This window comes from Gopherus flavomarginatus, chromosome 3 (genome assembly GCF_025201925.1).
Source record: "Gopherus flavomarginatus isolate rGopFla2 chromosome 3, rGopFla2.mat.asm, whole genome shotgun sequence".
NCBI lineage: Eukaryota > Metazoa > Chordata > Testudines > Testudinidae > Gopherus > Gopherus flavomarginatus.
The window spans coordinates 271,975,523-272,047,611 of record NC_066619.1 but is presented as its reverse complement, the minus strand read 5'-3'; the positions used below and the strand labels follow the sequence as shown (position 1 = coordinate 272,047,611).

At 44.0% G+C, this 72,089-nt stretch overlaps 1 protein-coding gene across 2 annotated transcripts; it reads right to left on the bottom strand.

Moving 5' to 3' along the window:
- Positions 1-29,777: 29,777 nt before the first annotated feature.
- On the bottom strand, positions 29,778-60,547 carry ATOH8 (atonal bHLH transcription factor 8). 2 transcript variants are annotated; one of them, XM_050948011.1, is made up of 3 exons: positions 59,655-60,547; positions 43,312-43,503; positions 37,545-37,681 (listed from the first exon to the last, which is right to left on the bottom strand). In XM_050948011.1, exons 1-3 carry the CDS (start codon positions 60,243-60,245, stop codon positions 37,616-37,618), a joined length of 849 nt encoding a protein of 282 aa, XP_050803968.1. In that variant the 5' UTR covers positions 60,246-60,547; the 3' UTR covers positions 37,545-37,615. The 2 variants fall into 2 exon arrangements, 1 of the variants encoding a protein (XP_050803968.1); XR_007773585.1 differs by lacking the exons at positions 37,545-37,681; positions 59,655-60,547 and adding an exon at positions 29,778-31,121 and having other exon boundaries at positions 43,312-43,398.
- Positions 60,548-72,089: the final 11,542 nt, after the last annotated feature.

The following is a 72,089-nucleotide window of genomic DNA, read 5'->3' as shown; positions in this document are numbered from 1 at the left end:
AATGCAATGAAGTCTAGCGGGGAGGCTCCCAGACCTGCTTGTCTTTTAAAAGTATGGAAATGGAATGGGAGAGAGCCTCGGCTGCTCCTGGAGATGTATGTACAGCTTGGTCACATAGTCACCTTCTATGTGGTGTAGCCTCAGTGGCCAAAGCCTCAGATGTGGGAGTGGCAGAAATAAAGTAGGTTTTTTTCCTTTTTAAAGAGGGAGAAGATAAGCGTGTCAGATTCCTTGGGGTGGGGATACGGGATTTCAGGGTACCTGAGGTTGGAACAAAGGGAATGGAGCAGCTCTGAAGACACTGATGCCCCACTTCAATCTTTCTCTACAATGTGAGTCAGATCAGGACTGGAAGGAAATGGACACATATGGGAGGTTTGCTAAGGAAGCTTATTGAGGGCTTGTGACGAGGGAAGAGAGGACATCACAAAGAGTGGGGAATGTCCTCAAATGGTTCAGAGAAATGAAATTGTGTTCTTGGGTCTGTGACTGAGGAGATTTGTGTTCTGTTCTGTTCTGTTCCTGCCTCTCCACAGCCTTCCTGTGAGATCTTGGCCAAGTCACTCGTTCTTCATCTGTGCAATGGGGATAACACTTACCACCTCACAGGAGCAGTAGGGATAAATTAATGAAGGTTTGTGAGATGATCTGATACCCGGCTGAGAGGGGCCAATACAAGGTCCTGCATAGACAGATGGCTTAGCTTGGGTTAAGGAGTGAAATGTATTGCAGATTGGACAGGTGACTAAACAATTTCCATCTTGGTAAGAATAAGAACCTGTGGCAGAGGTAAATCCCAGTGGATAGCTCTCAGCACCTCTGCCTGAAATGCCACAGTCCTAGCAGTGGTCCTGAACTGGAGATGAATTTTCCAAAGTTTGGAGTTATTTAGGTTTTGGTTTGAGTCCGTCTATACTGAAAACAGTGACTTACACCAGACTAGATGGGTTCAGAGTGAGGAGAGACAGGAAAACATGCAACAGGAAGTGAGGTCTCCACTCCTTCCCTTGCATAACACTATCTCACAACGTAACCATTTGTTAACCCTTGTTAACTCATTGTTTTAGGTGCACAATGGCCCCAACAGCCTCACTGACGTACACTGCTAGACTGATAATATAATACACTGCGGCTGATAATATGAGGTCACACTTCTTGAGAAACAAGCCTCGTATTTCCTCCTCACCTCCACATGCTTCACAAATGCACCCGATAAAGAATAATGGCCTAAGGTTTGCAAGGGTTGGTTGGGAATACCTTGCATTGCTTTGTGTCCTTTAGTCATTGTCTCCTTGACAGTTAAGGTCGGTCTGTCACTAGGGACATTTTCAGGCATGTTGAGGTTCTCAGATGTAAAGTCGTAAATGCTAATAATAGTGGAGATTTGAATCTCTGTTACTTAAACACAGTAGTTTCATGACGTCCTCAAAGAATAGGTTTTACAGGTTTATCATACTGAATAGATTTTATTTCAACTCCTTAGGGAGAGGAGGCAAAGGGAGAAGGAGGAATAATTCTGGTTGAATATCTCCTTATCTCTTCTAGCTCCATTGTCCAAATCATGTTTCTTCTCTTTGCCTCCTACTTATTATCTGTTCACATGTGTCCTTGATTTTATCAGCCGAGAATGTGCCTATGTGTAGTCTACGAGAGATTTTTTTGAACTGGCGCCCTGGGGCCTGCTGCTGCTGTTGGCATTTTGGGTGGAATGGGGGGGGGCGTTGGAGGAAGCGGGAGAAGAGAGGGCTGGTGGGAGGGAGAATGAATCAGATCCAGAACACAAAAATAAAACCACTTCATTTTTCATCCCCCTGATTAACACGCTGGTTTATTTGCATGTAATGATGACAAATGATACTGACATCTGATGCTGTCTAGCTTGGCAGATTCAACATTGGTTTGTACCCTTCAATTAAAGCTCTGCATGGGACAGAGTTAAAGAAATTATTTAAGAATGCTTGGAAGAAAAGTATTTGACAGGGATAAGCGAACGAAAAATTTGAAAAAGTATGGCCTTTTATTTCCTACCAATTTATTCTGAGTCATTACTGTGTGACTGCTTTGGTTAATACCTACCATGTTTCTGGATCATATGCATTTTATTCTTATTGCCCTGTCTGTGTTTTACTGAATTACAAGATGGGCCTGATTCTGCTTTTGGTTACACCAGTGTAAATCATGGGGAACTCCATTGAATTACATCAGTGGGAGATCGCAAGTGGGCCCACTTTCATGCAGACAGCTGAGTGGCTACAGTATTTCCAACACTTGTCATTTTTGATGATTTTTCTAAAGCCCTAGCTGATGGAGTCACTTGCTTACTCGAGAATCTCAGTGTTTATTGGTAAATAAAATAAGCTTCTAACCTTCAAGGTTGTAGGCTAAAGCTTGAAAATATGATGAATATTTTCCTTTAAAGGTGCAAAACCCACAAAGCAAATAAAAGAACCTCAATTTGTCTTTTAAAAATCTCATGGTTTTTAATCCAATGTTATGATTTTGAAGGACCTGACTCATGATTTTTGAATGCTATGGGTAGACCCTATGGAATTTCAATGCTTAAATTATGCTAGGCTTGGAACACCTGTAAAAATTAACGAACGTTTTGGGCATGAAATGGCTACAGCATCAGACTCTCTATGCATTTGAGAGGGGCCCAAATCTGATCCACTCTGGAATTTGGGTGTTTGTTTTAGATTTGAATCCCTAGAACTGGTTTTGATTCTGGGTTGTATCCTGTTTGAGTCCCCTGAAGCTCTGACAGCACTTCTTGCGTGTCCAAGTAATGACTGTCTCAGTTGGGCCTCAGATACCCAGTTATACCACAAAGTATTCCTTATGAGCAGGTTCCCGGGAGCCTAGGTTGGCTCATCTTCACAGATAGTCACAAGCAGCCATTCTTTGGCTTCATGTCAGCTGTTTGCACATTCACCAGAAGGCCTTCTCTGAGACAGTCTAACAACTAAAATAAGATGAAGCTGATTGCTACTAGATACTTGTTAGCATGTGTAGCACCATAAGTGCAGGGCAGTATTATGATGGATGCCATTTTGGCCAACATTTGGTGGCTCTCCAGAGTTAAAAGTATGAGCTGCTACTGTTTAAGCTAAAGACTCAAGGCTCTGTAGCTGAGGCTATAACAGATTCTTATCCTTTGTGGATCGGTCCAGAGAGGGACATGTAATACACAGTGACCAGAGGGTTACTGTGGCTTCTAACAAGCTTCATCCATGTTCAGTGGAGCACAGAAAACAGGCCAACAAAGTGATGACCAAGGCACTGTAGGATGATTGTGGGATAACTGCTCACTGTGTTGGGGTATAGTGTACCAGTGATTCTCATCCTCCCAGGCTTTGCACCAGTCGATATTGACGTGATGGAGAACCACCTGTTGACCAACCTTGTTAGAGACCACTCCAATCCAAATAGTGCTGTGATCACCAGTACCTTTCTGGATACCTTGATGTGTGAGGCACAGTAAGGGAACTAGTCAGTGAGCAATGAGCTATATTGCTGTAGTGTAGAACAAACATTTGTAGCTAGAGGGCCCACTGCTTTGCATATTGTAAAGTCAGGCTTCAATCCTGCAGAGAGTGTTGCACTTTGCAGGTTTAATCTAACCTGCAAAGAGGAATGTATTTACCCGTGGAGCTGTGCGAAGGCTGGAAATGCCATTTTACAAAGAATTTTGAGATGTTTAAATCTGACTTCATTTTTAATCAGGGTGAAAACCAGAAATTTCAAAAGTCTCCACAAAAGGAAATTCTGGTGTGTGTGTGTGTGTGTGGGAGGGGGAGTGGCTTCTGGTTGGTTGAAATGGTTCATTTTGGATTGGACATTTTATTTTGTACTATATAATAATGTATAATACACAGTTTTTGAAACTGAAAAGTCAAGTAATTTCAGAATGAAAAACTTAAACTTGTTGTTCCAACAATGTCAAAATGGGACATTTTGTTTCCTCCATCCTCCTCATTTTTAAAATGAAATTCTGGTGAGATTGACAGTGACCCTGTTTCACTAAGTGTTTTGATTTTGATGGACACACGTAATCCAATGAAACATAGTTCCTCCAACCAGCTGTACATACCAGCATGTCCCTTTCTGCCATTCTTGTTAGGGATTCAATCAGCACATCTGTTAATATTCCTCCTTTCTCTCCTCAGTTTATGGATTTTGTTTAAATGTTACAGATCTGCATGTGTTACCTTTAATCTATAAATGAAGATGGATTGCTGGGTCAGGCTGCATTTGAATTCATTTCTCTGTTAACATTTTTTAATGCTATTTAAATGGCTGGGTGACGTTCAAGTACGTTCTGGGCTATGGCATTAAATGAGCTGCTCCTTTTGGTGAAATTATTTCCATTGCATTAAATTAAGTAATTTAAGATGTGAAATAGTTTATGTAAGCAGGGTCTGAATGAATGCTTCCCTGACAGCTAGCTGGGAGGTGGAGAAACTTGGGTGTGTTTATGTAAATACAGTTTGCTTCTGCTCTGCTTATATGTTCAGCAAAAAGTGATCAACTTTGGCTGGTGGTGGGTACAAATCACCTTAGTGCTGAATGCAGGGGTAGTGGAATATGGTTACCAATGCTGTAATTATTGTAGGAATACAGGAAAGCAGGACTGTGCTTAACCTGTCACAAATGACTGTGCTTAACCTGTCACCCTCAGTTGAAAGAACCTCGTTAAGTCAAGTATCAGAGGGGTAGCCATGTTAGTCAGGATCTGTAAAAGCAGCAAAGAGTCCTGTGGCACCTTATAAACTAACAGACGTATTGGAGCATGAGCTTTCGTGGGTGAATACCCACTTCATTGGCTGCATCATGCTCCAATACATCTGTTAGTCTATAAAGTGCCACAGGACTCTTTGCTGCTCGTTAAGTCAAGGGCTCAAATGTCAGCACTCTGTAAAAGTAAGAGGGGTGGGAACAGGTATCTCTAGCTAGGAGGCTGCACACCTTCAAGGGTCTTCTCCAGACTGTTTTAACTCCCCACTGCTCAAAGAATAGAGCAAAGTAGACTTAATTAGCGGCCTCTGTGTTATGTTAAATGCCCAACTAGAGCTGAAATCAGTTGTGTTAGGACTGTGTTTCTGCCCTGCCTGCTAAGAGCTAAAAACCACTGAGAGATGAAATCACTTAAATGGGGCAGTGTTTCTGCCCAGCTTGCAAAGAGCTGAAAATTACTAAGGGCTGGTCTACAGTACGGGGGAAAATCGATCTCAGATACGCAACTTCAGCTACGTGAATAACATAGCTGAAGTTGAAGTATCTAAGATCGAATTACTCACCGTCCTCACGGCGCGGGATCGATGTCCACGGCTCCCCGTGTCAACTCCGCAACTCCATTAGGGTTGGTGGAGTTCCGGAATCGATACAAGCGTGTTCGGGGATCGATATATCGCGTCTAAATGAGACGCAATATATCGATCCCCGAGCAATCGATTGCTACCCGCCGATACGGCTGGTAGTGAAGATGTAGCCTAAGAGACTGATGTACAGAGGTCATAGCAGAGAGACAAGTGGCAGCAGAAAGCGACTGACAGTCAGCTGGTAAATGAGTGGCTGGTGTGGCAGAGAGGCATGATGAGCAGCCAGCAGGGCAGATGGTGGAGAGGTGCAGCAAGAGTGGCGAGCAGGCGACCTGCGTGAGTGCCCAGCAGTGTACCTGGCATAGACAGATGGTGAGTGAGTGCCCAAGCAGCGGAGTGAGTAAGGTATTTCTTTACCCTACCCGAGGGGGAGGTGAACTCTGCAGATGCACCTCTGAACTCTGAGTCTGCACTGACCAAGGACAGCAACTGTAAGTGGGGTGCAAAGAAGGGTCAGATACCTCAAAGGGACTTTTGGGTTGCTGGACTAAAGAACCTGAGGGGAAAAGGACACTGTCCAGCCACTTGGGTCTTTTGCTCATGGTTTATGTTTATGAACCCTGTTTGTGGTGTTTTCCCAAATTAACGCAGAGTTACTCCTCTCCTTTAATTAAATGTTTCTTTTCTACACTCAGACTCTGTGCTTGTGGGTGCGGAAGTATTGCCTCTTAGAGGCGCCCAGGGGTGGTTTGTAATTTCCTCAGGTTACTGGGTTGGGGCTTGAGCAGATTCTGTGTTGTATCAATGGAAAGGAACCCCTAGATATTGAAACCAGCCCTGCTTGCTGCTGGCTCCACCTGGCAGAAGGGTGACATTTAGATATTAGCAATGCTTTATCACTGTAGGGTCACACACTTCATTGCTCATGTAGGCCTTGTGCTATATGCTATCCGGTTGCGTAAATGCAGCTGGATTTTTAGATTTAAGGACTATCTCAGGGTGTGTCTGCACTATGAGCTGGGGGTTTGATTCCCAGCTTGAGGCAGCATACTCAAGATAGCTCTGATTGAATTAGCAAGCTAAAAATAGAGTCAGTGGAAACAGAGCATGCCCTTCAGAGACAATAGGTACGTGCATTCTCTTTAACCTCTGAGGATAGGACAAGAAGCAATGGGCTTAAATTGCAGCAAAGGCAGTTTAGGTTGGACATTAGGAAAAACTTCCTAACTGTCAGGGTAGTTAAGCACTGGACTAAATTGCCTAGGGAGGTTGTGGAATCTCCGTCTTTGGGGATTTTTAAGAGCAGGTTAGCCAAACACCTGTCAGGGATGGTCTAGATAATACTTAGTCCTGCCCTGAGTGCAGGAGACTGGTCTAGAAAACTTTTCAAGGTCCATTCCCAGTCCAATGATTCTATACTGGTGGTGGCTAGCCCCTCCCACTGGTCACACTGCTGTGTTTATGGTTTTAGCACGCTAGCTTGATAGAAACTATCGCAAGTATGTCTCCACAAGCTGGGAATCACACTGCCAGTTCCAAGAGCAGACATGCCCTCACAAGGTATCCAGGGGAGCACGCTCATAGCTTGGCTACCCCCAGAAACTGAGGATGTAGCAGTGGAAGTCGGGGCTGGAAGGGTTATGACACTAATGAGTTCAATTCTGTTCCAGTGGGGGTAAAGTCGGGCCCAGCTAACAGACTCCACAGAAACAATATGGGATTGGATGCAGTGTTCAAAAGGTACCATGTAACATCCACATAGAGAAATACCATCAAGTTGAGTGTAGGGCCATGCTTTGCTCAGCCAGCATCAATCCTTTGCACTTCTATGGCATCTTTCATCTAATGCTGTCAAAGGCTTTATGAACATTAATTCACATGGCACATGTGAGGTAATTATCTCAGTTTACAGATGGGGAAACTGAGGCAGGAGGGTGAAGTAAGTTGCCCACGGACAGACATGATGGGATTCTTCCCTGGGCATAAGTCCTTTGCATCACTACAGACCCCCGGAAGTCCTGTCTTGGGCACCTAAGTATCACAGAGATTTTCTGTTCCACTCTCCATTGAGCTCACTGCAGGGTCAGGCCCATAACTCAGAGCTTCTTCACTGTGACAGAACCAACTGTAACAGGGTGGCTGCCACCTGAATGCCCCATGTGACCAGGGGTCTCTGTGCACTGCCCTCCCTCGTCTTCCCCTTCTTGAGGGCTCCTTAAACAAACCCCAGGCAGTCTATCATTCAATCACAGCCCTTCTCAGGGCCTGGTTTCTTTATTACAAAGTTCCAAAGCAAACACAAAACAAATTCTCCACCTCGCCTTAAGCTGGGCACAGCCCTTCCTCCCCGAGGAAGTGTCTCAACTGCATTTTCTTCCACGGCCCAATGCCCTTCAGGGACCACTGCAGAAAATCTGCTGTCCCAGCAGCTGCAATTTCCCTTCCAGCTCTGCCCCCACTGAACTCCCACTGACCCTTGTAGCCCAGGTGCAGTCCCACCCCCCTTCAAAAGCTCAGCTGCAAGCACCTGCTCTGGTACAGGGGAGCTGGATCTATTTTTAAGCACAGGGGCCAGCCCTCCCCTGTGTCCCCAGCCACGCTGAACAGATTTCAAATGCTGCTTCCAGTAAGTTAAAAGCAAAGGAGGAGGGCGGTAGTGAGAATTTGTTTCTGGCTTCCATTGTATATCCAGACCCTACTGCAGCTGATCAGATTGTCCTGCTGATTGTTATGCAGGACTCTGCTTTGAAATCAATAGCCCAGTATATCTGCCTTTAGTAAAATGGCTTGTTTTGCTTCTTTCGACTTTATTTTGGTAATACTGTAGGCAGAAGTGACCAAAATATTGAGGCTCACAAACTCTACTCTGTGCTGTCTCTGAGACCCTACACTCCAGTGACCTGAAGCTAGTTTTCTTTGTCAGCTGATTTTGTGTTAGTTACACTGATAATTACAGAGCTGGGCAGTGGGAAATCATGTCCGGTAGCTGGCGCCTGGCTAATAGCAGTTGGCTGTGTTTAGAGACCTGAGGACCTGCTGTAATAACACCGCCACTTAACTAGACTTTTCCTGTAACTGCCTTGGATGCAGGGCCGGTGCAAGGATGTTGCGCGCCCTAGGCGAAACTTCCACCTTGCACCCTCCCCTCTCTCTGCCCTGAGGTGTCCCCCACACGGCAGCTCCCCATCCCGCACCCTCCACCCTGAGGCACCCCTCCCTCACCCCAGCTCACCCCTGCTCTGCGCACGAGCACCAATCAGCTTAGGCGCCACAAGCCTGGGAGGCGGGAGAAGTGAAGCAGCCACAGCATGCTCGGGGAGGAGGTGGGGCAGGGGTGAGCTGGGGCAGGGAGTTCCCCTGCCTGCCGCCCCCCCACTTACTTGCTGCAGGTGGCCCTCCCCGCGCTCCTCTGCCCCAGCTCCCTCCGCCTAAATGCTGGCGGCGACCAGGACGGCCGACAATCCGGCCGCTGTGGTCGCTGCCGAAGAAAATGGCACCCCCCAAATCCTAGTGTCCTAGGCGACCGCCTAGGTCGCTTAAATGGTTGCACCGGCCCTGCTTGGATGGCAAAGCAATTGTAGCTTCCTAGATGCTCTAACTACGTGAGGCAGAGGTGGGATAAATTAGTCCTGGTAAAGGCTTACCTAATCTGGTGTCGGGCCTTGCCCTGCCTCAGTTTCCCCCTCTTGGGTTTCCCAAAAACTGTACCCAGGCTCTCACATGAATCCAGTAACACCCCTTCTTGCTGTCTGTTTCATTACAACACCACCACCCTTCAAATGTGAGTTTAAATCCAAACAAGTCCTTCCCCAGCTACACAGTTTCTTCAGCCCCTTCCTGGGCTCAGCAGTTCTGTCCCAAGAATGCAGGTGCTGCTGCCTCTGGTTTTCCTCAAGTCTCTTCCCTCTTAAGTCTTCTGCCTCTTCTCCTCACTGCAGGTAGGTCCAGGGAGGCTTCTCCATCTAGCTGGTATGGAGAAATTTTGCCTGTTTTAAGGCTTCTTAAGACCATCCTTCCTCTCTACTTAATGTTGACAGTGGTTTGTGGTCTTTAGGACTGTATTAGTGACACAGGAACCTCAATGTAGAATCATAGAATATCAGGGTTGGAAGGGACCTCAGCAGGTCATCTAGTCCAACTCCCTGCTCAAAGCAGGACCAACACCAACTAAATAATCCCAGCCAGGGCTTTGTCAAGCCGGACCTTAAAAACCTCTAAGGAAGGAGATTCCACCACCTCCCTAAGTAACCCATTACAGTGCTTCACCACCCTCCTAGTGAAATTTTTTTCCTAATATCCAACCTGAACCTCCCTAAACCTAAATATATTCTGAGGTTTAATTCACTTGAGTGAAATATCCACAGTTCAGAGGTTGAGGTGAACATGACTGAAAATATTACAAGAATAGGCTTTCTTATGGGATTTCCAGTGCATCGGCCAAGCTCCATAGCTGAATCTGGCCCTATAAAGGCTAAAGGTCATTAGTAGAACTTGTTACAAATGTGGGTCAGTGATATTAGAATAACATTTCTTTGAATCATGAAGACTTTAAATATTATGAATCAATTGTGAAGGGCCTGCTATTTTTTTCCTTCAAAGATGCTGAACTCCTTCAGTTCGCACTGTCTGAAACAGAGTCTGTGGGAGGTCAGCACCTCTGCAAATCAGACCATTAAGTAATCAGGGCCAGGTTTTGTCTTCCATAACAACAGTGCAAGCCTATTGAAGTCAACAGATTATCTGAGGGCAGGATTTGGTCCTGGTAGATTTTAATTTCTTTCAGACCCAATGGCGATCATTGGATGATGTATTTTTTGGGAACCTTCTCACACAACTGGGCACGCAAGCTAAAGATGAAGGGCTCAATTCAGATCATTTGCTTTTCTGATTCTGTACTCATATCAGGACTATACGTCTTTTACAAATCTAGTTAGCTGGCATGCCCAGTATGCTTGCTAATACAGTTTAGCATAGGCTGTTTCTAGGCCTCATGCAAGCAGACCACAGAAGAGTTTTTAATCAAAAAGTGAATGAAAGGAACTAGGCTGAAAGCCCTGGAGATTGACAGCTACTATGTATCCCCACAATCGGTATCTTCTCCCACACCACATCACCAGTCAGAGGCACTGATTGACTGTGGGTGTTGTGGAGCTCAAGCATTCATTGGGGGGGAAAAAAGGGATGCTGAGCACCCATCAGCCACAGCTGTTTGGTAGTGCTGCCAATCAGCTGTTCAGTGGCGGGGGGAGGCACTTGGGGGAGGTAGGTTGGAGAGAAGCGGATGTAGGGTGACCAGGTGTCTCGATTTTATAGGTACAGTCCCGATTTTGGGGTCTTTTTCTTATGTAGGCTCCTACTACCCTCCACCCCCGTCCCAATTTTTCACATTTGCTGTCTGGTCACCCTAAGCGAGTGGGAGCCTAGTGGGAGGGGCAGGAAGGGGTGGAGCGAAGGCAGGGCCTCAGGGGAAGGGAGGAGAGGGGTTGGGGCACCTCCAGGGAAAAACAAAAGTGCCTCTGTCACCAATAGCTTTCAACCCTGACCTGGCTGAAATATTGAAATACCTCTATGGAAGGCAGCATAGACTAGTCTCCGAGCCTATTCGATCCTTGGCCTCCTGGCTGACACTGCCAACTCTGGTGACAAATAGTGGTGGCTGGGGGTTGTTTTTATGTGACTGTGTTCAAAGCAGGTCTGAGACCACCGAGCCCATTTCACACTGGCCACTGAGCAGTTGTCAAAGGGTGATGACTTTTGACCACTACTGTTTTTGTTAACAGGAAAAATAAAACCATATGTTGCATAAGTAGATGTACAAAACTTTTTTTCTTTAAATCCCTACTGACAAACTGTCAGCAGCAGAAGTATTTACTTTGGTAATGCAGCTGGGCTCAGTCCCAGGCTCATTGTGTTTGTGCATGCCTTTTCACCACCGCGCTTCAATAACATGCTGATTGCCAGGAGGGCGAATGAATGCATGCTGTATGAGTGCTGTTATTAGGCCTATCAGTTACAGCACGAGACAAAAGAGCCGGAGTCAACAAAGGTAACATTACATAGATTCTGCTCCCGTATTGAGTCTGGTGGAATGAATGGAATTCCTAGTCGTCAGTGCCTTTTAGAGCAGTTTGGCCCAAGTGAGGACTGCAGGATTTGGCCCTCTGGACCAGATCTTCAGCTTCTGAGAATGGGAGTAAAAGGAGCAGTGGCTGAGTTGTTGAGGGAGTGGTGACTGAACTAGAGAGGGATGAAGGGAAGATGAATCCGGGTGAGTAGTGAGAGAATGGTGGGGTGTGTGTGTGAGAGAGAGAGTTTGGTGTCACATGTGATGGGTCCCTGTCTTTCTACGGGGTAAATTGAAACCTCAAGCTTTGAGCACATTTCGATCTGGGGCCAAGCTTAGCTCTACCCATGACATCAATACAAAAATGTTACATTGCTGTCACGGCTGCCTGACGTCAGTGCAAATGTACAGCTGTGAAATCAGCCCATCCATTGAAGTCCTAGCAGCAACATCGTGTAGTCCAGTGCCAATGCCATGTCGATAGCAGCATATGCAAGACATAGATTGACTTTATGATATGCTGTTATAGCAGTATTATGATGTCAGTGGAGCTGGGGTGAGTGAAATCCCATTGTAACATGCTATTGACAGTGCCATGAAAAATCTGCTTTACAAAATGAACTACTGTAGCTGTTTTGTTTTATGTTTTCTCATGAGGAGCACCACCTATCCACACCAAAGGCTATGGAGCTATAATGTTTTAGATTTTTTTAAATGGAGCGATTTTAATATAGCTACAGCTGCATGTAAAAAAAAAACGGGGGGGGGGCAGCTGAACTTGTGAGGAAAATCTATGTTGAAGGCCTCTCTACACCTTAAAAATACCATAGCTGATCTGAATTCTTTCTTAGAAAACACATTTGTGTTGGGCTTGGAGGAGCTAAGGCCAAGTTTTGGCTCATTGCAGATCAACGTTTTAAGAATCCTAGAAACCAGTGATGCAAAGCTAATTTCAGATGCTAGCAGGGCCTTATCCTGAGAAGAGCTGTGCTTCTCTTGAAAAGCACTGAGGGCTCCCCTCTTCAAAGGTGATGATTCCGTTCCAACAGAGTGCTTGGTGCGTTGTGCTACACAGACATAGAAAGCCCCTGTCCTGAGGAGCCTACAGTCTCCGAGATAGATACACAGAAAATGAGACACCATGAAAAATCCAGGAATACAGCTAACTTTGACAAAACATTTTAATTGGGTGGCGTTAGGGCTGGATGGATATTTTCCACTGGAAATGTTTTTCCATAGAAAATTGGGGTTTTGAATAACAGTTTTTTTGTGTGTGAAAAATTTCTGTTTTCCATGGAAAATTTCAACTTTTTGCTGGAAAACTGAAAACATTGGGGATTTTGGCTGAAAATGTTTTGGTGCAAATTATTTATTTTTCCATTTTGTTTAAATTGATTATGAGGGAAAAACCCATTTTCCAACCAGATTGATGTGAAATTCTCAAAAGACTCAGCTTTGGCCTAACTCTGTTCCTATTGAAATCCAAGGACGTTTTTACCTATGGACTTCAACGGGAACAGAGTTAGATCAATGTTGTCCACGTTTGAAATGCTCACTCTAACTGACAATTTCATGGAGAACTCTCTGCCACCCATCCCTAATGTGTTTAGGTGTATGAGTAATAGAGTGACTTGGCTAATCTCAACACCATGGCATTGGCAGACAAGTGAACTCTCAGCTAATTAAGATCTAAATAATGCGCTGCAGGGTATGATACGTGTGTTTGCAGTAGGGCTCAGCAAACAAAGGGCTTGAGTGCAAACACTACGCAGTGTTGCTCCATTCATGATCATGTATTTTAAACCATTTTAAGGTCTTCTCATTATTTGGCTTGGTTTTTGTTGCTAGGAGAGATTCTCACATAGGAGAGAGTCTGCTTGCATGAAAATAATGAATGAATTAAAATGTTACATGGACTTCCTCTGCCCAGCCCAGTGGTTGGTATCATGCACTATGATACCAACCATGCTGCCTGGAGAGCTTTCCCGAAAGCAGCTGGCAAAGAGAGTGCCTGCGTGAGTTTGTAAAAGCCTTTCCGCAATGTTTCAAATTGAAACATCCTTTGAACATTCATCTTGCAGAATTTTTTTAAATGACATCAAAATAAGTGTCAGTCAAGTCAAAGGAATTTGGAACATATTATGTGCACATTTGTGCATTGTTATGAATAGGATTTTAACAGTATTAGCGACAGGGTCTGTCATAAACAGATGGTTAAGGGTTAATGTCTCTTTTACCTGTAAAGAGTTAAGAAGCTCAGTAAACCTGACTGACACCTGACCAGAGGACCAACAGGGGGACAAGATACTTTCAAATCGTGGTGGAAGGAAGTCTTTGTTTGTGCATTTTGTTTTGTTTGTTGTTCGCTCTTGGGACTAAGAGGAACCAGACGTACACCCAGGCTCTCCCAATCTTTCTGAATCAGTCTTTTGTGTTTCAAAATTGTAAGTAATAGCCAGGCAAGGCGGATTAGTCTTATTTTTGTTTTCTCAACTTGTAAATGTTTCTTTTGCTGGAAGGATTTTTACCTCTGTTTGCTGTAACTCTGAACCTGAGGCTAGAGGCGGTTTCCTCTGGGCTATATAAATCTGAGTACCCTGTAAAGCATTTTCCATCCTGATTTTACAGAGATAATTTTTACCTTTTCTTTCTTTATTTAAAAGTTTTCTTTTTAAGAACCTGATTGATTTTTTCTTTGTTTTAAGATCCAAGGGGTTGGGTCTGAACTCACCTGGGACTGGTGGGAGGAAAGGAGGGGGGATGGTTAAATCCTCCTTGTTTTAAGATCCAAGGAGTTTGAATGTGTTCCCCAGGGAAGGTTTTGGGGGGAACAGAAAGTGTGCCAGACACTAAATTCCGGCTGGTGGCAGTGTACCAGATCTAAGCTAGTAATTAAGCTTGGAAGTGTTCATGCAAGTCCCCACTTTTTGTACTCTAAAGTTCAAAGTGGGGAAAAAACCTTGACAGGGTCTTCAAAAGTATGGGCCATGGTGCATTCCCCCTTAGCAGATGTAGGCTGAGATATTCAGAACCAGTGAAGAAGGATGGAGCTTCATCGAGGCAGTCATGGCCTCCTACAGATCCCAGAGGTTGTGAGCTAGATTCCCAGCCTCCACCCCAATGGAACAATTCAGGAGTAAACACTCGTGATGATGTGCTTAGAACACCCAGAACTGTGAGCCACTGTTACCCCTCTGACTTAGCAAGAGCTACAGCTAAGCTACGGGTCAGCTCTCTGACACACCAGCCTGCCTGTTTTGCCAGCAAACTCCTCAGGACTCTGCCAGTCCAAACCTTGCCCTGCAGGAAACAGTCAGCGAAACCCAGTTCCTGAGTTCCCCAGAAACAACTCCCTGCAGTGTCCAGACCCTTCCATGGGATGCTCATGGAAATTATGTTCCCTGCCTCCAAAGAAGCAGAGTATACCCTAGCCGGTGGGTTTAGCTGTAGGCTCACACTTCACTTTCATACACAGCACTGAGATGGTGCGGGGATAATATGTTTATTGAAAAGAACAGAGGTTTAAGTGACACTGAGTGTCAGGAACTCAGCTGCCTCTGAGGTCGGTTGCCTAGCAACCCAGTGAAATCGGCTAGGCCCAATAACACCTCACTAAGTGACTGTGCTCCCTAAGCAGTCAGAAAACCCATCAGATCTTCATTTAAGCCCCGTAGCAACCGCAGCATAGTGGCGGCTCAGTGCCTGCAGCTGTGCCAGCCCTGCTTGTTGTCTAGCCCTTTGCCTCAACCCTTGCTTCAGTCCTAGTTCCTGTCTAGCTTTGAATTCCTGGCTCCGACCATTGGTTCATGGCCTGACTATGCCTCCGGTCCTGCCCTCTGAGTCTGCTCTGACCACTAAGCCAGATTTCTGCTCCAACCACTAGGTCTCACTGCTCAGACCTCAGTGTGAGACACTCAGCAAGAGAAAAACAAAACAAATTAAAACACGCTTTCTAGTGACTAAAACGTAATCTTAGGAAGCTACAGTCTTTGCCAAGCAGTTTTCTTTCTTACATCAAGTTACCAAAAAGAACAGGAGTACTTGTGGCACCTTAGAGACTAACAAATGTATTTGAGCATAAGCTTTCGCGGGCTACAGCCCACTTCATCGGACGCACAGAAGTGGGCTGTAGCCCATGAAAGCTTATGCTCAAATAAATTTGTTAGTCTAAGGTGCCACAAGTACTCCTGTTCTTTGCAGATACAGGCTAACACGGCTGCTACTCTGAAACCTATCAACTTACCAGCATCCCTAGCCTGCCAGGCTAAGGGATCCAACTTTCACAGGCTGGAAGGGTGCTGTGCCGTGTGCTCCCACAGTGATGGATAAGTTAATTAAACAGAACAGAGATTTTGCTTCTCCTATATCTCTGCCTCAGGAGCCAGAAAGGCTTCCTGGGGTGCTGATTCTGTCCCCTGATATGATTGTTAAATGTTCTTCGCTGCTGCTTGTTTAGCTTGCTGGCCTTGTTCACCTTATATGTAAATGTACTTTCATTGTCCTCTGTCTGTAACCAAACGTGTCAAACAAGTGAATCCACATTCTTTTGTCTAGGGTGGGGTATGTTCATGCTCTGCCTCTCTCACACGTTTTAAGAACATATTTCCAGCACAGATCTGTGACTCTTTGTACGCAACCCCTATATACATCACGCAATGATTTTCAGGACCAGCGTGTCAACAGTTTACATCTGATAATACCTTTCATGATGCCTTTGAAATACATATGACACTAGCATGTTGGGTCAGTGAGTGTGTCAAGCCTGAGGTGAGTTACAGCAGGGCATTGAGGGGGCTCTCAGGGTCACAATGCCATAAAAGAAACCTTAACTGTTGCTGCTGCTTTCTTTATTTGGATCACCATGCTGCCTAGGTGTCCTAGCCATGGGCCAGGAATCCACAAGAGGGGGGTTTCCAGGACCTGAATTTTGCTGATAAGAGGGCAGACCGACAAACAGTCTCACCCATGCAATCACTACTCAAGTGAGTAGTGTGCTTAGATAGCACAGTGAAGGATGGACAGGATGATCTTTTGAGTTCAGTAGGACTATTTTATTCACCTGAGCAAGCATTGATTCCATGAATAAGAGTCTGCAGGCTCAGGCCATGGATGGAATTATCAGGCTTCCAGCTATTTGCAGTGGGTCTTCCAGATCCTTTGCGAAGTTGGCAAGGTTGAACTGTGCGTGCAGCGTGACACAATGCAGATACAAGTTTGACAACTTTCAATTTCATGAGTCTTGTGCAAGTAAAATATTATTTATAAAAACTGCATTCGTATAAGGTTTTTTTGTATAATTTACATCTTTTTAAGACAAGATTACAAGAATAAGGAAGGAGCTAGTGGATTTATCTGACTGTGATGGTTGCATTTGGTTGGTACTATGTTATTTAGATTGTCAGCTCTTTGAGGCAGGGACTGGTTTTTTTCGGTGTTTGTACGGCACCTAGCACAATGGAGTAATAGTTCATATCTGGGGCTCCTAGGTGCTATTGTAATACCAATAATTAATCATCATAATAATTATCTGCTTTGTTAAATAGTTAATGCTAATAAAGAAGTTTGAACTCAGAACAAAAAAACATAGTTTGCATGGTTTGGGATTGTGTCCCACCTTATAGAACATAGGAAACTGAATAGACAGAGCTAGAGCAGAAAGGTTTCAAGAGGTGCCAGTCCTCTTCTGATATTTTTTGGTATGGAAATAAGTGTCTTAGAGTTAGTGTAAGAGTCCGGTGCTGGGGCTCATCCTTCTCAGGCGCGGCGGGGAGCCTGGGTGCCTCCCTACAGGCAGCAATCGTCCAGGGCCTAGACCCCTCAGCAGGAGCAGAGCAAACAAATGGTCTCTAAACAAGGAGAGTCCCGGCCCTTCAGCAGGGCGGGGCAGTAAGCAGTTCAGGCTCAGGCCTTTCAGCAGGGCTGAGCAAACACAGTATATAAGCCCAGGCCCTTGGGCAGGGCGGAGCACTAAGCAGTTCAGGGCTCAGCTCCTCAGGAAGGGGGCTGAGCAGCAGTTCCACGAGGAAATCTATAAAGCCCCAAGCCCTGGTTCAGGGTGGGGCAACAAACAGGCACAGGGCTCAGACCCTCAGGCAGGGGCTGAGCAGCAGTTCAAACAGTAAGTCTATAAAGGAGGCCTCCTCAGGCCAGCGAGAGGGGGAGTCTGCCGCCCTTGGAGGGGTGGCAGGGGGAACGCAGGCCCTCCCACTCCACTGCGTTCCAGCCCGGGGCCCTAGCAGCGGCAAAGTCACGCTGCTGTCAGTGGGGATCCTGGCCGCAACACACTGACATCGGTTCCGGCTCTCCTGGAGCCAAACCAGGGTCGGTAACCCCCAGGCCACTTCCGACCTCCCCCTCTCTGGGTACCTGTCTCTCACCAGCGTCGTCTGGTGGGTCCCAGACCATGGGCTCCTCTGGGTACCTGGTGTAGGGAAGCTCAGGCCGCTCCTCTGGGCACTGGGCGTAGGGAAGCTCAGGCGCTCCTCTGGATACCGGGCATGGGGCAGGCTCGGCCAGTGCTCTTCAGGGTAGCGAGCATGGGACAGGCTGGGCCTGGCAGGAGCTCAAGCACCAGCATCTGTCCTCTCCAGCAGCCCACACCTAACTGAGCACTGGGGCCAGGCCTTTATACTTCCAGTCCTGCCCCTGGACTTCTGGAGGGCAGGGACAGGCGGTGGTGGCTCCACCCACTCCGGCATCAGTTTTGGCCCTTCCTTCTCAGGCGCGGCGGGGAGCCAGGGTGCCTCCCTACGGTTAGCAAGATACGTAGTATTAAAAATATATTTATACAAAGCCAAACCATTCTTCCTTCCTTGAACACGATCTTTGCTCCCTGACACTGAGCACCACCTCTGTTTTCAAAACAGTCTTTACCTGCTGTCTGAAATCACAGGCAGGCACCATTTTTCAGTTCTAGTATTTTGAACATGCTAACCCCCAGATTCATGATCAGAAATCCCACTAAATGCAGCTTGTCTGAATCTGCTGTAGGCTCTCGCATGTGAAGACCTTTGCACCACTCCAAAGTAGAATCACAGTTTTGGAGGCAGCTTTGGAAATACTGGCCTGTGTCACTTATTTCCCATGCAAGTTGTTTAATCCATTAGGGAAATTTCAGTTAGTGCTACATGATTGTGTCTTCATTATCTGGGAATAGGGGAGAGGCTGTGAGCAGGGGATAGCTGTCCACTCCTACATAAACACATCCTGAACTGATTAGTTACCAGAGCAAAGGAAATCTTCATGATTTTTACATTAAGGATCTAAGGGTTGTTTTTTTTTAATTTTTAGTTTGTGCTGTTTTAAATGCTTGAAGTGGAAGAACACCTTTCAAGTGTGTCAAGCACATGCTGTTCAGATATATTCAACTTCAGGCATCTGAAATCTCCAGATCTATCATTAGCAGGCAGCTCAATTTCCTGACAGACAGCCCTACTGTTTCTTAAAAAAATAAAAATAAAAAATAAAAAAAAAATAGTCCATTCCCTTGTTCTTTATTACAAGCCCACAGTGGTGAAAGAACAGGTTAAGGACTATTTAGAAAAGCTGGACATGCACAAGGCCATGGGTTCAAATCTAATGCGTCTGAGGGTGCTGAGGGAATTGGCTGATGTGACTGCAGAGTCATTGGCCATTATCCTTGAAAACTCTTGGTGATCGGGGGAAGTCCCGGACGATTGGAAAAATGCAGATATAGTGCCCATCTTTAAAAAAGGGAAGAAGGAGAATCTGGGGAACTACAGACTGATCAGCCTCACTTCAGTCCCTGGAAAGATCATGGAGCAGGTCCTCAAGGAAACCATTTTGAAGCACTTGGAGGAGAGCAAAGTGATCAGGAACAGTCTACATGGGTTCACCAAGGGCAAGTCATGCCTCACCAACCTGATTGCCTTCTCTGCTGAGATAACTGGCTCTGTGGATATGGGGAAAACAGGGGATGTGATATATCTTGACTTTAGCAAAGCTTTTGATATGGTCTTCCACAGTATTCTTGCTAGCAAGTTAAAAAAGTATGGATCGGATGAATGGACTGTAAGGTGAATAGAAAGCTGGCTAGATCGTTGGGCTCAATGGGTAGTGATCAATGGCTCGATGTCTAGTTGGAAGCCAGTATCAAGCAGAGTACCCCAGAGGTTGGTCCTGAGGCTAGTTTTGTTCAACATCTTTATTAATGATCGGGATGATGGGATGGATTACACCCTCAGCAAGTTCACAGATGACACTAAGCTGGAGGCAGAGGTAGATACACTGGAAGGTAGGGATATGGTCCAGAGTGACCTAGACAAATTGGAGGATTGGGCCAAAAGAAGTCTGATGAGGTTCAACAAGGACATGTGCAGACTCCTGCACTTAGGACAAAAGAATCCCATGCACCACTACAGGCTGGGGACTGACTGTCTAAGCAGCAGTTCTGCAGAACAGGACCTGGGAATTACAGTGGATGAGAAGCTGGATATGAGTCAGCAGTGTGCCCTTGTTGCCAAGAAGACTAACAGCATATTGGGCTGCATTAGTAGGAGCATTGCCAGCAGATCGAGGGAAGTGATTATTCCCCTCTATTCAGCACAGGTGAGGCCACATATGGAGTATTGCATCCAGTTTTGGGCCCTCCACTGCAGAAAGGATGTGGACAAATTGGAGAGAGTCCAGCAGAGGGCAACAAAAATGATCAGGGGGCTGGGGCACATGACTTATGAGGAGAGGCTGAGGGAACTTGCCTTGTTTATTCTGCAGAAGAGAAGAATGAGGGTGGATTTGACAGCAGCCTTCAACTACCTGGAAGAGGTTCCAAACAGGATGGAGTAGGCTGTTCTCAGTGGTGGCAGATGACAGAACAAGGAGCAATGGTCTCAAGTTGAAATGGGGGACGTCTAAGTTGGATATTAGGAAAAACTATTTCACTAGGAGGGTGGTGAAGCCCTGGAATGGGTTACCTAGGGAGGTGATGGAATCTCCAGCCTTAAAGGTTTTTAAGGCCTGGCTTGAGAAAGCCCTGGCTGGGATGATTTAGTTGGTGCTGGTCCTGCTTTGAGCAGGGGGTTGGACTAGATGACCTCCTGAGGTCTCTTCCAACCCTAATCTTCTATGATTCTATAATTCTATGATTATTGGTGGTTGATTCTTAATTTATTTGAGGCGATGGCACCTGTACTGTAGGTGTGTAAATGCAAATAATTTGATGAATTCAGTACAGATATGAAGTGGTACCATCCCTGCCTTTAATATAAATATATATGTGCTACATTATCCACAACTAATTATTATCCGCAACCACATTTGAAGTTAAACAGCACCCAGCAAAGTAATGTCACGGTTTAAGACAGGAAGTAACAAATTCTGCACATAGTTGAAATTGCCGTAGGGTTATATGGTTTAATTCTGATACTAAAAAAAAAACGTCCACAATTTAATTGTAAATGCACATAGATATACCTGTAAAGGTCTGTTTATTTAAGCATCAGTTCTGCATACACTTATGCATGTGCTTAACTTTATGGATGTTAGAAGTCCCTTTGATTTCAGCAAGATTACCCGCAGGCATAAGTGTTCGCAGGATCAAGACCTTAGACACTGATACTCATTTGATAGATAGCAATGACTCTAATGATGTAAATATATTTTACAGTGCATGACAGGAGCTTTTAGCAGTTTGTTGGTAAAGCGTACTGTCCATGTAGTTTATTGATAAACCTCATGGCCAAACTCTGCTCTCCCTTCACTGACTAGTGTACATCTGGAGAAAGACCATTGAGATCAGTCGGAGTTTATCTGGATTTACACAGGTGCGTCTGAGAGCAAAATTTGGCCCTGAGTACCTGGGCAACTTTGGTCACTTTTAAAACAGTCACATTAAGATCCTTGGATGATAGCTGCGAAGTATAGTTACTGATGATAAAACAAAAATGTAACTAGGAGACATCTACCTTTTAAACTGCTGCCTGACATAGCTGGAGAGACGTGCCAAAGACTCCATAGAAGTCCATTAGGGACTTTGCTATTGCTATTGATTTTTATATGGAAGGTGCCCAGATACTAGGTGATGGATGGCAGGATAGAACTTTTAGAGAGATGATCTTGAAAAACTCTCGACTCTTGGACAGAGAGGGTAAAATAAAGTCAGGGCTAATATTTACAGCTGATTTACAAAGGTCTGAATATACCTTCGGGTTTAATGACCGACAGACTTTTGATCTAGAATTAACATTATAAAATGTTTTCTTTTGGGGTTTTTTTGCTTGGTTTTATTGTGATTTTTTAATCCTTTGGAGCAGACCAGTGAGCTTGTCACTAAGACCTAAGGCAGAGCAAGTCTTAAAGCTAGTGGGCCATCTGTCCCAGCTCCTGTCAGTGTGAGAATCACTGAAAGCAGAAACATTCCTCAAGTCTAATTCTACCTGGATCACTACCTCTGTCACTCCCCCAGGTCCTGATGCATGTTTTACTCTCCATTCTCACTCACTGCCTTCCTCTCACCATTATTCTTATGTAATCACATGGATTTGGGACTCTCTGATGACCAAACAACAATTTGCCCGTCCCTCTAATAATGGCTATTCTTTGGTAGTGAATGTTCTGGTTGGTCTAGGGGGCCCTGTATGTAGCATAATTTTCTATAATTACCTCAATTTACACTGCAATCCCAAGGCTATTATATAGGGTGTAGTATGTGATTACATATATAACATATATGGACCTAAGAACAGCATATAATTCATTACACAAATCATTCATGTAACCATGCTGACACTTTTTTACATAGGGTAAGTACATAAATTGCTAATCATTACAATACAGTTATATCACAGCTGCAGTGTAATTAGTGCCCCTGTGACATATAAAAGGAATATATGAACTCCATGTAAAAGCTACAAAGACCATTGAAGTCAGAAATACTTTAGAGTGTGTGAAACATTCAAGTAATGAAAATCCAGGCAAAATAATATACCCTTATATCATATATAAAGAATTGTATATATCCTACTAGTCTCATTGTTATATTTTGCCCTTCTATCTATTTGTTGTATTTACCTGTTGTGTCGCATCTTACTCTTAAACTGCAAGCAGGTTGGGGCAGGGAATGTCTTTTTTTTGTTCTGTGCTTATACAGCACCTAGCATAAAGCAGGGGTTCTCAAACTGGGGCTTGGGACCCCTCAGAGGGTCGTGAGGTTATTACATGGGGTTCACGAGCTGTCAACCTCCATCCTAAACTCCGCTTTGCCGCTAGCATTTATAATAGTGTCAAATATATTAAAAGGTGTATTTAATTTATTGGGGGAGTCGCACTCAGAGACTTGCTGTGTGAAAGGGGTCATGAGTACAAAAGTTTGAGACCCACTGGCATGAAAGGTTTGGCCTGTTAGGCGCTACTACAATAGAAATAATAATAATAATTAGTATACAAACTGCTATTAGTAAGTAGTGTTCTTGCAGCTAATTAGTTCAGTGAATGACCAAACAAGAAAACAGAGCTGGTTAAATCATGGGTCAGCTCTTCCAGTCTGTCTGGCTTGTGCTTGGCACAAGATCCACTCTAGATGTGGGGGAAAGGTGGTTTTAAGGCATTTTTATGCTCCCTTGCATCCTGGCAGTACAGATGCCCGTCTGATCCTTGGCAAAGTTAGAGCAGCTTGCGACAGACAATGCAGCTGGCATGGGACTCAGGATCTGGCTCTACACGTTGTGAATAAATTACCCAATGAAAGTAGTAGCCCTTGTATCTGTCTGGGAATTATTTATGAACCAATCCTTATTTCTGCATATGTGCCTATTTGTAAATATTTGCTTCATAATATATGGAAATAAATTTGAGCCCTTGGGACATTCCAAACCCAGCCACTTAGGCTATTTGTGATGCTTTGCTTGTGCTAGGTCACTCATTAACTTCACTGGAGCTAATATGGATTTGCACCAGTGGAAATGAGTGGAGAATTTGGCTCTGAGTTTGTATTCTGTGGCTATAGACTACCTAGAGCCATGGAGATACTTGAAAAACACATGAAAATGCAACAGAGAAAAATGATGTTTTAAAAACAGATGGTCTTCAGTGGGGTTGTGCCAGCAAAGACTTTGGCTCAATGACTGGACTACATCAAAAATGTTAATGTTGGTATCTGCATTATTAATACAAAAGTATATTAAAATTGGTTTTGAATGGAATAGCTGAAGGACTAGATTTAAATTATATTTCCAATAAATAATGAAAATGTGTGGGGCCAGCTTGTGCTCTGTCACATCAGTATAAATCCAGACTGACTTCATGGTCTCTGTGGAGTTACTTCATATTTCTACCAGCAGAATCTGATCCTTTAGATTTTTATGTTACAGGAATTGTCTAAGCTCACTGTTTCCATTTAACCAGGATTTTATCAAGAAGAATTTGCCAGATCCTCAGCTGGCATAAATGAACATGGCTTCAGAGATGACAGTGAAGCTACGCTAGTTTATTCCTCTTGAGGATCTGGCCCTCCAATTTTAAAGGAGGATTTGCAAACTAGAAGAATAATGAAGGATTGTTCTGATTTTGCTCGAAGGTGCACCACTTTTACATGGGTGTAACTTGCGTTAATTTCGACAGAATATATGGGTGCAAAGAGTCAGAGGTGGTAACTCAACCCTGTTTCTGTACAGCATTCGGAGTTTTAAACAATGTTTGGAGTTCTGAGTACAAAGACCTTGGTCTGCTCATTACCATGGTAAACACACTAGAAAATTCATGCCAAAGGTTAGAATTGTATTGACGGAGACACACAAAAGGAAAAGAATAAAAAAGAGGCAAAAAGCATTGAAACTGAAATTGAGTGAGTATGCAAAGCAAATTTAATTAAAACCTATCAAAGTCTCTTTGTAGACTGAGGGAATATTGATTAGAGTCTTTTATTCTGTCAAACAGCCCTTCTTGGGGAGGGAGGGGGGAAGAAAGGGTAAGTTCTGCTGTTCAGTTCTCAGCTATTACCTCACCCACCTTGTCTCTCTCAGAAACTGGGACTGACACAGCTACAACAACCCTGCGTTCAGTTCTCAGTCAAGAATGATAGTCACTTTCCTGCTCTCGACACAGAAGGGCAAGAAGAGAGAGGATATTAAAAGACAGGGAAATGCGGGTATTGTTGATGGTCTCAGGATACCAGGTGCTGGTCAGTCACAGATGCTTTGGGCCTGCAGGTTGGCCGAGACACCTATTTTTCCTGTTTCTCTGGATCTCCTCTTACCTCCTCGGACAGGGACATTATTTATTTGGTCTGGTCAGGTCCTTCTCCTTCACTAGTTCTTCTCCGGCTGAGCAGGGCTAGTTGGGTTGCTCCATCTCATTGTGCTGATGCTGTGCGGTGTAGTTGATTTCAGAATCAGAGAGAGCCAAGAGAGGAGGAAGATGGTGTGGGGAAGGGGGTGGAAAGGGACACATGAGGTATGGGAAAGAGAGAGCAGGATCTCATATGTATCAGGCTGGGGTCCTCACTAGTACAGTGTCGATGGTCAGGCGTTCCCACTGGCTAGAAGTAGCAGTGTAGACATTTGGGCTCAGGCTGGAGCCCTGGTTCTGAAATCCAGGGAGGGAGAAGAGAATCAGAGCCCAGGCTCCAGCCTGAGCTCGAACATCTATACTGCTATTTTTATCTCCATAGCGCGAACCCTGTGAGTTTGCGGCCTTGTCTACATTACAGGGTTAGGTCAATGTAAGCTCCCTTGCGTCAGCCTAGCCATGGAAGTGTCTTCAGTTAAATTTGGCTCCTGATTTAGTTATATCACCTCCACAAGTGGCATAAAGTCACGGTTGATGTAACTAGGTCAGTGTAGATGCTGCACTACTTACATCAACTGTTCCTGGTTTTCAGGTGCCATTTCACAATGTCCCACACTGACAATACAATCGATTCAAGCGCTCCTGGTGACAACGCGCTCCACTGACAGGAAGAGCCAAATGTGCACACACACAAGTGATTTAATAACTGCAGTGGCTGTAATGCTGGTGTCAGGTCGACATCATCTTGTAGTGTGTGTAGACATGACCTAAGTCAGTTGACCAAGCTTGAGATTCGCTGAGGTGGGTCTTTTATTTCAGCGTAGGCATACCCTCAGATACTATAGTCATGGGGGCCAGGTAAGGACCTAAGACTAGACTTGAATATGTCAGCTGAGCATGAGGATGAAGGGAAGGAAAATCCTATGAAAAGAAGAACGTTGAACACTAGTAGGTGAAGAATATGATTCTTAGTCTGTGTGCACTTTATATATAGATTGCTCTCTGCTTCCTGTATTTCATCTTTGATATACATCAGAGGCTCTGAAATGGGAATTGTTGACCGCATGCAATATGAACACTGCATTTTCAGAGATACCTCCACCTGTCTTTCAATCTGAAAAAGTTTGTCCTTTTTTTTATAATATTATTTCTCTCTTGGAATTAAAAGTGGTGTCATGCACATTGGATCATTGGGATTATGTTTTCCATACAAAATGATGGGACCAGATTTTTAAAGGTATTTTGATGACTAAAGGTGCTGATCGGTGCCTGGTGGGATTTGCAAAATTCCCTATAGGTGCCTATTTGTACTGTATCTTAAAGTGCTTAAATACCTTGTAAAATCTGATGCATAGTGCTGGATTATCCTCTTTTACAGGGGTGTAAATCAGGGGTACTCTCTTGAAGTAAATAGGATTATGCAGTAGGAGAATCAGGGCAATCTTCCTAATGTTATGAGGTTAAGTTAGAATTAGGTGGTTCTTAGAGTTGCTACTTAGATACCTTGCTGCTAAGTGTCTTTTATATACATGAGATTAGATACATGTGCCTCCCTAGACACATTGAATCTGTTTTCTCTATACCCAGATGTTCTAGCCCAAAAGAATAGAGGGCTAAATCCATCCTAATTGACTGATTTTCTCTGGTCTCAATGGGGTCGCACAGGGTGTATTTCAATTCATTTTTTGCCACTAAACTTCCATGACTGTGGAAGCACTACATTTCTTCTCTGCTATATGCAGGGTTACAAACCCCAAGCACTCAAAAATCGTGAGTCAGGATCCCCCAACAAGACAGGCTTAAAAATCATGAGATTTAAAAAAATATTTGGGGTTCATTACATTTGCCATCTAGCTTTGTGTCCTTAGGGTGTATTAGGTTCACACTTTCAAGCTTTTCTCTGTAACCATTATGTCTAGAAACTCATTTTTAAAAAAATGAAAGATGAGATTTTCACCTAATTACATCCCTTCAGGAGCTGGGGCTTTAAGAAAACCACCAAATACTGTATTGCAAGACTCGGGATAAAATCACAAGAGTTGGCAAAACTATATTTGCAACCTGGGATCTTTTACTGAGGTTGTCCTCTTTCTTCTTGAGTGGTTTTACAGAACTGTTGAAAGAGGATTTCTGTATTGAGGACGGATTCTTATCTTCAGCCCTATTCTTGTATATGTGCTTTTACATTATGCACGAGATACATTGTATACTAACACTGTATGGAGTTCTGCTGAAGTCAATAGGATCTCCTGAGATGTAAATCATCCCAGAATATGGGCTATATTCTGCTTTCTGTGAGACCAGTGTAAATCTGGACTAACTCCACTGATTACAGTTAGTTACATATCAGTATCGCTGAGAGCAAAATTCGGCTTTATATCTATAGCTGCTGCTAGCATCAGCATTCTGGTCCAAGACTAGGTAACATCTCATTGAGTTGTTTGTGTCAGAACATTTATTTAACATGCAGGTACAGTAGTTCTCATGGAATGCTGCTGTGATCCCTTTTCTATTGAAACATACAACTTCTGTTTGTTTCATACAGTTTAAGGTCCATTTCATGCCCCCTGAAAACTCACAAAGGGGAGATGGAGGTGATAGTGTTGTCACATTTCTAAGATCTGCTTTCTTTGTTAAATATCTCTGAAATCTTCATGTTGGCTAAAGTCATTCAGAGATCATTTTGACCTGAGTGGTACAGTGCCTTGACCAGGGCAGATGCTATCATATACTAGGGGTGCTGTGTGAACACTTACAGGGTGTGGTGCTTTAAGTACAGATGATGTGTGCTGTTATTGGCATGGCATACTTTACCTTCTGCATTATAGCCCATAACACCCAGGAGGCCAGAATCTGATCTCAGGTACAATATACTGGTGTAAATCTGCAAAAATTCCATTGACTTTACTGTAGTTACTGTGCTCTGGATTTACACTGCTGTAATCAAAATCAGAATCTGGCTCCATGAGCCTATAGTGGCTAGACTCAGTAGTCCTGCTGAGCACCACTCTGTGCTGTAGCAAATCTGTTATCAAACTAGAAACCCTTTCACCTGGATCAGCTCGTCGTTACTTATTGGCCATGTTGTCGCCTCTCTTCATTATGGTAGGTCATGATCAATTACAGTTGAGCTCTGGCAAATTGTTCACGTGTAAATTAAAAGGACAATAGTGTCAAGGAACAAGTTCTGCTTCGGGGCGCACAAGGAAGCAACCAGGAAACATGCAGCTTCAGGGCTATGTCCTGGTCTTTACTTTAAACCCTGCAGATCTCAAGATTTTGTGTAACTGAACCCAAAAATTGAAAATAAGGGCAAGGCGGGAGAAGGTTCTCTTTTGAAATTCAGTTTGTATGAACATTTTTCCTTACCTTCAACACATGTATTTATTTGGGCTGTTGCGAGGGAAAAGTCCACTTGCCAAGGGAATTTTCCTTCGATATGCTCTGCAGAGTGCATGGTGGTAGTAGGCATGTATGTCATCTCTTAGATCAGCTCACTGAGATAGCATTAAAAATGTGTAACAGCCAATGGACCATTTATATTAAGGTTTTGTCTTCACTGGCACAAAGGTGTCTTTTTTACAGAGAGACAACAAACCCTAGGTAGTTATCTCGGATAAACCACTGGTAGCCTTTACCAGGAGGTAGCTAGTCAAGGTCAGCACTAAACTCCTGCCTATGGGTGACCTGGCCTAATTTACCACGCAGAAAAAACTCCAGTGCCTTATCTGCACTATGTTTTTAGAGTGGCATAGCTCACGTATGTTAGTTATCCCGTGGTCAAAACTCACAGTCATTCTCAGTGAAGACATGGCTTAGGGCTATCAATGTCAGTGGTGTTGTAATGCGGTGGTGTTGGGCAGTAACTATTGTAGTTCCCTAGTTTTAGGTAAATGTAACCCATTGAGAGCCCAGAGAAGAGCTGAGTGAACATCTACAAAATATTTTGTGGACATTTGAAGACCTGACATTGCTTCTGGCTGTACTCCATTAGTATTAACTTTTGGCGAACATTCTTCTGCAGGACTTTATGGCAGGAGCAGCACATTTAATGTGAGTGCTAGAGAATATTAGAAGAAAGTGAGTTTTGGAGTTTGTAAGTCTGAATCCTGATTTTGCGTCCCACCTAATCAGAGCACATGCAATACCATGTGACCTAGCTATCCAACCAGAATGCAGCAGCACAGCTCAGCTTGTGACTCCTGCATATTTGCAGCAAATTGCTCAGGCACTAGTTCCTGAAAAAGAACTATTAGCAAGTAATGAATAATGAATAATTAGTAACTAACACACCTTACAAAATGGTGAACCCCTTCTGGACAATTTGTGATCAGAAAAGGAAACTAAATTTCTTTTAAAAGTGCCCACTCTGAATTTTTCACGCAACTCTACTCCAGATCAAACAGAGAACTGGCTGTGCTACCCCAACTACAACTAAAACAGCAGGGGCTGTGTCAGTTTTATCTCCCACCAGTGGTTCCAAGCTAAATTCTGTGCATTTACCCAATGGGAAGGCAGGTTTACTGCTAACTGAAGCAGAGTTTTTCGCTAGGCCCAAGAGCAAAACTTCCGTCAGCACCCTCAGATACCCACATTCGCTCATGTTGTGGTGTTCCCTCCTCCCTGCCCCTCAATCTTCAATTCCTTCCCAGTTTCTCCCTCAGGTTAGTTAATTTTCCTCTATTGTACCAAATCCATCAGTTCATACCTCCCCCTCCCATCTTCCTGGTATCTCTCAGCAGTGGGTCTTCAAAGCTGCAGCAATTCCCTCCAGTAGCCCTATAGTGATTGCTGATAACACCCCACTGGAGATTTCTGGGTGGTTGTTTCACTTCTGGTAGCATTGCTCAAGTATGCTGTGACTCCGAAGCACTGTGTGGGCTTTGGGAGATGTATTTACTTCCCGTTCAAGGGTGTATCATGCAAGGGCGCCTCAGGCATTTCAACTGGGAACTCTCTCATGCCCTCACTGGAAACCTGCATTCCAGTGAACAAGCCCTCAACCCAGAGTCCAGTGCTCAGTCACGGAGGGTCAGACGCTCTTCAGGGTGGATACCATGCAGCCACTCAGCCTTCATAAAGCGCCACAAAAGCCAAGAGTGATCTCTTTAAGTTGGTGAGCTCATACAGAAAAATAAACAGATGGCAACTGATGAGTTCAGGATTTTGTATTGATATCAGGTCAATGGTTTAGTAGCACACAGTCTGATCTCCCCTCTGCACACATGCTTAATTCCTGCTGAGGTTGCTAAGAGTTACATGTTCATATAATGAAGAGCCTCCCCTCCCCCATGCAACTCCAGACATATACACACAGGGCCAGATTAAGATCTGTTACACTGGAGTAAATCAAGCGTAAGTAAACCTGATTTACACTAGTGTAACTGAGATCTGAATCTGTCCCCTGAGGTATAACCTTTATCCTTAAGTGAAAATGAAACAGGTTAATCTCCTTTCTTTACAAACCCATATTCTTTTAGTCTGACACTGAATTCTGTCCTCCACCACTAGCAGATGTCTTGCATATGAACTGCATTACCTATAAAGTTTGCTTACTCCAAGCAAATGGTTCTTAATTTTTTTACTTCAATTTGAAGCGAAAAATACAGTATAGGATTCAAATGCCTTTGCATTACATGGGTTTTTAACTACTTAAAAAAAAACCAGCCAAAAATGACTTCTCAAAACTGAAGGAAACAACTACTGAATTGTTTTGCTAAACACCATGCTGCCTATCTGAACTGTCTTACTGATTTTTTTTTATTGCTTTACGTGGCACTTTTTATTTATTGATATATTTATATTTAAAAAGCATAGATCTGGTTTCAGCTCTCACTTTGTGTCACTATTTCTACCCTATGCACATGTTTCCCAGCAGGAAGAAAACCAGGTAATTGCCAAAGAAGTAGAACAATGAAATCGCTGAAAGAAAGAGAGATCAACTCTGGAGCAAGTGTTGGTGTGTCCTGGCTTTTTCCGGCTGTGAATGCTGGTTCCAGGGCTGCAAGTAGATAGATATGAACAGGAGAAAGAAAAGAGGAAACTTTTAGAGAAGGATTCAGAAATTCAGATTTGTCACTGATTGAACTGGCCCACTCAACATTACCTAAATGGAATTTCTGAGTTTTCTTTGGCTCAAGGATTTAACATTTAAGGCAAAACTAGACACAGTGTAGAAGCTCCATCGAGTCTTTGGCACAACAGCTACAACAACAACAAAATGACTGTACAATATGAGCCGAGAGCATAACATTTCCCAGTTAAGCAAAGGGAAAAGTGCTAAATAAATTGCACATACTAAAAGGTGGCTGGCTTAAAAAAAAAAGGCATCTCCATTTTCTTTTTCAGAGATTGAGAAAGTCCCACTGCCAACTGTTGTCTTGAAAAGGGGTCTTTGCAAAAAGCTGCAGTCTTCATCTGGATCATGCAACCTTTGCCAAGAATGGATGGAACTCTGATTGGAAAGTCTTCTGAATCCTCCCTCCTGGTTATTACTCCTGGAAAGAAATGACACATCACAGTGGTAAACAGATTGGTGAATGGGAGATTCTTTCAATGACACCAGGTGCTTGTTCTTTGAAGGCCCAATCCTGTGTCTATAAAAGTCCATCGCAGTGCTCTTCCCATTTTCTTCAGTGGGGCAGGATCAGGCTTACTTGCTGTGAGAAGGAAAGGTTAGGTGAACTCAGCAAAACCTGAATGATATGGTGTCTCAAGGATAGAAGCACAGAACGTTAAGGGCCAGATTCTGCTATCGCTATTCCCAATGAGTAGCCTCTTACTGAGCAGGGTGTCCCCTTGAAATCTGTGGGGCAGATGGTGAATCCCAAGCTCACACTACTAAGCAGTCGCTCTCGGGGGGCGCCCAGGCTCTGGCTGACTTCAAAGCTTCATTGTGAGTAAGGAGTTCACAGGCCATTTCAGAGAGCGACATACTGCTCAGAGAGAGCCAGGGTGGCAGAATCATGCCTGGATCAGATTCTTGTTGAGCTGGTTCAAGTTTTTCATGAGTCTTTTTTTTTTTTTAATGAAAAATGACCTTTTAAAAAAATACTATTCCATGAAAAGTATTTTTTTAATGTTTGATTTTTCATCCAAAAGAGTAAAACTATTTTTTTTCATATTTTGTTTTTTCCCACCTTTCCCCCTGCCCTTTCTAGTGACAAAATGGAAAAAAAATGGGGGGAATGAGGAAAAAGGGAAGTGAAAAGAGGAGTCCCCTTCTCCCAGCAAACTGAAAAATGTTGGGGAAAATCGTTTTAGATTTTTTTGAAAAATATACTTATTTTTTCACGCAACTCTCTTCATTCCCCCCGACTTGTCAATGCTTCTGCCCCCACACTTTCTCTTCTTCCCCATCACCTTTCTTTCCTCCTATAAATTTCATTCTCTCCTCCCCCACAAATCCTCTCCATCTCTTCTTTCTCCTTCCTGACCACTGGACTCACAGCGGCAAGCCCCAAAGTCCCATGGTAAAATTCAGGGCTGTCTTGCCAGTTGTGTTTCCCACTTTCGCATGCACAAACTAGGGGTTCCCCTAGGCCATGTGCCAGATGGGTCCCCAAAAGCAAATTTATGCCGAAAATGAGAATTTATTTGCAAAGCATGAAATTGTAGATGCTCAGATACCACAGTGATGGGCGAGGCCTCCGAGCTTGGGTAGAACAGAACAGAACAGAATGGAGCTTGGGAGCCACAATATCCTTGCCTAAGAGGGAATAAAGCAGCTTGGGATGTGGAAAACCCATGTTTGAATCCCTACTCTGCCAGATATAGAGCAGGGACTTAAATTTGAGTCTCCCACATCCTATGTGAGTGCCCTAATCACTGGGTGTAGAGTCAATCTCTCATTGAGATGCCTTTGAAAATCCTATTAAGTGCCCATCTTCAGATTTACAAATTCATTCCAGCTCTAAGTCACTTTTAAAAATGAGACTTTGGATCCCAAGTCACTGAAGCACTTTTGAAAGTTTTACCTTGATAGTTAGTGACACAAAATAAAAAACCCGTAAGAACAGCTGCGGTGGGTCAGACTAATGCTCCACCTAACCCAGAATCTGGTCTTCTGACAGTGGCCAGGTGTGGAAACCCTGCAGTAGTAGATGTGGGATGATCTGCCCCTTGCATTAGGTCTCATCCTGATCTCATGTCCTTAGAGATTGGCTTAAACCCCGAAGCATGAAGTTTAATATCTTTCTATAAATTTTGTTGTCATTAACTATGATAACTCTGGATAGTCTTGATACCCATATAAGGGTCCAGTCCTTTTTTGAATTATGTCAAGTTCTCTGCCTCCAATACTCTCTCCACGGCAGTGACCTCAACTGCACATTGAGCAGAGGTTTTTACTGAGCTGTCAATAATGATGCCCATGTCTGTCTTGAGCCTTAAAGATAGCCCTTATAGGGCTTCATAGAGCTTATCACTGAAGAGTGGGGGCTTTCTCTATTCCTGACCTAGACAAATCCCAAACCAGTGACATGTCTGCTTTGAAATAGGCATAAGACACAAAAGATAAAACTAGTGATGCTGGATCAGACCCGAAATATACCAACTCTTGCATCTTGCCTCACTGTCTGGCAACAAACAACTCCAGAACAACAGGTCCACAGTGCACCCAGCCCATTGTGCAGTGTTCTGCATGGAAGGGAAAATCACCCTGGATTAGCCAAACAGCTGATTGTGCTCAAAGCATAACTTCCAGAAAGGCCTCCAGTCTGATTTGAAGATATCAAGAAATGGAGAATCCACCATTTCCCTGGATAGTTTGTTTCAACATTTAATCACCTCGCTGCTGGAAATCTGAATTTGTCTGGTTTGACCATTCAGTCAATGGTTCTTGTTATGTTTTTCTCTACTGGATCAAAGAGCCCTTTAGAACATGATATTTTCTCCCAGTGAAGTACTGGTGCACTGTAATCAAGTCACTTCAGAATCTTCTTTCTGATAAGCTAAACAGACTAAGTTGTAAGGTATTTTCTCCTGCCCTGAAATCATTTTTTGTGGCTCTTTTCTGCATCCTATCCAATTTTTCAGGATTGCATGCTATATCAGGGATGTTATAAGGGTATCAATATTTTCTTTTATATTAGCAGTATTGGAAGCTGCGTGTGTGGCCATTTGCTACTGCATACTGTGCAAGCCCCTTTAAATTTCCCCTTTTGTCCTGTATATGTGGGTATACAATGCACATCAGGGCTCATTCTTGCAATAAGGTCCATGCAGGCAAACCCAGGTGCTAGCGCAGAGATGGTTTGAAGTCACTAGGGCACTACATGTATGCAGTGATCTGACCACACAGAACTCATTGCAGGGCCAGGGCTAAGGTTATCTTAGAAGTGGAGCATTTCCTATTAACAGATCTTGAGCCCATCTTTAAAACTAAAGCTTGGCTTCAAGCTGCAAATTTGTATCATGCATCTGGATTTTTAACACCCCAAAGTTTGGGGCAATCTGGATCCAGGGTTTTAATACAGCCCATTACAGAGCTACTGGCTAATTGCTAAAATTAGATTCAGTCTTGGTTCAGATTGTGAAAACTCTCATATTCCAGGGTTCTGGTCAGTTGCATCTCTGTTCAAAATATTTAACAAAGCCATCACATAAATACAATTAAATTCTTCACAATACGCATTTGTTTGTTTTCTACACTGAAAAAGAAACAGATGCCTCCCTAAAGTTCTTTATGGCAATGAAAACACAAAGAAATAGGAGAAATTACTCAGTTAAACATTCTTTTAACAGATTAAATGGTAACATCAAGCGCTCAAAGTGAAAACGTTTTTGGTGCCACTCAAAATGTTTTTTGGTTCTTGATGAGAATGAAAATGTAAGGATTTGACTAGGGAGAGGCAGAATCTCTTATTTTAACAATGATGGGCTCAGTTTTCAAACTTGGGTCTCCAGTTTGGGATCTGAGCACTCTCCTCAACATGGAGATGCTCACATCAGCTCTCATGGCACAGAAATGGTGATTTGAGTAACACAATGTAGAACAAGTGCCCTAATTTAGTTTTGGAAATCTGAAAGTTGTGATCTGAGTTTTTTAATAAATTAGTTTTTGCTGGCAGGCAGGCAGGCAGGCAGACAATTGTATTTACCTTAAACTATTTGGTAGGAAAATCACCTCTTATTCTGTGTCTGTCAAACAATCAAGACATTTTATGACACTAAGTAAATATAATTATTAATAATTACCACAACAACATTTGGTTGCTTAAAGACTACTTCATTCCTTATGGAATCAAAACATAAAACAGGAAAGGGGGCAGGGAAACCCTGGAGAAATGAACTACCTCAGTAATGGACAGCAGAAAAATGGATTCTCTTTGAATCCCATGCTGTAACATGTAACAGCAATATTAGTAAGCTAGACCTTTTCCATTGCAGAAATGAATTATTAGCAATAGTCTTTGGAGAAAACAAAAGGGAACAAAGTAGGGAACCTTGCTGCCTGGACATCAGAGGGGTTCTGCTTGGAAACAGGCTTGCAGGACTGGCAGCCTCAGATTCTAGTCCAAAGCCCACTGAAGTCAATGGCAAGACTCCTCATGCCTTCAGAGGGCTTCGGATTGCTGAATTTTGTCAATTAGTAAACAAATTGGATCATAACAGGTTCTGCATTCATTTGTTTTGACCCAAGGTCCTTTATATATTACCATGTAATGCATGATTAATAGATGTTGTGCAATGCTGCTTAAGGAATAGGAGATCTCCCTGCAGGTCTTTGCTATGAAATCTTTGCTGAGAGGCAGGGAAGGCCAGTGATATTTACGTGCAAATGAATGGATTGGCCAAGTGCAGATAAATGACGTTGTGAATGCAAAAGGAAGGCATTCTATGTGATTTGATGTTGTAGGAGCTTTGTAAGTTACACTGGCATTCCACTGATTCAGTGTAGCTACCAGGGCCGGCGCTTCCATTGAGGCGAACTAGGCAATCGCCTAGGGCACCAGGATTTTCGGGGGGTGGCATTTTGCTGGGGGGGGGGGTGGCAGGCGGCTCCGGTGGACCTGCCACAGTCTTGCCTGCGGAGGGTCCGTTGGTCCGCGGCTCCAGTGGAGCTGCCGCAGGCACGGCTGCGGCAGCTCCACCGGAACCATGGACCAACGGACCCTCCGCAGAAATGGCTGCAGGAGCTCCACCGGAGCCGCAGGAGCGGCGCGCAGGGTGGCGAAATGGCCGTGCGCCTAGGGCGCGAAAAACTCTAGTGCCGGTCCTGGTAGCTACTCCTCGTTTGCAGTGGTCTAAGTCAGATCAGAATCAGGCTCACTTGTTTCCCAGCCCTTCCTCTCTTCTCACAGTAGTCAGAAAGTTCTAAGGCTGATTTAATTAATAACTCACATGGAAGTCCCCTAATTCTTGAACTTGACAATTTGACTTAGCAAACGGGCATTGTTGGGAAGCATTTAAAATGAAGTGGTTTCGATAGACCAAGATGCCAGTGGAATCTGGTTGGTTTGTGTTCATTAACTTCCACATAAATGAGGGCCAAACCCTAGACCCAGTGCACAGGCTATGTAAAAGAGACGTGTGTGCAGGAGATACGTGGAGAAGTCAGGGGAGAATCCTCAACACCAGGCTGTGGAACCTACAGTTACAGGAGACCATGCAGCTGCTGTATTCCCTCTTAAGCAGGGATATTGTGGCTCTTTAATAGATCTACATAGATCACCAGCCTTGCTCTTGTCTATCCTCTGCTGGGCATAGGGACAGCCTGAATTGCTGTGCTTATTGGCACTTGGGGTATGTGTGCGGGCTCTCCACATGCTATCTTTTATGCAGCGGAAAGACTCCAGTGCTAGCCTTTTGCTCAACATCATTGCAGCTTGAGTTATTGATGGAGCAGAAGGGATGTGATCTTGAAACCCAGCGGGGCCAGTGCAAATGTGAGGAGTGCAGCAATGGAATCCATAGAGAGATGCTGGAGCCGTGAGAATCCACTGCCTGCAAAGGGCAAGGGAACTTACTTGGACTCCACGCCCTTACTGCCCCTCTTCTACAGAGAACAAGATCAATGATGGCAACTAGGATCACTTACAGCATCCAGGTGCTAGACCAGTTCAAGACAGAAGAACCGCTGGAGCATCTTAAGTTAATGCTGGCTTGCAGCAATAGCATGGGTTGTGCTGCATCCTCTTGGAGTGGCTGCTCTTTAGCATTATCCCCTTTGGCACCTAGACTGCTCCAAATCGTAGGTTTATCAAAAATGCATGATTGCCATGAAAGGGCTGCTAGTGGCTAGTTGCGTGGGGGGCACATCAGTGTGTGTGTAGCTGCCTCATATATCTCCCTAATTCAGATGGTCATTTTGTCCCAGAGTTCATGTGGTTTTGTTCCTGGATGTGCTGCACAGCAGATGGCAGTGTAACATTTTAGACAGCGGAGCCCATGCAGTCCTGGGGTGTCTAGGAATGGCTGAAAATTTTGTATCGTGTGGGATTGGGATGGTGAGGAGAGCCAGCTCAGGGTTTCTCTACAGCCTTCAAAGGCAGCTTGTGCTACTTTCCCAGCTGTAGACAGCTAGGAGAGGTTCCCCATGCCGAAGTGGACAATTCCTCCTTTAGTCATGCTAAGCTGCCAACCTCAGGGAAGCAGAGTGGCTATTATTAAAGAGCAACTTCCGCTTTACTAGAACATGGGGAAATGGGAGCCTGAACCTTACTTACCAGAAACCCCCAGGCATCATGAACCTCCACTGAAGAAATGGAGTTCAGATGATCAAGACTTTACTGCACCTGGTATTTAGCATTGTGACCACTGATACGCGTTACAATCATCAGTACCTGTGTTTACTATCAGAACAGCAATCATCTTCATAAATCTCTAAAATTAGCATGATAGATCTTCAAGGGAAGGAGCCATGGCTTTACGTTGGGGCTGTGTCTCCATACTAGTCCTAGTGCATCACATCACAGTATCTGAGAACAATTCATCTCTAAGGAAAATGTTTCAGCGCCATACGACTGCTGCCTTCCGCTACCTATTCCTTTTATGTTAGAAAATCACTGCTCGTTCGTCCCAGAAGTGTCGGTAGGGAAGCTGCAGAAAACGTTGCCTAAAAATTGGAACAGAATTGCCTGTATTAGAGCTGGATTCTGCAAAGGAAAAATTAAGTGGCATTAGAGCAGGAGTAGGCAACCTATGGCACGCGAGCTGATTTTCAGTGGCACTAACGCTGCCCGGGCCCAGGCCACCAGTTCAGGGGGCTCTGCATTTTAATTTAATATTAAATGAAGCTTTTTAAACATTTTAAAAGCCTTATTTACTTGACATACAGCAATAGTTTAGTTATATGTTATAGACTTATAGAAAGAGACCTTCTAAAAATGTTCAAATGTATGACTAGCACACGAAACCTTAAATTGGAGTGAATAAATGAAGACTCGGCACCCCACTTCTGAAAGGCTGCCGACCCCTGCATTAGAACACGGCAAGAAAATCATTATGTGTGGGTGTGTGTGTGTATCTATCTATAATTAATTAATTAATTTCTTGCCTTATATAATTTTTAACATGATGATAGTATAATAGAGATTTTATTTTTAATTCCACATATACATAGATACAATTGTAATTATATATATATTTAGTTTCTAATTTTTAATGATGTGTGTACACACATATAAACATATATAGGGAATTAAAAATAAGAAGCTAAATTCCAGCAGAAAACTTTTTTATTGAGCTCCAACTGTTCTTCTGTTATTCATAACCCAGTTTCCTCTCTCACAAAGAGACCTTTTGCATGGTTTTTCCTTCTGCCTCTATAACAGCTGCTCTCAGTGTTGTATCCTGAGTGATGATGAGGTTCTGAAAGTGTTTTTTTGGAACAGATGGCCAGGAGAGAGCTGGGGAATGTGCCAGCAGAAAGCTGGGGAATGTGCCAAATCCTGCAGTGACTGAGTGCTTTGGGTTCCAGCTCGCGTGCCTTTCCCCTGCCCTCTGCCCTAAGTGGCGCCAGCAGGACTTCCCAACTAGCACTCTGAACATCTGGAGTCTGCGACTGCCAGGACGGGGGGGGGGGACCCTCCCTGCTCCAGCTTAGCTTCCATGTACTCAACAATGTTACTGACTAACAGAACAACTAATCAAAAACAAAGAAGAGGGGGAAGGAAAGAAGAAAGAACCTTGCAAGCTAAACAGCTGCAGCCACACAGAGAAGCAAACTTACCCACTGCATGGGGTTAACAGTTAACATTATATTTAGAAAGATAATGAAACAAGCTCTGCTATTGTTCAAAAGTTTGAGCGGGTGGTGGTGGTGGAGCTGCCACTCTCCTGTATGCAAGGGGTAGCCCACCAAGCATTGTGGTGAATTATTTGTGTGGGAGACTCAGTGAGGTACCCTGCTCCCGTGCCCCACAAGAGGCCATGGAGAGGCTGGCCAAGGGGAATGCCACAGCCGCTGTGTGGGCCATGGAGCCGTGCTCGGGGTGGAGATGAAAGGGGGTTTGGAGTGAAGTCTGGAAAGAAGGCAGCAGCATGGCTGGTGTATCCACAACTTTGTAGATCCACTGGTGAAATCCTCTTGCAGAGTCAGCAACCATAGTACAGATTGTGAGTTATAACAGCAGCTAGGTTAGTGCTCGGTGGCCTGAGATGAGGATACGGCCATTTACTCAGACTATGTCCTAGGCACTGCCTGTTTGTAGGGATGAGTGGGGGAGGAGGGAACAGAACAATAAAAAGGATCATTTGTGGTAGTGGTAGAAGAAGGATCCATGATCCAATGTGTGCGGCCATAACTGTGTAATGAATGAAGCTTGTTTGTACTGCACGCCACTCTTCTATACAGCAATAGTGTGTGGTTAGCACTCTACCAGGGCCTGATCCAAAGCCCACTGCAATCAGGGGAATCTCTCCATTGACTTCAGCAGGCTTTGGATTGTGTTCTGTAGGTGTGTGGAATGCCACACAATATAGAAAAATATAATATGTATTCTCTTCTCTGACCCACCCTCTGCAGCTTTTACGTCCACAACGCTCACAAGAATGCCAACGGAGAGTTGTGCCCGAGACTACAGGATATGCCCTATCCCACTGTGTCTGTTTCAAAGGAGCTTATTACCCCATCTCTGAAAGATACGGAGTGGGACTCCCTGTGCTGAATTCTGCCCATGGACGAGCATCCAGGTCTCCCATTCACTGGGATTGGTGCATGTGTCTTCAAGAGCAGGAGGTGGCTCAAATGATTTATATAACAGATTGAAAGGCAATTTTAAAAAATGAAGACGTTCATAAGAATCCTCTCTCCGCCTGTGCTCTCCATAGCCCATGGCCATTTATTTTACAAAGAGGCATTTGAAGTCTTTCATTTTACCCTTGGTTCCTTTTAAATAGGATCGCCAAACACCCCTTAGTCAAGTCTCAGCTAGAACAGCAGCATAAATTGCCAGATCACCCTGTGTTTTAGACTTGTTAAGAGGAGCATTTTCTAGCATAAAAGGTTTCAAAGGATAAATCCAACTCTTCTAATTAAGACAATGGAGTGAAAAGAAAAACACCCAAGTCTGAGCAACAGTCTAATGTCCGGAATAGCAGATAATTCAACATCAAAAACAAAGCAAAAGGCTACACATCATCAGCAAATTCAACATCTGGAGCCGTTGCCTGTCAAAACAAACCCCAATCAGCTACTTTTGCGTGAAAAGCTCATGATACCATAGCACATTCTGTATCCTGCTTGAGAATTGAGAATGACATGAGAGGAGACAAACCACAATAAAATAAAGATGACAGTAGATAAAGGTACTGGTGGATGGAGTGAAGTGAAGGACATTGCTTGAGGACTTGACTGTCTTTACTTGGCTCGTTATAACTTTAAAGAGCAAAGAACAAACAACCCAAAGTCGATAATTCAGCAGAACTACCTAGTGAATCGCAGCTTTTGAAAACTGATTAAAAACACACTGAGATCTTGGAAAACGTGCTGACTTCAAAATTAACGAGAGAGCAGTGGTTTTGGTCCAAGACACTGTATCCTCGTCCAATAGTCTAAGGAAGACCCACTCGCAGAAGAGAGATCTTTTTACGCCACGTGAAGTCCAGAGCTCAGTTCTTTTATGAACAAATACCTCAGCCTTTTAATTTACTAATGATTTCAGTGTTTTCATATCTGATATTTACACTGCTATGGATTATGGGGCTAGAGGGAAGGCAGAGGAAATTAAGCGGATTCTCATTTTAGGTATAAAGAAGTGGGTTTTTCCTACATTTAAATAGATTCACTTCATCCCATTTTTAAAGGCTAAAGATCACATTCGTGTAATTTAAAGGTCCCAATCCAGCACCCTTTTATGTCAAAAGGAATCTTCCCATTAGCTTCAAAAGGTGTCAGATTTGGCCCTGGCGGTGATAAAACTGCCCCTGGGTGTACTTTCATTGGCGCCAGGGGAAGCTTCCAAATTCTGCTAACCAATAGAAGTGCTAGTTTGCCCTCAGCACTCTGACTGGTTGCTGGAATTATTGACTGGTTAGTGTGTCGAATCAATGCCTTAGTTTTGGCCTTAGCCTCGACTGAGCGCCTTCTTGCCAGCATATTAGGAAATACTGACCAGGATAACATGACACTTGTTGATTCAGCTGGAAGAGTCTGCTTTGCTGAATAGAGACTACGGGCCTAGTTCAGGCTTTGGATAAACCTAAGGATGTTTCCTGAAATGTTCTCCTTCCCAGCTGGGACCCCTAAACAAAAATGTTGTGTTTGTGAGACTCAGAAATAGAAACTGATCAGTCTGGTATCAATGTGTAGAAGACAAAGCCCCTCTTTCTATTTCTGAGCAGGCATTTGGGGAGGGCTGGGCTTGCATTTCTTTGGGAATTTGAGGCACCAGGAAGATTTTGTTTTGTGACGTGATTATTGTTGCTGCCTAGTGGTTGTATGTGAGGGGGGAAATGTACTGCTGTCCGGTGAGAGTTTCTGCAAATGGAAGAGATCTTCTTTTATGTTCGAGTGAAACTGAGAGAATAAATAGCATAAATGTCAGTGTTTAGTTGTTTATTAAAGACCAGTTAAAACCTAAACCACAGCTCCGAACACCCATGAATCTGGAGCAGTTTGAAATCTGGAACTTTTATGTCTTTAACCCTTCTTTAGTTTCCATAATCTTGGACAATGGTTCTCAAACTATTGGAGATCCATCATCAAAGAACTGGTCTGCCATCCACCATTTCCTGATCCTTTGCAGCTTGGTGGGGTGCTGAGTTTGGGGCAAGTGAGGCACTGGTTCTGGGCTGTGCTTCTCTTCTCTTGCGCCACCACCCACACCAGCCATCAGCACTATTTGAAAAGGCTGTGAAACTGACTGTCCTGTCCTCTGCCACGACTCTGAGCTATGCAGGACAGGAGGGAGTAAGGGATGGGACTGCTGCCCTGTGGGGCTGAAGGGGATGGAGCAGGGACAAGTGACAACAGGAGGCAAAGAGAGGTAGAGAATTGGTCTCTTTCTGCCCCTGCCATAGGTTCTTCTCACCGTGACATCACACCATTTTTTTTCTTAACCTGTGGGATAAGACCATTCAGGTGATCCATTGCAACCCACCCCATTAGTTAAGAAACAATGATGTAAAGTGTTAACAATATATGTAAGGAATGTCTCAGTTGACTCTGTCCTCTGGATCTTTCAGTGTGTCTCAGCCTGATTTCTGTCGGTATTTTAAACAGTAACCATCGTGGAGCATGGGATTTGTCTTTTGGTGTATGTCTTGTATGGAACAGAGTACAAAGGTGTGCTAAGTCATAAATATTAATCATGTCCGCTAAAGGAAGAGGCCAGGAGAATGTAATTCTGTTTTATTTATAAATTGGGTTTCTGAAAAAAATATTTGTTGAGAAAAAATGAGGAAACCGTTCTGAATCAGAGGTAGATCTTACTACAACTAAAGGTGGTGAATACTGCTCAGCTTAGCTGTCCATTCATCCATTAAAGTCCTGCTGATTTATTATCCTGCATGACAACTGGGTACAGAATGCGGAGGGAAGTTCAATTCAAGTTTACAAAACCCTTTTTGTCGTAAAACTCTGAACAAAGACATCAATCACTCTTTTAATTTACCCATGTCACTTTCCAAGAGGAAAACTGGCAGAATGCTCAGTTTCCTCTTTAACGCGGCTTGATGATGATTTCCCCTAATTGGTTCAATGTTAAGTAACCTGAAGGAATGCAATGTGTAATTAGATTTAGTGTTGTTTCCCCAAGATACCCATATGTTCTTCAGGTCAGACATCTCGCTAATGTGTTTATATGTACAGTGTCTCCATTAGCTACTTCTTTTTTATTCTGTTGTCAGACGATTTTTTTTGGAGATAAGCGTTAGATTAAACAAAACAGAAAACACAGCTGAATGATTGTGTTTTATGATCTACAAAAGGCGACCCAAGACTGGTTTGTTTTAACAAATAACAGCCACAAGACAATGCTAATAGGATCGTGGTCATGTTAAAGTGTGTTGGGCAAGTAGCAAGAGGAAGAGCTTGGCCCAGAAAATAGGAAGGATGGAAAAGTTTTTGATTAGAGAGGAATGTGGTTGTTACAAGATCACATAGATCCCGGGGGTGGGGGGGGGGGAGGCAAAGAAAACCAAAAAAGTGGGGAAAGAATAAGGAATAAAAACAAGGAAATGTTCAAAGAGAGAGAAGGAAACCACCTTGGATTATTTGTGTTATTTTGTTCTCTTGAAACATACCTTCCTTTTTTTAGATCTCCCTTCTGCCTGCAAGGTCCTAGTGCACTGCTCCACGCATTCTGAGAAGCTCATGTTACTGTGGTCAGCGCTGTAATCCATGTCAGCTAGTCTGGCCAGGGAAAGGATATAGTTACAGGCTATTCTCAAAATGGCCAGTTTGGACAACTTTTGACCATAAGAATAGCAGGGAACCTAGAAAGGGTAACAGGAAAAAAAAATTAGGCCAGACAAATAAAATATCTGTGCTTGAAGGCATGATAAAACAACTGTAAGTTATTTATTTAGCAGTTGTTTAACATAAATAGGAGTTTGACTGATAACAGGCCATATGGTGCCATCAGTTTTTTTTAAAGAGAACTCCCCTGCTGATCTCCATGGGAATGAAACCAGTGTGTGAGATGTCTTGATTTCAGCAGGGGCAGTTCTGCTTAAAATCTGATGGCAGGATACGGCCTGGAATGTTTACTCTAATTCGGTTTCGTGCTCAGTTGCCTGGCTGGTTTCATTTGGATACTGCAACCTTTGTGCCAGATTCTGATCCCCTCACTCACACTGAGTAGCACCTTACTCCACAAGCAGCCACGCTGACCTAAGTGGGACTCCTCGTAGAGTACCGTACTATAGTGCGAGCGAGTGAGGGTATCCGAATCTGGCCCCTTGAGCTTTGACAACAATCAGCACTTACAGCAGATGTAGATGCAAAAATACAGCATCGTTGTTGAGTAGAACCTTGAGACAGTAATTCTCGCTCAGGTAATCCACATGCCATAAATCTGATGAAAGACCCAGCAGTCTCACCCCATTTCTCAGCCAAGATTTAACAGCAGAGGGCTGCGGTGAGGTCTTATATTACGAATAACTTAAGACTTTCACAGGACATACTCCTGAATGTTTTCTAGTATAATATAAAGTATTTGAATAATAAAAACTAATAATAATAAATTAATAAAAATAACTGGCACTTAAATAAATAAATAAATTACAATAGCCTTGATTTATTTAAAATCATGGTCTTGCAAAACTCTTACGTACATGCTTATCTTTAAGCCATGAGTAGCCCCACTGTATTCAGGTCCAATTTTAAAGAGAACTCTCCCAGCTGAAGTATCATAGATTATTAGTGTTGGAAGGGACCTCAGGAGATCATCTAGTCCAACCCCCTGCTCAAAGCAGGGCCAATCCCCTCAATGGTATTCTTGTGCTTTGCTGGACTGGAGCCTTACTCACCAATTTACAGAACTGCCAGTGGGCCTTGCACTCAGTGAAAATCAGTGAGATTCTCCTGCATACAGAAAATTGGACTCTGAGGCCTGGTATACACTACAGGGTTAAGTTGATGTAAGGAAGCTTACGTCAACCTAATTATGTCAGTGCACACTCTATAGCTTTGCTCCCGCCGATGTAAGTACCCTACAACACCAACATCATAACTCCGCCTCCACGAGAGGTGTAGCACTAATGTCGGTGTGGCTACAGCAATGCAGCATCTGTGTAGGTACTGTATTACTTAGATCAGCTATTGGCTGTCACCCAGGGCAGGTGGGAGGGCTCTAAGGGACCAGGGAGCCAAGGCAGGGGGCAGCTGGGCTCCCGGTGGGGAACTGCAAACAGAGCCTCCACACTGCCTCTCTTAAGTCGGTGGAAGCACTCCTGGTGAGGATGTACACCACCGACAGAAAAAGTGCAGTATTGGCATGAACCACCACAGTAATTACTGCGGTGGCTGCAAGTTGACCTAACATAGGTTGACTTAAGTTTGTAGTGTAGACATGCCCTGAGTTATTTACCTGAAACCCATCCCTGTACGCTAGTTCCCCAGGCTGTCTTTCTGTCAATCTAAGATTTTATACTATACCCATCACTGGAATACCTGAACTCTTCTGTAGTGTCTGACTGCCCAGCAGAGTCCCTTTCACCCTGATCCTGGTGGCGTTTGAAAATTCGGGAAGCTTCCTTTGTGCTTTTACCCTTCTCATCCATGTCTCTCCCCCTAGGTTGTCTCCAGGTCCGTGAGCAGATAATGCAGAGCATACAACCAATACTCTGAACCAAATTCATCCCTGGTGTAATGCTATTGATTTTAATGAAGGGATTACACAGGCCCTCCATGTCCAACGTGTTTGCCAAACACATAGTCTTTCGGCTTGTAGGATGTGGGTTTGTATGATGAGACATCAAGGAGTATCTTGCACTTCTCCAGAAACAAGCCAACAATCTTCACAGGATTTTCCTCAAATTTTTAAAATGTATAGCACAGTATTTGTAATACTGGGGATGTAGGGAACCTGCTCTTCTCTCTCTCTTTGGAAAACCATCTTCCACTTGGTGGCATTGTCACAGCACATGAATCAGGGACCCACTCTAATGTTTACTAAGTAATAGAACCACCTCCTGTGTTCTGTTGTATTGGTGTGCTGGGGAGAAGATGCTTTCCTTTATGCCAAAAGCTAGCCAGGATCACTCTATAGGAGCACTCAAAACATTCTCATGTAAGAGTCACGTTATGCATCGTCCATAATGCTCCACAGTAAATCAGTGGCCTGGCTACAAATGGAACACAAGACTTCCATTGGCACTTAGGCCTGGGCTACACTAGCGGGAGGGTTCGAACTAAGATATGCAACTTCGGCTACGCTATTCGCATAGCTGAAGTCGACGTATCTTAGTTCAACTTAACTGACCATCCTCACGGCGGCGTGCTAAGGTGGAGTACAGGTGTCGATTCGGGGATTGATTTATCGTGCCTAGATGAGACATGATAAATCGATCCCCGATACATCGAACACTACCTGCCGATCCGGCGGGTAGTATAGACATACCCTTAGTCTTTTGTTCTCTCCATTAGTCCACAATTTCTCCCAACAGTCTGTTTACTTGGCTTTCAAGAGCTCCCTGCCTACTCTCAATCCTTTGTTGACACTTGCAGCTACTCACTGTGCTTCACTTCCAGTAGCACCTGGCCTACAACTCCACAATGGACTTAAGCTAGGCATTTTTTTTGTTAAAGGAGAATCCATCGCAGTGACAAAAACAAAATATCTGTTATCATTGGAAGAGTATGACGGGGCCAATGAAAATCTCAGTTCAACAGAAGTCACAGCTGATGATCAAAGCAATATGGAGGGCAAAATGGAAGGTTTCAGTGAAAAGTGGGAACGATTTCAAAGTTAAAGCAAGAAAGTTAAATCAAGTGGAAATAAAATGGACCATGAAATACACACGTCCGTCAGTTACCAAACAAAAACTGGAGGAAAATACCTTTTCCCTCCTTTGCTTCCCCTCTCTCTCTCTTTTGTTAAGTTTTTTTTTTAAAAGAACAAATTATTTTGTGAACCATGTTTGTTACAAAGTTCAAGAAAGATCCCGTGTTAAAATCCTAGAGAAAATCATCAGCTGGGATTAGAAGACACTTTTTTTCCGTACACTGTGACAAGGTATAAATTGGAGCAGCCCCGAGAGAAGGGTTTATTCAAGAGTGTGCACACCTGGAGAATTTCAGCTTTTCAGAGAGGATCAGAAAGCAGGATGGCAGGTGCACTACAGGAACACAGTCAGATATGGGTTTTCTCTCTAGTAACAGTGTTAGAATAGCTGTTTCCGAGAAGCACTTCCCATCTTGACTCAGATTTAATGGGGGAATTATAAAGAGGCTTGTGTGTTAATTATGAATAGATCTGAGACACAAAGTTCAGACCTGGATCCAAACATTCCTCAAAGAGGGGAAGTTCAGATTGGGGTTTTGGTATTCGCCCATTTGTAAGAAAAAGCCAGAAGTGAGCTGACAGGCAAATAGGTGTTGCAAGCCCTGGCTATGTACATGTGGTGGGGAAGGACTCTTTCAAGAGCAGGTTTAAGTGTCAAGAACTGGTTCTATATTAGAGTATTTAGAGATTTACTGCCTGATTCTGTTCCCACACTGGTGTAACACCAGTATTGGTGTCAGTGATACACTGATTTACACAGGCATGAGTGAGAGCAGAAGCAAGCTTCTAATTTACTCTTTTAAAGAAAGCAAACCTTTTCTTGCAGCCACACCACCCCTAGCTCATCAGATCTCAGAAGCTAAGCAGGATCAGGTTTAGCTAGTGCTTGAATGGGGGACGTACGAAGATTTAGGATGAACATAAGAACAGCCATACTGGATCAGATCACTGGTCCATCTAGCCCATTATCCTGTCTTCTGACAGTGGCCAGTACCAAATGCTTCAGAGGGAATGAACAGAACAGGGCAATTTATTGTCCCCTATTGTCCAGTCCCAGCTTCTGGCAGTCAGAGACTTAGGAACACCCAGATCATGGGGTTCTGTCTCTGATCATGTTGGCTAAAAGCCACTGATGGAACTCAAGTGTCAGAGGGGTAACCATGTTTGCTGCTTTTACAGGTCCAGACGAAGAGTCCTGTGGCACCTTATAGACTAACAGAAGTTTTGGAGCATGAGCTTTCACGGATGCATCTGACGAAGTGGGTATTCACCCACGAAAGCTCATGCTCCAAAACTTCTGTTAGTCTATAAGGTGCCACAGGACTCTTTGCTGCTTTTATTGATGGAACTATCCTTCATGAACTTATATAATTTTTTTAACCCAGTTATACTTTCAGCCTTCACAGCATTCAACGACAAGGAGTTCCACAGTTGACTGTGCAATGTGTGAAGAAGTACTTCCTTATGTTTGTTGTAAACCTACTGCCTATTCATTTCATTGGGTGACCCCTGGTTCTTGTGTTATGTGAAGAGGTAAATAAGACTTCCTTATTCACTTTCTCCACACCATTCATGATTTTATAGACGTCTAGCATGTCCCTCCTTAGTCGTCTCTTTTCTAAGATGAACAGTCCCCGTCTCCCTAATCTCTCCTCATACTGAAGCTGTTCCATACCCCTAATCATTTTTGTATCTTTTTGAGATGGGGTGACCACAACTGCACACAGTATTCAAGGTGTGGGTGTATCATGGATTTATATAGTGGCATTATGATATTTTCTGTCTATCCTTTTCTTAATGGTCCTAACATTCTGTTAGGCTTTTTGACTGCTGCTGCCCATTGAGCAGATGTTTTCAGAGAACTATCCATTCACTATGGGTGAGTTTACTCATAAATGCATGGGATGGGGGATTTCTAAATTTCAGACTATGACAGACACTTAATTAGAATGTTCCCTTCATCTCTCTTCCCCCCGTTGCTTCCCAGCTAGTAGCACAGCCTCCAATTTTACGTATAGAGGAGTTAGGAAGGAAGATTTCTCTAATATGAAATATGCTGTCATCTGCCAGAAAGGCAAGGAAATTGGCACTACTCTGTATTTATCTATGTTGAGAAGACACTGAGCTGATATCCCAATGGCAGCTGAAGTTTGGGCCCCGGGATTAATTAGTTAATGTTTGTAAAGTTTGTTGGAGTCCACAAGGGCTAAGTACTATTATTGTTTCCTTGTTCCCCAGACAGGCACAGGCTGGAAGCAATGCAGAGAGCACACTGTAGAAAATGTACTGTAGGGAATAACTCTGCATTGGCAGGAGGATGGATGGGATCTGATGTAACAGGTCTGTCCCATCTCTGATAGCTATGATTCAGAGGCAATGCTTTTAGAACCCAAAGATGCTCCATTTAAAGCCAATGGGAAGTTTGCCATTGGCTTCAGGGGATTAGGACCAGGCCTTCAGCCAGCTCTGTGCTCTCTTGTGTCCGATCCTGTCCTATTCCACTAAAGAAATAAAGTATGTAAGATGCATCCCATCCCCATCACTGGAGGGAAAGATGCTGTGACATGAGGCCACTGAGAGTGGTGTGGAGCAAAGTAAGGGGAAGTCTACACAGCTAAAGCTACACACGGGCTACCCTACCTGAGCTAGCTTGAATCCAGCTAGCATGGATAACAATAGCTGTGAAGAAAACACAGAACAGGCTAACGAGCAGAGTCTGTACCCCGGGTCTGGGATGGGCTTGTTCTACCTGCGCAGCACTGTATTCACTGGCATTGTTACCCACCCTAACTGGACTCAAGTTAGCTGGGGTAGGCTAGCTTGTACACAGCTTTTGCTATCGACTTACCCTAAACGGGGAAAGCGGTGGGTACAGGATCAATTAACAGTTCCCTCAATTAGTAGGACAATAGATATAGTCACAGTAACTGGCCAGATCCTCAGCTGGAGTAAATTAGAGGCACTCCATTGACTTGGATGGAGTTATGCCAATTTATATCAGCTGAGGATCTGGCCCAATATTTCCCTTCTGTTATCAAAAGAACATGTTCATTTTTGTACAAATACATTATGAGCTCATACAAATAAGCACTATGTCTCCCATTCCATTCTCTCTTTTCACTAGTGTAAATCAGGGGCAACTCTAGCAAAATCAGTGGAGTTCCACCACTGTAATGCTGCATAAGTGACAGAAGAATCAGGCCTGGATAGAGCCGATCCTGCTCTGTTGCACTGCTGTAAGTCTGGACTAACTTCACTGCCTTGCATGGACTTGCTCTGTATTTACATAAGCATAAATGAAAGCAGAATTTTGCCCCATCTGTAGAGTTGATAAGGCAACGTTAGGCAGCAAAATGTACATGCTTGCAATACACTATAAAGCAAGACCTCCTGACAGCAAACTGCCTCTACAATGTGCCATAATAAACTGTTGAATTTGCCTATCTTTTAATTCCTCTGGTTTATTTTTGTGCTGGGAGTTAAAATATTTTAGAGCCCCACTGGGAAGGTAGTTGGCTGGCTTCTCGATGAGTCCTTTTAGAACACGTAGTGTAACTTAACTGTCTCATTGTTTGTGTTGAGCAACATGCCAAAAAAATTTCCAGAAGGTTCACATGAATGTCTAATGCTTAATAGCATGGGCTTTATTATATCACTCCTTCCAACCTGAGATGAGTTAGTGTTTCCACAAGGGTTCTGCAACCTCGCTGGGGTACTGGCAGGATAGGGGAGTGAGGAGGACTGTTTTTAAGCACCCACCCAAGCCCATTGCTGGGTCTGGTGGGGAGAACTGTTTGCTGGATTTACTCCTAGAAGAAGCTTCCCTACTGTCTCTCTCTGTTGCATAATTTCCCTAGGACTTGGAGAAAGGCAGCAGCATGCCTGAGACAGCAAAAGTGACAGCTCACCACCGTGACAAGTTTAAGAATATGTCCAAGACATCATCACATGTTCCCAAATTGTTATTTAAAGGAACGGGTTATTTGAAAAGGGCTGAGGATGAGCATGTTTGGTTTTGTCCGATAGCACGTGCAGGTGGGTGAGTGTGTGCGTGTCATGAAATGGATGCGTAAATAAACAAGAACTAGCACAAGCCACTGATTTTGTTGTTTTGTTTTAATTCTCTGGATATGAATTTTTTTTACTGTTACATTATCTGCCCTGTTTGCCCCAAGTGTGCCTGAGATCCCAGACCATGATTTGTTTGTATTACGGCAGTAACCTTGGAGCCCCTGGCAAGGAGCTGTGTCCCATTGTGCTAGGTACTGTGTAGGGCTGGTGAAGAATGCATGTGCACAGGGTTCACATATTCTAGATAATCTGGTGGTACCTTCTGGACTTATCCTTGCTCACAGAATCACAGTTTATCTCCTGTGCTGCAGCCCTCCCACTGCCCTGTAAGAGCTTTCCCATAGCTAGATATGCCTTATGCATGTCCAGGTGATTTACAGGTACAAGATGGCAGGCAATGCTATATAGTGCATAGGATTATTCCTACATAGCAGAAAACCTTGAAGTTTATTTCAAGTATGGGACTGGGCCCTACCGGTGTGTCCACACTGCAGCTGCAAGGCATGCCACCCAGCCTGGGCAGACAGACTCACTCTATCTCAGCTCAAGCTAAAAATAGCGGTGTGGATGTTGTGGCACCAGGAGCAGCTCCAGTGAGCCACCTGAGCTTGGACCCAGGGGGCCAAATTCAGCTCAGGACTAAGTGATTAAGCATCACTGAAGTGGCATCTGTTTAGGCCAGGGCCAAATTTGGTCCCCCGGATCCTTCTGACTCATCTGCCAAATCTGGATTATTGTTCTGCTTTTCTGTGAGCATCTCTCCTGTGGCTCTGGCCAATGTCCCCAGGTGTCTGTCAACAGAGTGCCTCCTGGAAAACAGCTTCTCAGGCAGTGCTGGCTGCCACATGAGAAAACTCTACCATCTCACTGAGGAGCAGGGGCCTGCTTCCCTGTGCCTCCCTCTGCATATGAACGCTGCTTTCCAAGTTATGCTGGGGGCAGAATTAGATAGGACTGGGGTGATAACACTAACATTATTGATGAATTAAGCTGTGGTCAACACACAAATTGGGCCAGGCACAAAGCACATGGAGGACATGAATGAAGGTGCTGACAATAACAGTATTGGTGATTCGGTGGTTACGCACTGTCCCACCTCACTGCCACCGTAGCTGCTGAAGAGGATAATTTGAGAGCAGACTAGGGTCAAGCAGGGACTGGGGGTTGGATCCAATATCCACTCATGTCAATAGGAGTCTTTCCTCTGATTTCAGTGGCAATTGGATCAAGCCCTAGGGGAGGGGAAAGGATAACTGACTGTGTCTACCACAGAAAGAGACAATACAGATTGTCAGTCACAGGATTTTGTATCAGGTGACAAAGCCAAATAGACATCAAGCAATAACAGGCACAAGGCTGTGTTCTTTGTGTAAATTTTCCCTTAGTTTGGGGAGGTGTGTTGGAGTTTTCTCTGTTTTCTTTACTTTCTTCTCCCTTGTTCTGTTGCCCAGCCTTGTGTTATCTGTCTAATTTAGACTGTGTGTTGTTCCTGGCAGGGGCCTTGTCATCTCCCTTAGCTGTAAAGCACCATGTACCCCCATGGCACTGGAAATCATAACAGTGTAACTTGGAAATGGTTTAAACCACTAGCGGGCCAGATTAATGTTGCAAACTTCCATTGCCACACACAATGGAAATGCTACACCTGGAGAGCTCTGTTGGGGGATGCACCTTGAAGGCAGGGATCCTCCCTTGGGGGCACATTCAGCTCTTACTGAAGTCAGTGGGAGTCTCTCTGCTGACAGCATTGAAGCCAAAACAAACCCTGTTAGGCCGGCTCCAACCCACAGTAAAGTCAATGGGAGGCTTTTCAATGACAGATGGATCAGGGCCTCAGTCTGCTCCTGGTGACACACTGTAAGTGACCATCAGTGGGTTGAAGAGCTTAGTCCTGTGGAAGTGGGATATCTTTTACACCCATTCAACTACCAGTGAGTAGCAGCCAAGGGAGGGACATGGACACCAGCAGACAGCAGTGAAGGAATGCGAAAGGGCAACAAATTCAGCTCCCAGTAGCATAAAAAGCTGTGAAAACCGTGAGTAAAACATCCCTGGGACACACATCAGACTGGTATCACAGGGGTAGCCGTGTTAGTCTGGATCTGTAAAAGCAGCAAAGAATCCTGTGGCACCTTATAGACTAACAGACGTTTTGGAGCATGAGCTTTCGTGGGTGAATACCCACTTTGTCAGACTGGTGCATGCTGAAGAGAAAGAAGGGAGTACAAATGTGGTGGTGGAAAGGTTTAGAAAAATGCTGACCTAGTTGAAGGGGAAGAATGAATTTGTGGAAACATCTGCTCCCAGCACAGCGAGTCCAACTCACTGGGGCTCCATGGACCATATTTCTGAGGAGGAGTTTGTGAGAGCTGAACATCAAAAAGCTGCATATGTGCCAATGTGAGCAGCTCTCTAGATCAGACAGAGAGATGCAGGCCTCCCCTCTTATCAGTGGAAATCTTGCTGCCATTTGAGTATTCTCAGCTCTTAAACTGGCTGTTCCAGAATTCAGCCAGTGGGATGCAGATATGGTGGAAGACTCTGCCACTTATTCTGGCATAGACACCTCTTGCTGCAAAACTGAATTTGTAAACTGAAATGGAGACACTGCTGCATTGTTGCTGGTTACTGAGCTAGCTTTCACAGTGTCTCCGGATCCTAGCCCAAATAGTAGAGTGTTTGAAAACATGCTGGCATGAGTGTTTCATTCAATTTGATACCATCATTCTGCCTCATTTGAACATGGTTTGGCCTGTTCTGATCTCACTCTTACATTGTAAACCTCGAGTATCTTCACTGAAGCCAATGGCATTTCGCCTGCATAAGTGAACTCAGAATGAGGTGAGATGGAACTTTGTTCTCATTAACAGAGCACGGGAGGCATCTCTTCTCCCTCCATAGACTCTGGGTTTCTGAAAGACAGTGTCCACCAGGAATGGCTGGGGTGCAAAAGAGTCTATGGAAACAGAGCCTTGTCATGTCACATGCTCAGATACCATGGTGATGGGCACAGTATAAGAACCGGAATAGACTAGAATACAAAATGGCCACACTGACATCACTAGGATGGGCAATGGAAGCCGAGCGTTTTTCAGGATGGTGAGCTGTGCGATAATGAGGGAAACACCATGGCCTTATATTTGAGGGTCTGTAGCAGAAGTGGCCAAACTTACTGACCCTCCAAGCCGCATACAATAATCTTCAGAGTTTGAGAGCTGCAAGACATGCACAATCTGCCCCATGGAGCAGCACCTGCTGGGGGATGGGGCTTCTGCCCTGATACCCCCATGTGAATCTAAAGCCCTTAGACTCCCTCTCTGCAGAGCAGAAGCCCCTAGTCCCACCACAGGGCAGAAGCCTCAAGCTCCCCCTCCCCCACTCCCCATCTGGTAGGCAAAGAATGGGGAGGGGGTTGGGAAGGCTCCGTAAACCACATTTTAACTGTAAAAGAGCCACGTGCAGTTCATGAGCCACAGTTTGGCCACACCTGGTCTACAGGCTGTAGCCCCTCTCTGCTGCCTGTGAGACGAGGCAGCAGCAGCGAGAAAAATGAGCAAAAACATTTGCACTATTTTAAAGTGTTTCAGCGCATGCAGATAGGGAGGTCCTTTTCTCATTATCCCAGCATGGAGCAAGAACTACCCTGTTGATCCCAATAGTTTTTTGTGTGAGTGGGAAGATGTTGCTCTGAGGAAAGAGCCACAGATATCAGGGAATAACTTTTCCAGGAGCCAGTACTGAGAAGTCACTTGTGGAAATCTCTAGGGAAAGAAACTGCTATTTGCTTGTGTACCACTCCAGTAATGCTCTGACAGCATTGTCGTCTCAGCAGCTAGATACTACGGAGTGGCTAGGCAGTCTGGTGCCAAGGCACTATAGTGATGGATGCATTAGAAATGCAGAGAGAGAGAGAGAAATTCATGCTACTGGTGGCATAGATACAAACAGAAGGGACCCAGTGCAGTGCAGCAATAACCAACTGCTGCTCTAGTTTTAAAAAGCGGAGTTGCTTTCCAGAATATACAACTGCCCTTCTAACTCCCATCTCAGAGAAGTCTGAACAGGGGAGCAGAATGGGGATAGCTACATACTTAACAACATGCCTGGATTACTCTCTCCTTCTGCAAAACAACTGTGGTTGATTCTTCACCCCGCCAAGCAAAAAAACAGCCTTACTGCCATCTGGATAGCTAGCAAATACAGCTGAAACGTGTGTGCCATATGTGCACAGCTGTATAGTGTACATATGCCGCTGTGATCCATCTGCCCAGCATGCCGCATGCCAGTTGCTTGACTTAGGGTGGGCTGGGAAGGAGGATTCAGGAACAAGATGGAAAGAGAGAACATATTGCAGAGAAGCAATTTTTCTTCTCACTTCACAGGATTGAGCCCCATGCAGCTTGGCAGCTATGGGCCCAATCCTGCAGCCTCTGCTTACGTGAGCACTCTAGCTGAGGCTGCTGCAGTGTCTTATATGAGATAAGGCTGCGGGATCAGGCCCTGTAGCCCCAAACCATTACCTCATAGTCGAATGGACAAACTCTGGTGGGCAAAGTCTATTTAAATCCATTTCATCACAAGCACAGTCTGAAAGTATGGCTCTGTTGCACTTGCTTTCCAGCCCTCCCCTCCCAGTTGCTGGTGTACAACGTGACACCTCTGCTTTGATTTCAGAGCTCCTGTTCCCTTCCCAAAGAAGGAGCGTAGGAAACAGAATCAGCAATGGTGACTCTCTTCTGCGCCACTTGCCGCCCAGCCTATGGCGAGGTATCGGTTTCAGTGCTTCAGGGGAAGAATCCCAGCTGCTTAAGAGATCGCTGCGTGATGACAAGGAAGGGATGGAGGAATAACTTAACAAATAAACTGAGGTCCGTGTGTAACCTTCTCCTAGTGGGCAGAGTATAGCCCTCCTGTCCAGCATGCTGGGGGCGGGCATTAAGGCTTCACTTAGTTGAGATCTGCCAGTTTAATCTCTACAAATGAATCTCTGTACAATCCCTATCTGAGCTCTTTGCCCAGGAATGCAAGAAATGTCAGGCAGTTCCTTACCTATGGATGCCTATATCATGCCACAATGGAAGCACATTAAACTTGCTCTGTCCTATATACAGCTGTTCAGTACAAAACCAATCACCACAGTTTGAAAGCTGAGTTCAGGGCGTAGGAGTGGGAAGGGGGTTACTAAACTCTGTCAGATTTTTTCAGATATACAGTGTGGGCTTATCCTCAGCTCCTGTCAACTCCACTGAATTCAGCATGCTACAGAAGAAGTATCTGCTATAATTTTCCAAGTCTATCTGAATGACTCCCGGAAGGCCTTGCCATTTCAACATCAGATTTGATACAGGTGATGCAAATTGGAAGACAGTGCTCTGCACATGGGCAGGACGGTTGCTCATCTGTTGGATCTTCCCTCTTGTCACATGTAGTGCCAAGCACATTGTTGGCAGTTAACAAAAAACAAATCAAAACATCACTAAATGATGATCCATTGACCTACTCTCCTTCCCCGCATCGAATTGCCAAGAAAACCTGCCAGTGCTTTTCTCAAGGGAAAACAACCCTTGTCTGGGGAATGAAGTTGTCTCTGCACCGCCCAGGCAGCAGCCTGTTCAGAGTGCTTCAGCACTCACCTGAGGGTAGTGGCTTTGGGGGTGAGCAGAGAGCTCAGGCTGCCCTCCATGCTCACTTGTTCCTTGTACTCTCAGCTGAACCCAGGGCTGAAATAATTTATGGAGATAGGGCCAAACCCAGGAGCTTAAGGACTTTGCATGAAATGCCCAGTTCCCAGAAGAGTCATGCCTCAGTGTGCTGCTTGCTTGGCTTGTGCTTGTGCTTGAGGTCGGCAACGATGCAGACTGCCCATGAGTTGGGAATTTAATGCCACTTTCCATTGTGGTTTTTTTTTTTGTTTGTTACCTGGATGTCTGTCCACTGAGAACTGGACTGAGAAAGCCACATGCATGGCACACCAGTCACGGGACAGACATAATGAGGCAACAGTTTTTGAAAACAAAAATATATCAAGTGTCTAGTTTAAACTTACAAAAGGCTTAGTTTTGCAAGACTCCCTCTTACAATGTGTATAAACAGGGCCTAGCACAGTGAGGCCACAATCTTAATTGAAGCTTTCTGCTGCCTCCACACTATCATTAATAATATCATCTTAACATAGGGACAAATCAGTGAATTTACACTGAAAAACTGCCCCATGATGAGCCTAATCGTGTTCCATTGAGGTCAATGGCACAACTTCTGTTTGCTTCAATGGGATTAGCAAAAGTCCCTGTGTGTTCACAAAGTGGATAAGGCGGCAGGGGGAAATTAACTAATCACTCTGGGATAGGCAGCCACCCACCCTTAAAATCAAGATCATCCTTCAGAAGCTTTTCAGGCAGCAAAGCTAGAAACTTCACGAGATATTCCTTAAAGGGAGAGCACAAAGTAATCATGTACAGAAAAACTGGGCTTGATCCTGAAGCGCTCTCTCAGGTGACTCAATAGAACAGCTCACATGAGTAAAGGCTGCAAGATGGAGCCCAAAGGGTCTGATTCAGGAAACCCTGCAAGTGTCACTGACACAGTGGGCCTGTTCATGTAAGCATAGGCTGCAGGACCAAGCTGAAAGGACCTTCTGGGAAATATGAATGTTCAGGACCTTGCAGGATCAGGACCTTGCTGTGACATGGGAACCTTATGTGACCCTGCCTGTTGTATCCTTCATATCCTTGGAATGCTCTTACTGGCAAAGGAACAAAAGCTGGCCAAGCATGGGAAACTGTTTTTTAATGGCTCTCTGCTTTCGCCAGGTAGGCCACTACAATGGAAAACAATTTAATTAGTCCACTAAGGGGAAGACTAAGCACTGAAAAGTGCAATTTTGGGGCTCACAAAATGTGATAGGTCAGAACCTCCTGCTTCATTGCACTCCTGGGATTGGGTTTGAGAACAGCTCAGCTCTCTCTCCTCTTTCTTTCACAGGACCTGTCTCTTCAGCTCATTTTGCCAGGTCTGGAGGTCATGTTATAACCCTCTTGGGTCTTTCTTGCTGGTGCAGACAGGACCAAATGATGTTCTAACTGTTATAGCCCTGATCTCTCCAGGCACTAAACTACTTTAGCGTCTCTATAGACACATCCCAGCCTACCAAGGGTGCTGTGAGAATAAATTCATTAATGGCTGTGGAACTCTTTGCAAGAGGATGTTGTGAAGGCCAAGACTATAGCAGGTTTCAAAAAAGAACAAGGTAAGTTCATGGAGGATAGATCCATCAGTGGCTATTAGCCAGGATGGGAAGGGATGCTGTCCCTAGCCTCTGTTTGTCAGAAGCTCGGAATGGGAGACAGGAGATGAATCACATGATGAGTCCCTGTTCTGTTCATTCACTCTGGGACACCTGGCTTTGGTCACTGTTGGAAGACAGGATATTGGGCTAGATGGATCTTGGGTCTGACCCAGAATGTACTGGGAGCTACTCAGATACTGTGGTGATGAAAACCCTACAACTAACTAACTAATATGAAAGGCTTCACTTTTGCAAGGTACATAAGCATGTGGACCTATTCAAGGGCTTAGAGTTAGGCACCCATGAACCTTGCTGCATGGGTCCACTGTCACCAGATGGGTGGCTAGATGTGCTTTCTTCACACTAAGCTGCTTCACCCAACACCATGTTCAGAAGGTGACCATGTCGCAGCGACACTGTCCTGAGTATTATTTAACATTTCAGACATTCTCTTCTGTGCTTAGAAAAAGTTATTTCCCATTCAGGCAGGATGATGAGGATTTTATATGTTTTTTTAAAAGAAACCTTGTTCTTCACATTGGCTTAAAGGGTACCTTGAAGATGGGTCATGTAGAATGATGAACTAGGCTAAGGATGTTAAAGAGGCCTCAAAAGTCAATGGGAGTTGATTTCCTTTACTCCCTTGTGTCTCTTTAAAAATTCCCAGCCCAACTCTTCCAGGTAAACAGCAAGAGTGAGGTGAGCTATTGTGTCATAAGGTGGGATTTAGGCTTCATCGTGGTTCATGACTTTGGAAAACAGTTTGCTCCAGCTTTCTCTCCCACCCCCTGCCTAGTATGAATAAGCTGCCCATATAAAAAGCCAGTGTGATTTTGGGGAAAGGTTTTTAAGAGTCAATTTTCAATCTCTCTCTCTCTCTCTCTCTCTCTCTCTGTCTCTCTCTCCTTAGCTGCTCTAACGTTTAAAAAAAAAAAAGTTTTGATAACCACTGACCAGCCTGGTGAGCACTATTAATGGCTCTTGCACTCTGCCCTTATCCCTTGCTCCACTAGATCAGGCTGTATTTGTATTGTAATAATAACCCATGAAGCGAACGCAGGCAACCCCAAATAAAGTTGAGTTTCAGAGCTTGTTCAACACACAGAAAAAGTAAAATATTGCTGGGAAAATATGAGTAAGATGAGGTATAATCAATAGGACAATGGGCTTGATTTAGGAAGATATCGTTTATCCCCAGCATGAAACTCTTTTGATGAGAGGAATGCTGCATCCATGAGCAGTTTTTGGTGCTGAAAAAAACCCAGTGTTAGATCCAAAGTTTTAAACTGTCCAGTAATTTGCTTTATAACCCCCATCCTGTGCAGAGTTAATACCCTATATTCGCTCAAACTTCTCTCCCCTCCCCTCCTAATCTCATTAGGAATTAAAACAAAAACTCTTGCGCACAAAAAGTTTAGCGACCTTTTGGGCGAAGTTAAGTGTGACAGAGGTCACTGAAAGCGCCCCCCGCGTGGAATGCCCCAGCAGCAGGGCATCTCCCGCAATCCGATGCGGATGTATTAGCATTTGGCTGCCAAGCAAACATCTTTAAAAAGACAAGCGGAGAGGCGCACGCCGACAGCCCCCACTACACCCAGCAAAGCTTCAGGGAAGAGGACGAAACTGCACGGAGTGGGGGGGGGGGAAGAGGCTCACTCTCTTCTCCTTTGAAGTCAAACTTCTTTGGTGGGCGGGGGAGCCCTGCCGCGGAGATGGGCCGGGCAGGAGGATGCCTGCCCGGTGTGATCGCTGGGCAGAGCGGAGGGGAGGGGGCCTGCGGGTACCTGTTTTCTCAGCGCCTCGAAGGCGGCGCTGATGGTGTGCACGCGGGTTCTCTCCCGGGCGTTCGCCAGCAGCCGCCGGGTCTGCTGGATGGCTTTGATCTCCGAGGCGACGCCGGCCGGTTCCCCCAGCCGTTTCCTAGGCGATGCGGCGGGACCGGGCGCGCTGCTGTAAGCTCCATGCGCCGCCGAGGCGTAGGCGCTTCCCAACGGGCGCTGCGGCGGCGGCGGGCACAGGACGAGCCTGGACGGCAGGCGCTGCTCCCCCGGGCACGGCGGGAGCCCGTTCACAGCGGCGGGGGGCTGGGCGGCGAGTCCTGCCGCCGGGAAGGCGCCTTTCCGCATGTCCAGCGCCCCGGCGGTGCTGCCCGCCTCCCTGCCTTGCAGGAGCTGCGGGCCCCGCTGGGAGCTGCCCGCCCCGCTCTCGGGGCTCTCCGGCTGCCGCCCGCCGCCGACTTTCAGCGCCACTTTGAAACTTTTGTAGCCGTTCGCTGGCGGCTCTTTGTGCTTCCGCTTCAGCTTCTTCAGGCCGCCGAGCTCCTTCACGCACAGGCTTTGCCACGGCTCCTCGTCCAGGAGCTGCATGTTTCTCATGTTGGGAGCCTGTCAGTGAGTGCCTGCCTGCCTGCCTGCCTCTCTCAGGTCTCTGCCTCCCCCCTCCCCGCCTGCTCTGCGCTGCAGCTGGCTGAGCACGCGGCGCGGCACAGGCAGGGCGGCGGTGGGCTCTCCCCTGCAGCAGTCAGAGTGTCAGCTGGAGTCCCGGCCGCATTGCTGGGGAGTGCACGCTGCGCTCCATCTGTGTTTGTTTAGCCTCAGTTTACACAGAAGCCCCTGTGAGCGAGATCAGTCAGCGCGCCGCCTGTGACAAGCCGACTGCCTCGCACAGCCAGGAGACTTTCCAGCCTTGCAAGCCCACAGATGAGCTTTAAAGAAACAGGAAGCATTCCCCGCCCCCCCCTCAACAGCTGTGCTGCCAATCTCCTTTGTTCACCGCCCCCCCCCCCCCCGACTTGCTGTTTTATAATAGTCTGTCTCTTCCCGATACACAGGCAGAGGCAAACTCCCACCCCTAATAGAGACACATACTTGCTAAGAGCAACTCACGATGGGCTGCTTTTTACATTGAACAGTCCCCCCATATCATCCTCAATTAATGGTGAGATGTCTGGTTTCCTGCAGTCCTTTTCTCCTTCCCTTCCCTACTGGTCAGGGGGCTATTTATTTGTTTTTATTTGCTAGCTGAAGAGGGTTGTCTTGGTCCTAGGTCCCTCCTGAGGCTTCTACCAGCCTCATTGATCATTCGCATACAAGGAGAAGAAACTGATCTATAGGGTACGAGAAGAACTCTGGCTGGGGAGGTGCTTAACTTGACACATTCTTCTTAATTATACCAGCAGGAGTTATTCGACCTGGGGGAGTGAGAGCCAAGGCAGCCCTATGATTTAGCAAAGATCTCTCTGAGACAGGCTAGGCATTTCTGGCTTCTTACTTCTCAGATCTCTCCTGCTGCTACTGCTTTGGTACTGAGTTTAACTCTGCTTTTAAGCTTCTTCTGCAAAGACCATTTTTGATTTTTACAGACAAAACCGAGGAAGCCTTGGCGAGTGAGTTACTTATTGATGATGATTATTTATTAGCACTCTGGTGGTAGGCATGGTACAAACACATGGTAAGAGACAGTCCCTGAAGACCATACAGCCCAGACAAGCTAAAGAAAGGGTGTTTCCCTCAAACAGAAGTGTGTGGTGAAGAGACTTGCCCAACGTCACATCAGTGACAAGGCTGGGAATAAAAACCAAGGGTAACCTCTTCAGAAACATTTAAATACTCAGCATAATTACCATTTTCCCAAGTTGACTTAGACACTTGGGAGCTTAAGGCTACACTGCAATTAAAAACATGCAGCTGAGCCAGGCCAGCAGACTGGAACTCGGGCTAAGGGACTGTTTAATTGTGGTGTGACCATTTGGGCTGTGGCTGGCACTCAGGCTGTAGGACCCTGCATGGGGGGAGAGTTCCAGCCCGAATGTCTGCATCGCAAACAGCCCCTTAGCCCAAGCCCTGCGAGTCCAAGGCAACTGGTATGGGCCAGCCACAGGCATCTAATGACAGTGTAGACATACCTATTGGAAGTCAATGGCTCTGATGCCACTTAGGTGTTTCTGAAAATTACCCCTCATGTCTTGACTCCCAGTCCAATGTCCTGCCTACTAAACCACACTGTCTGTCTCCTCTATTAAAACACAAGACCCAGGAGTCAAAAGAACTAGGTTCTGTTCCCACCTTGGCCGCTGTCTTTCTGGGAAAATTGCTTTAATTCTCAGTGCCTCAAATTCCCTATGTAGATAGGGAACTTCTCTATCCCATGCACAGTTCTGAAAATTAAGTGATGCCTTTAAAGTGCTTTGAGAGCCTCAAATGGAACATGCAAAGTATTATTACTAATTAATAACAGGTAATGGAACATAATACTTGTAATTTTCTCCCTATTTTTGACTTCTGGTTCCTATTTCTTTTAAAGATGAAGGCTGATGTGGGAATTTTCTGTAGGCATGGCTTCCCCCAAATTCCCCACGTGTGTGTGTGTGGAGAGGTTCTAACGGGTTCGGTCACAGAGATCCCCTGGGACTGTCACCTGATGTGCTGAAATTACCTCTGAGCACATTTTCCCTGCCAGCTTGGGACTTCCAGAACCCCATCCTGTTGAGCCAGACATGCTAGCCTGCTGCAGCGCAGACCCAGGGTCTGGTCCTCACCCCCAAAGCTGCAGACTTAACTGAAAACAGCTCAGCGGGTTACCTGTCTCCAGCACCCAGACACCCAGTTCTCAATGGGATCCAAACCCCAAATAAATCCACTTTACTCTGTATAAAGCTTATACAGGGTAAATTCTATAATACTGATAGAGAGATATGCACAGCTATTTGCTCCTCCAGGTATTAATTACTTACTCTGGGTTTATTAATAAAAGTGATTTTATTAAGTATAAAAAATAGGATTTAAGTGGTTTCAAGTAATAACAGACAGAACAATATAAGTCACCAAGGAAAATAAGGCAAAAAACGCAAGTCTAAGCCTAATACATTAAGAAACTGATTGCACATAATAGTTCATCCTCAGAGATGTTCCAATAAGCTTCTTTCACAGACTAGACTCCTTCCTAGACTGGGCCCAATCCTTTCCCCAGTACAATCTTTGTTAGACCCAGCAGACATCTCAGGTGGTAAGCAGGAGTTTTTCTCATGACTGGCAGCCCCTTTTGTCCTGCTCCATCCTCTTTTATAGCTTTGGAACAAGGTGAGAGTTTTTTGTCTCTCTGGGTCCCTGCCCCTCCTTCTAAATGGAAAAGTACCAGATTTAAGGTGGATTTCATTATTAGTTGACATGGTCACATGTCACTGTAAGACCCCTAGTCTCCTTTCTTTCTGGGTTGGTCCACACATACACAGGAAGGCTTGCTGGTAAATAAATCATTTACAACCAATTGTCCTAGTCAATGGGAGCCATCAAGATGGTAAACCACCATTAATGGCCCACACTTTGCATAATTACAATAGGACCTCAGAGTTATACTTCATATTTCTAGCTTCAGGTACAAGAATGATACATGCATACAAATAGGAGGAATATATTCAGTAGGTTATAACTTTTGTTATGATACCTTACAAGAGACTTTTTGCATAAAGCATATTCCAGTTACATCATACTCACACTCATAAGCATTTTCCCATAAAACATATGGAGTGCAACATCACGGGGGGGGGGAAGGCGCGATCTCACCAGCAATTCTCCATATGCTCTACCTTAAAAGTTACCCTACTGATTCTCCCAAGAAGTCTATCTTTCAGTGGCTCTGTAACACCAAGTTGTTTGTGGTCAGATTCCATACTCTTTTCACATAAGTAGAGGAGTAAATCTGCCTACCTAATTCCCACTGCTGTTACAACTGGACTCAGTGGACCATTTTCTCTGTGGGTATAAATTAGCACAGCTCCATTAAAATCAGTGGTGCTGTTCCAGTTTACACCAGCAGAGAGCTTGGCCTTGTATTCTTCTTTGCTCATTGCCCTAACTGAAGTGTATTGGTTCTGTGTGCTGTTAAATAGCTTTCCTCCCATCTGAGAGGTGGCTAGATTGCAGACAGCTTCTAAGAAGAACCATAAACCTAAACATTCCAAATTATATAATTTTGTGTCAAACTGTTTCCCTCTGTGCTCTGGTATTATTATTTGTATCACAGGTGTGCTGTGGGGGCAGAATCAGGCTTCCATTGTGCAAGGGGCTGTACATACCTGTAATAACAAGAACATCTTTGTCCTATATGTAACTCACTGTTCAGTGTGTGCTGCACGTCCCCATCTGAGCCTGATCCTCAGAGGATACAACTGTGACGGCTGCCAGCTAAGGGACTTAGGCCTGAGATAGTGCTTGGGGTGTGCTACAGACCGCCAGGATCTGATTTGGATATGGATAGAGACCTTTTTAATGTTTTTAATGAAGTAAACACTAATGGGAATTGTGTGATCATGGGAGACTTTAACTTCCCAGATATAGACTGGAGGACAAGTGCTAGTAACAATAATAGGGCTCAGATTTTTCTGGATGTGATAACTGATGGATTTCTTCACCAAGTAGTTGAAGAACCAACAAGAGGGGATGCCATTTTAGATTTGGTTTTGGTGAGTAGTGAGGACCTCATAGAAGAAATGGTTGTAGGGGACAACCTTGGTTCGAGTGATCATGAGCTAATTCAATTCAAACTAGATGGAAGGATAAACAAAAATAGATCTGAGACTAGGGTTTTTGACTTCAGAAGGGCTAACTTTAAAGAATTAGGGAAATTAGTTAGGGAAGTGGATTGGACAGAAGAACTTGTGGATCTAAAGGCGGAGGAGGCCTGGAATTACTTTAGGTCGAAACTGCAGAAACTATCAGAAGCCTGCATCCCAAGAAAGGGGAAAAAAACCATAGGCAGGAGTTGCAGACCAAGCTGGATGAGCAAGCATCTCAGAGAGGTGATTAAGAAAAAGCAGAAAGCCTACAGGGAGTGGAAGATGGGTGGGATTAGCAAGGAAAGCTACCTTAGTGAGGTCAGAACATGTAGGGATAAAGTGAGAAAAGCTAAAAGCCATGTAGAGTTGGACCTTGCAAAGGGAATTAAAACCAATAGTAAAAGGTTCTATAGCCATATAAATAAGAAGAAAACAAAGAAAGAAGAAGTGGGACCGCTAAACACTGAGGATGGAATGGAGGTTAAGGATAACCTAGGCATGGCCCAATGTCTAAATAAATACTTTGCCTCAGTCTTTAATGAGGCTAATGAGGAGCTTAGGGATAATGGAAGGATGACAAACAGGAATGAGGATATGGAGGTAGATATTAACACATCTGAGGGAGAAGCCAAACTTGAACAGCTTAATGGGACAAAATCAGAGGGCCCAGATAATCTTCACCCAAGAATATTAAAGGAACTGGCACATGAAATTGCAAGCCCATTAGCAAGAATTTTTAATGAATCAGTAAACTCAGGGGTTGTACTGTACGACTGGAGAATTGCTAACGTAGTTCCTATTTTTAAGAAAGGGAAAAAAAGTTATCCGAGTAACTATAGGCCTGTTAGTCTGACGTCTGTAGTATGTAAGGTCTTGGAAAAAATTTTGAAGGAAAAAGTAGTAAAGGACATTGAGGTCAATGGTAATTGGGACAAATTACAACATTGTTTTACAAAAGGTAGATCATGCCAAACCAACCTGATCTCCTTCTTTGAGAAGGTAACAGATTATTTAGACAAAGGAAATGCAGTAGATCTAATTTACCTCGATTTCAGTAAGGCATTTGATCCAGTTCCACATGGGGAATTATTAGTTAAATTGGAAAAGATGGGATCAATATGAAAATTGAAAGGTGGATAAGGAACTGGTTAAAGGGGAGACTCCAACGGGTCGTACTGAAGGGTGAACTGTCAGGCTGGAAGGAGGTTACTAGTGGAGTTCTTCAAGGATCAGTTTTGGGACCAATCTTATTTAACCTTTTTAGTACTGACCTTGGCACAAAAAGCGGGAATGTGCTAATAAAGTTTGCAGATGACACAAAGCTAGGAGGTATTGCTAACACAGAGAAGGACCAGGATATCATACAGAAAGATATGGATGACCTTGTAAATTGGAGTAATAGTAATAGGATGAAATTTAATAGTGAAAAGTACAAGGTCATGCATTTAGGGATTAATAATAAGAATTTTAGTTATAAATTGGGGAGGTATCAGTTGGAAGTAATGAAGGAGGAGAAGGACCTTGGAGTATTGGTTGATCACAGGACGACTATGAGCAGCCAATGTGATATGGCCGTTAAAAAAGCTAATGCAGTTTTAGGATGCATCAGGCGAGGTGTTTCCAGCAAAGATAAGGAGGTGTTAGTACCATTATATAAGGCACTGGTGAGACCTCATCTGGAATACTGTGTGTAGTTCTGGTCTCCCATGTTTAAGAAGGATGAATTCAAACTGGAACAGGTTCAGAGACGGGCTACTAGGATGATCCGAGGAATGGAAAACCTGTCCTATGAAAGGAGACACAAAGAGCTTGGCTTGTTTAGCCTAACAAAAAGAAGGTTGAGGGGGGATATGCTTGCTCTTTATAAATATATCAGAGGGGTTAATATTAGGGAGGGAAAGGAATTATTTAAGCTTAGTACCAATGTGGAAACGAACAAATGGGTATAAACTGGACACTAGGAAGTTTAGACTCGAAATTAGATGAAGGTTTCTAACCATTATAGGAGTGAAGTTCTGGAACAGCCTTCCAAGGGGAGTAATGGGGGCAAAAGACATATCTGGCTTTAAGACTAAGCTTGATAAGTTTATGGAAGGGATGGTATGATGGGATAGCCTAATTTTGGCAATTAATTTTGGCAATTGATCTTTGATTATCAGCAGGAGGTCAGACTAGATGATCATAATGGTCCCTTCTGACCTTAAAGTCTATGAATCTATGAGTCTATATGCAGAAATTTGCAGTGGTTTACTTAAATCAGATTAGCTCAATTGGTATGGTTAAACCTGTGCAAGCCCCTGTGTGGACACTCTTATTTTAGTTTGAGTGGCTTATTTCTCGTTAGCTTAAACATGAAATAAGCCTAGTTTAAACCAAAATAAGAGTGTCCACAAAGCCTTCTGCACTGGCTTGACTAAATTAGTTTAAAATTACACCTTAAATTAAACTGATGCAACTCTGCCTGTCCTTTAGCTCGAGCAGTAGCTGTTAAAACTCCAAACCCTGAGATATTGGTGATAAACATGATGATGATTTTTATCTTTGCATGTAACAAAAAATAGATGGAGAAATCACAGTGCCTATAGAAGAGGAGGGGAGTATAACAGATAATATAACCCTTTGTCTGTTTTTCATTTAACGTCAGGCTTGTCTACATATAGAGTTGCACTATTTTAATTTAAAGTGTGATTCTAAATGGATATTGTTTAGCTGGTGCAAAAGACTGTAGAAACTTATATTTCAGTTTTAGCCTGGTTTATGTCAATTTAGTTAAAGTAATTAGGAATCAATTTAGCTAAACGGAAATAAGCCACTCCTAATATCCACCCAATTTTGGTTGAGTTAGAAGCCTCTGTTAATTGTTTTGTGCACATTCTTAGTAGAAGTTTATTAGAATTTGGCAGCTGAACTCTCTGAAGATTCCATCTGTACTGAGCATGCTTCAGCTCAGGGCTGCGGGAGCCAAGCAGGACTGTTCCTGTAATTCCTCCTCCTGATGGCTAAGTGTTGCCTCAATTCTGGGCCAGGCACTGAAAGCAGGGAGGTTAAGGCCTGTGCTAGCAGCGCTCCACCTGCTGGCACCCAGACAGTGTGGAGGAGGAGGAACAGCCTCACTTGAATGCAGAGTGAGGACAGGCTGAGAATGAGGTGGGAGAGGAAGACCGGCTGGTGGAACAGGAGCAGAGAAGCTTTGCTGGTGGAGATAGAAATAGATGGTGGCAGGGGCTGGTGCTGATAGGAGTCAGGGAGGTAGTAACAGAGGGAAAAGATAGCAAAATGTACACACTGGAGGTGGACATTCTGGAGGACAGGGACAGAATATCTATGGTCAGGTCTTTAAAGGTATCTAAAGATGCAGAAAGGTGCCTAATGGGTTTTCAAAAGTGCCCAACTCTCCTAGGTGCTTTTGAAAATCCTTGTAGGTGTGTACTGCATCTTTTAAAATCTGCTTGTCTGGCTCTTGAAAAATCTGGCCTTTAGTATGTAAACATGTAATGGAAGACTGTACCATACATGCAAATGCACCAAAGAGCCAAATTAAAGTTGTACAGACAAGTCTAATTTCCTATCTTTTGAATGTTTGACTTTGCAACCTTGACGTTCTGTTAACTTAGTTCTTTTCGGTGTGTAATTATTATTTAGAATGATTAAAACGAACACTTTAAGCTGGTTAAAAAGACTGTTATCTCCTTTTAGTAAGTGGTTCACACTCACTATAAGATGTGCTTCCACCCCCAGAATATCTGGGGAAACTCCTCATTTACTCATACAGGTCTGTTAATACTTATTGCCTCACATTTCACTCCCTCTTGCCCCTCTCTGCTCTACTAACTTTTATGTTTTTCTCTTGGGGTCTAATCAGACCATCCAACTTTCACGGATTCATCAATTTTATGGCCAGAAGGAACCATTATGATAGTCTAGTCTGATCTTCTGCATAACATAGTTGATAGAATGTCACCCAGCAGTTCCTACATCAAGCCCATAACTGCTGGTGAACTAGAGCATATTTTTTAGAATGACATCTACGCTTGATATTTTTGAAGTTGTTGACTGGCTTACTTCTAAGTAACATGCTAAGAAGGAGGTGTGAGATCATCAAAATAACTATCCCCAGTATTACACTATTGTCCTTCACTTTTCAAAAGACTCCATACTTCTAATAAGTATGGTTTAAAATATCTAAACATATTAGTAAAGTTGCTTTATGGAAGTCTTATTAGAAATGAATATCCTTGATATTTATAAAGAATCATGTCCTTTCTCAGGAGTCCCTGAATGTTGAACATATAAATACTAAAGTTGGTGAAAAATGAGGAGGAAACAATTTGCTAAATTTCACTAATTTCCCCCCCACACACATTTTTTCATTGAAATTCAAAATGTTGAGAGAAATTTTCATCCAGAAATCAAAATTTGTAAAATAAATGTGAACCAGCTACAATAAATACCCTTTTATTCTAACTCATACTGGTTGTGTTTTGTTTTGAGACACTCAATTGCTATTCTAGGTATCAGCAATCATTCTTGAAAACTCAAAGTTGGTTACTGATATCTGTGTAATTTTATCAAATTATATTTCTATACCTTGCCAAATATTTTGATCAAAGTTGGTCTTAAATGTATAGGGCTGGATGGCTGAGTGACTTAGCACCGCTGCAATAACTGAGTTTGAAGCAAGGGGGTGGTCATCCTTCCTCCTTAGATGCCATACCTGCAAAATAGAGAAGGAAGTACTGGTGTACTGTGGGAAGTGCCAGACCAGGGGTGAAGGAAGTACCAGTTAAACACCAGACCAAGGCAGCTGCTGAGTCGCAAACAAAGACATTTGTCCCTGAAACAGCAGAGCAGATGCTGATGTTGATAAAACTTGTGACACAAGAGCACCATAACCTACTACTGGTGCTGGAATGTTGGGAAAGCCCACCAAATGGGAACACCTCTGTAGTGGCTGTGGGGCCAAGACAGCACTGAGGCACAGCAGTACCGGGCAGCAAAACTATCAGCACCAAAGCAGGTATCAGCTCACTGAGGAAAACTAACACACTGCAAAAGTTTGCTAACACACACACCAGGGAACTGCCTCAAAGATCTGGAACACATGAACTGGAGCTGACTAGAAGGTAAAGCATAGCTGACCTTTATTGCTGGGATGCTGAAGAAAAGGAGTGACGATTGATGAGAAGCCGTCTCCTGCTGGGAGTTCTCTGGTCAGCTGCCATCAAGAAGGAACGGACTGAAACGTTTGGAGGACAATCTTTATATTTGAGAGAGTCTGGCTTGTATTGTTACTCTGCTACCACTGTCTTGGAGACATGGGAGTCCTGCCAACCTCATGCTAAGGAGCTAAGACTCCAGAGTGAAAATCTGAACAGATGGTCTCTTTGGAGAAGTACTATTCTATTCATCCAGCAGCAGAGACGCTGAATCATAGAGATAGTAAAAGAGATACCTGAAGTCACAGAATAAGTCTGTAACAGAGCCAGGAATGAAACCTAGATCTCCTGACTGCTAGCTCTGGGCTTTAACCAAAAAATCATCCTGTCTTTCCTGCTTGTTAGCCAATCACCTTATCAGCTAGCCTCCTTTCATAAAAAGGTCTGTGGAAAAAAAAGGAGGGGGGGGGCTACACAGAGCACATGCAATTCTAGAAGCAGATGCTAGAAAATGAATTCTTCTCAAAAGAAAGAAACAAATAATCTAATGCCAGCCTGGCAGTAGCAGGGGCTCTTCAGGATGTCCTAAAGGATCTTCTTCCAATCCCATTGCAGAGTATATGGGCCAGATTCATATCGGCTGTAAACAGGTACAATGGAACTGATTTAAAAAATAAAAAGCAAGTGCAAACTAACTGATGGAATACACATCACAACAAAGCTATGCAAATGTTTCAAAGGTGATTCAGTTGTAACATTTTTATTCTTTCTTAAAACCAGTGCACACTTCCAAATCCTAGGAAAAATTAGAACTCTGCTTTTGTTAAAAGAAATGCTGTACACTTGTGTGTATATATATATATATATTTTCAACTGTCCTCCTTAGACAGCGATATTTTTAAAACACTGCTGGGGAGCAAAAACAGTCTGATCTGAACTTTCACAGTGGGTATGTCAATGGGAAGTAGATATATCAAAGTGAGACTAATACTCTGTCTTAATTTTTCTTCTTTAACTTTTAATTGGGGTGCTATGCACTGTGACACTGTTGTTAGTAGTCTGACAGCAACTGAATTTTAAAATCCTTTTCCCGAGGTTATAACGTTAATATATCTATATATAAAATGAGAGTGGGATAACTTCTTTCAATATAAATGCCTTCAGGAGCACATTCTTTTATTATGAAGTATTCTTTTAAAAAAAAAGTTCTTGGCAGCCTTCTAGTTGTCCAGTCCCTGATCTAAAACAACTATTTTTATAGTTCTATGAAAAATACATTAGTAAAATCAGCAATTTGAGACTAGAAAGAGAGAGAAAGAGAGAGAGAGAGAAAGCTGATGAATCACACAATTATTATTAATGAGAAGAAAAGAAATATCTCCCATATTAGGAGAGCCCTTTAGCAAAGGTATTGCTAAATACCCATAAAAAGTAGAGTGGGAGTTGCTAGAAAGTGTAAAGTCAAAGGTCTCTCATCAGTGGGGGTTTTTTTTGTTTTTTTTTTTTTACATTTTTGTAAAATGGCAAGCATACATGGGCAGGATTATAGAATAAGCCACTTGGATAATATGAAACTGCATGGACAGTGAAGTGAGGTAAAAAATGAGCACTATTCACACCCAATGTATATTGTAGTCATATTTGCCATGGATCTAACATCATGTTTCTTCTGAAATGCTTGCTTTTTACGTGATACATTCAATATCCATTGAAGAAGAAAAGGCTTATGACTGTTTGTAGCCTGGTCTCTTTATCTCTTTATTCTCTTATACTAAATTATGAGATTTTGTCCTACTCATCTGGGTTATTTTTCTTTTTGGCTTTGCTTCCAAGAATGAAATTTGGCCCATTTTTTCTGCATTGGGATTTGAAGAAGGCAAATAGGAGCGTCTGCAAAACATACATATTGGAAAAGATGACTTCTAATGCTGAAAAAGAGGCAGAGACCAAGGTTTTAGAAAATGGATACCCAGTCTTGCAAAGATGAGGTGCTAAATCCTGCAGTGATGCTGAAAGGTACTCAGGTGTCATGGTAGATAGCCAGGTGAATAAAAGCTCCCAGTACAATTAAGTTGCTATAAGAGGGCAAATGTTGTCCTTGGGTGTATAAATGGCACAATATCAAATAAGAGTAGGAATGAGGTATTATCTCTGTACATAGCATTAGTGAAACAATTACTAGAATACTGTGTCCAGTTCTGGTGTCCACACTTCAGAAAGGATGTTTAAAAAGTTGGGAAAGGTTCAGCAAAGAGCTTACAGGAATGATTTGCTGTTTGGAATGTATGTTTTACAGTGACACTTGGATAAGCTAACTATATTCAGCTTCTTACAAGAGAAGGTTAAGAGGTGGCTTGATTGTAGTCAACATGTACCTACATGGGGAGGAATTTTCTGACAGTAGGAGAAAAAAGACATAGCACGATCCAGTGGCTGGAAGCTGAAGCTAGACAAGTTCAGTTTAGAACTAAGGCATACATTTTTAATATTGAGAGTAATTAATGTATCTT

Bases quoted from the DNA above. Each gene is read 5' to 3' on its own strand.
- ATOH8 (XM_050948011.1), bottom strand. From the start codon at position 60,245: ATGAGAAACATGCAGCTCCTGGACGAGGAGCCGTGGCAAAGCCTGTGC. The intron at 43,504-59,654 runs GTACCCGCAGGC...TACCCTTTCTAG, and splicing joins TCGAGGCGCTGAGAAAACAG to GTTCCCTGCTATTCTTATGG. The intron at 37,682-43,311 runs GTATGTTTCAAG...TCCAATTTTTAG, and splicing joins GGAGATCTAAAAAAAGGAAG to GCAACGTTTTCTGCAGCTTC.